Raw genomic sequence first — 72,089 nt, forward strand, 5'->3', positions numbered from 1 at the left:
GATCTGTCCAAACGGGAGCCAACCGACACTAAATCGTGCTTCAATAAAACTACCGCAATCCATCGAAAACAAACATATCCATCGGCTCGGAAAAGGTGAGCATTTGTCTGTTTGTCAGTTGTTAAGCTGCCCAAACACAACAACATTCGGCTTGGCTACGCATTAGGGTCTCGCCGACATTTCTCACCAACACGAACGCACGGTTCGTGGTTGCAAACAATCCCATTTGATTTTGCCGTGCCAACTGCTCGTGGTTGCAAACAAACTGAGTAAAAGTGTGAGTGCAATGTGCGTGTGCGTACACGCTCGCAGAAAGCCTAATTACCACTGCACTGCCAGGTTCGGATCTGGACCACGCGCGACGCATTCCGGAGGTTCTTAATCATGCGCAGCATCCTGCTTAGCTGACGGTGTTAAGGAACACCAATAAACCGCTTTGGGTGCGACGCACCACTGCGCGGTGGGGAAGAAATGCGTGTGAAGGCGAAGAACTTCCCACCTTGCTGTATGTCGATCACTATATAGAGACAAAAGTTTAAGGTTAAACTTTTCAAAACCCAAATATTCCACTTGCATCTTTTCGAAGGCAATTAAGCTTGAATTTAGAAAAATGCAGTGTAGCAAATCTAAAATTAAAAGATGACAATTGCATCTTTGTTAGAATTTATGCCTTTGAGGACGCGTAGTTCATTAGAATTATTATTCGTTCGAATTATGGACAGTTTCACCTTAAGCAAAGGTGTGATAGGAGATATGTTTGTGATACTTATGGTGCAGAGGAACACTCCAGGTCAAAAGTTTGACGTCAACCCGTAAAAGCATTGTAAATATTTCAGGTCTTTCAGAATTTACCCACCGGGTGTGCGATTAGTTGAATTTTCTTCACCGGTTTTGAAATATATATATTTTTAATGCACGTCAAGTTATAATTGTTCATATTTGAATGTCCTAATTTGGATTTGCACGAACTGGACAGCCTTGGATGACCTCAAACTTACGGCCAGCAGTGTAAATGTGTGTATTTCGTCACTGTACTTCATCAGTATTCAAATTTATGTCAATTGTATTCTGTAGCTCTAGAAACCACCACCGGTTGTCTGTGTTCGAAAAATGTAGGCTGTTTTTTTTACCGAAGCTAGTTCCTGGATCGTTCCTACATCACTTTCTCGCCGTTTGTTGACATAGGCATTCTGGAAGTGTGCAATGCAGAGTCATCACAGCAGCAAGATAAGTACGAGGATCGTCTTGTGCTTCTTCAATGGAAGAGATGCTGTACATAATTATGATACCTGTCTTCCTACAAGATATCTTTTTACAGTTATACACACGGGTATCGATGACAGTGCGAGCTGATCAAGCGAAACGGAAACGTGTCCGTCAATCGGTAGCAATGTGTTTTGAACTTGATATAGCTGCATTTTCTAACCTTAGGACAAGTTGACAAGTTTTGATAGGTGCCAAGTTTCTGATCGATGCAATCATCAACTTGAAATATTTTATCATTCCAAATAAACCGGGCGACAAGATTGACATTCGGATAAATAATACATGACGATTGAATTTGCCATAATTATTAATAAATTAGCGCCGCCCCTGCTCTAGGAAGCAGGTCATTCACATCTCCGAATGCGAATGCGACAGCGGCGACTATTCCTAAATTAATAATAACGGAATCTCTAGGTGCCGCGGAGAAACCGGAAAACCTGTTCCCGGGACCAGTCTAAGCCAATTCAACACTCATTGTGATAAAAAATAATCAAAACCCCAATAGACCTGCCACTTAGCAGCGTCCCATTTGTTATTGATTCTAAAAGCCAGTGTCGTTTGGTTCTGGATGGTGGTATTCAGTCGTACCCATTCGACCATAGAAAGTTTGCTCATCTCTCGGGATTTTGAAACGTGTAAACAACATCCAGTTTTGTAGTGGTTGGAAACAAGACTTTCTTCTGGGCACGATTCTTATTCCTATTAGATAGAGAGAAGGTTGGACGACCAGAGAGAGCAGAGTGTCGAAAAATGCACTTATCTATCGCCATGTCGGCATTTTGAAGACGCAGAAGTTCCAAGACAGCTAATCAGTGTCGGATTCGAGTTAGAATTGAGAGGGGATTCTTCTCTTTCGTTCTTGTCTTTCGTAAGCCTTTCGGCGTCGTGTGATGCAAAGACAAATATGGAACGACACAAGAAGTAGCATCTTGCCAGATTTGACCTAATACTAATTGATCGTAACTCAAGTCATCGACCAACCGCCGCCGTCCGATCCAATCAGACTTGATATTGGTGCTAATTGCAGCAAGGGTCCACTCAGCATCTCAGCTGCATTTTATCGTTTATTATCGAAGAAATGTGTTTCGAATCAGTAACACATGTCTATACGTTATTGGAAATTCGGGAAAGGCGAATGAACTTGTAGTGAGTTCTAGTATTAGTCATTCTTGAGGTGACTAATATAAGAGTACTACAATTAAGTACGAGACACTGTAAATGAGCTCATAGAGTCTTGGCTGTATGTCATCAGGCGCTGCGCCATTTGGCCGAACGGGTCGTTTGGCCGAATAGTTGAAAAAAATACCTCACATTACGAGTAGTGAGGAGTGAGAAATGAAAAATGATAAGTTTTTCTCTTTCCTCTCTATTCTTCTTTTTTCCTTCTACCTTCTTCATGTTTCATTATTCCTTTTTCCTTCTTCTTTTTTCGTTCTTCCTTCTTTCTTCTTTTTTCTCTTTTCCTTCCTTCTTCCTTTCCTTCTTTTTTTCCTTTTTCCTACTTCTTCCTTACTTCTTCCTTATTCTTTTTCCTTTTTCCTTCTTCCTTTTTTCCCTCTTCCTTCTTATTCCTTCTTGCTCCCTTCTTCCTTCTTCTAACTTCACACCACTCGTTTCTCATCTCTCGTTTGTTACTACAGCTTTCTTATTTCTCACTACTCACTACTGATTCCGAACGTCGCACATAGGAGAACGCAATGTAAAAGCGTGGCCAAAACTATGTTAATCATTTTGTCGGCTGTAAATGCATTCAATTAACAGCAAAGCGTATTTTTTTGTTGTTGTGCTCTTTGTATCAAACTAGTAGTGAAGTATGACCACCGGCGGCGTCAGTTGTTGCTATTAGGTAGAGCACCACTTGGCGTAAGAACGCTGCCTTTGGGAGCTACAGCGTGCTTGCGACGAGTGGTGTCCTCCTCTGATTCTGTCATTGAGTATGATTTTTATGTTAATTTTCATTCTTTTATTATTACTTACTAAGATTTCCGAAGAAGTGCTTTGTTTGTTCACTTCGACTATACAAATTTGTCATCGGATAATGTTAAAGTCCCTGGATAATGTATCGATATAACAATCAATGGAGCAGGTCAGATAAATTCGTTGCACTTCAACCACTTTATTTCTTAACAACCTTTTATATCCGAAAAATGTATATGCTTTTCAACAAAGTCCAGCTCTTCTTTGGATGCAAACTATTTTATGAGCTTTGTCGCTAAAATCATAAATATTTATTTTTTTTCGCCTAGGTTTTCTTAGAAAACTTCACTATATTCAAATAAAAACAACTCACGATTGCATGAGGATGCGTGAAATGTTTTTCATGGAGCTTATAAAGGAAACTCCAATCTTTCCAATGCTGACAATTTTGTTACTTGATCGGGTTTGGAACCTAATCAAAAGTTTAATTTTGTAAAACATATTATTGTAAAAAAGGTAAAAAAAGCTAGCAATTAATATCATCATTATGGATAACCTAAAAACGATTTCAGATCGAATCATGCTTGGAAAGGATTTTACATACCCTCATTATTGATACCTATATTGATTTTCATCATAAAAATCAATAAAAACCCAGAAAAACACGATAAAACATGAACATTTTTCATGGACAATTGCGATAAAACCATCATGTAAATTATGGTGAAGTTTTGGCAGCCAGCATTGCTCACAAGAACTCAAAATTGATCCAAAAATCCCAGGGCAAGTTAGTATTACTATTTGAGAGTACAAAAACGAAAAATAATATGTAGATATCTAAAAATATTGTTTTTGACTTTTGGCCAGGATTTGGACTGAAATGCTCCTTAGTGCGTCGTGTTACTCATTTATCACTAACTTCTCACTTCTACTTTTCGCTGCTCACTAGTCACTTCTTACTTCGAACATCTCACTTCACACACTTTATAACAGGGCTGCGCAACGTACGGCCCGCGGGCCGGATGCGACCCTTAGCTCCATTTTTTGTGGCCCGTGGCGTGCAAAATAACGTGGCGTGTAAGAAAAAATACTTCATAATCGGGCCGAAAGCTTTTCTATCTGTCTCGAGAAGCTCCTTCTTTTTTGTCTTTATTAACGAGACTTTCAGCCCAAGGCTGGCTCGTATCGTAGGAGCTCCTTCTTAGCATTAGCATTAGCATTTAGCAGTTCGCACAAATTCGTAGGTGATACAAGCCAAGACTATTGTATGAGAGTAGCATAACTTTCATCCGTTACCACAGATATTGATTTGGGACTATAATCACTAACTCTTAGATAGTCGAGATCTGTCCTGGCCACGTCCTTGCGAATGCTGAGGAAGGGGAAGGATGGTTTGTTGGACACCTACTTTAGAAAGATGCAGAGAACTCTACGACCTCTCATAGGTGGCACGGGAGGTTTTGGGATTGCGTGGAAGGTTATAACAGTAGGAATCGTTTTGGTATAACGTGAAACACAGAAAGAACTAAGATAGAAATACAAAGTAGGAAAGGGACGAGCCTGGAATTGAACCCACGATTCTTGCTTATAAGGCAGAAGCGGTAGCCACTAGACCTCCGAGCTCGTCTACTCATATCGTAGGAGCTCCTTCTTATTATTTATTAATCAATACTGTAGGTTATTGCTGATTAAAAAAATAAAATCTGGGAAAGCACGAAGTCGAATAATGCAGCACAGGGCCAGTTTTGCTGTTAATGAGATTTTAGCAATACGGATGGAACCTTTCCAGGACGAAGAACTTGTTAACTTGTTAACTTGCATATCGGCTGTTGGTGATATCGTGTGCTCTAAAAAAGTCTCATTCAGTTGTATTAGTTTCTCGTAAAACACGGTGAATAGTTAAATTTCTCACAGAAGATTTGAAATGTAAGTTACGTGAAAAAGAAACCTGCTTTTGATTCTACCTGCTTGCAATTGATGAAAATACTGGATGTAAAAAACAAGGCACATGTAGCTGTCCTTATAAAAGGAATTTATGATCATCTTCAAATCACAGAGGAATCAGCAGCTTTGATCCTAATGAAGGAGACGGCTACCGGTATCGACCTGGGGAAAGTTGTTAAAACCTGTATGAAGGAGCTTGAACTTATCTTTGAAAACTTAAAGCCTAACAACTGATGGAACTCCGGCAATGACGGAAAATAACACTTTCGTTATGACACTCGCAAATTATAGCAATTTGTTTATTTGTTATTCAATTGTTAATCAGCCACAAAAGTTATTTTGTGATATTTCTCTATACATTGCATATTTCACCAAGAAAAATCGATGTGCAAAAACGATTAATATTCGAGATGTAGCGTAGCTCGTTATAAAAAAAACAACTTTACCTACGGGAGGAAACTTAACGGTACCACTAATTCGAAATTATGTTGACAGAAATGGAATCAGAATACGGAGATTTGTTGTTTTGTTTCGTTGAATAACCCGTGGCATGGTACCTTGCTTGAGATCGAAAGAAAATCATACTATTTTTATAAGATAAAGCAAAACCAATGCCCAAGGGGTCGTACACTTATTGCGTAAGCATGTTACTGATAATAGATCGACTGTAAGTGTTAATTATATTTATTGAACGGCTACTCAGTCTTGCAATTATTACAACGAGATTTTTTATCTACCCGACGTTTCGACATGGGGATTGTGTCTTTTCCTCTTGAAAAAGACACCATCCCCGTGTCGAAACGTCGGGTAAATAAAAAAAACTCGTTGTAATAATTGCAAGACTGAGTAGCCGTTCAATAAATAGCAATTTTTCTAGGATTTTCGTCCCCCATCCCCCCATGTAAGATTTTTTTTAATACAAATGAGATTGTTCAAAAGCAATGATAGCGTGTTTAGTTTTTCTTTTAAAAAAATTATAAATCCTGTAAAAATAATTGCCATTCTGAAAAAAATATTTTTTAAATATAAAAATAACCAAAGTAATTTTGAAATTGTATAAAAAATATTTACCGAATATTTCTTGGCCCACCAGCAAGTGGTCAATCTAAAACTTGGCTCGTGGCTTGAAAAGGTTGAAAAGGCAGGCCGTTTATAAGGAAACAGATTTCAACTATTCGGCCAAATTACCCCAAACCCGCGTATTGTCTTTTGATGCAAGTAAATGATGAAATCAAGCCTTCTGCCATTTGACTCGCCACATAAAATAGATTACAAGACTGCACACGGAAGAAAAAAGTACCCAAAATTGAGTATTTTTAAACTTACTTTTGAGTTATTTTTTCTCTTCTCTTTCATCCACTCTTTCTTTTGTTGTCAAAAACAAAAGAGCCAAACAATCCAACGACGCCAGTTCAATACAGGAAGCCAATTTTGAGTTTTATTACCTGAGGTCGAAATTGAGTGAATTAAACTTAAATTTGGGTCAATAAATTTTCCATTGGGTACTTTTTTTAACATGGGAGTAAAGGCAAACTACTTCGACCCTACTTACTCAATTTTGGCTTCCCGTACGGATGTACGAGGTTGGGTGAATTAAACTCACTATTGGGTAGTTTATTTCTTCAGTGCATGTCCATGGATTTTGAGGCTAGCGTTGATTCTTGATATCAGCATTGTTATGTGTGTTGACTGTAGTTCGTAATTCTTACTAAATCTCAGAAGCAGAGGACGCATACTCGCATACTCATTTACTTGGCGAAAAGAAAAACGGTCTGAGGGAAAAAATCGCTTACTTCGATTGTAGCGAACACGATTTTTTTACTCACCGACTAAGTAATCTGGCATCACAGTTTTTTTTTCACGAGAATTTCGACCGCGTTCTGTTAAAAGTGGGACAACTCAAATTGTTCAGCCATCTCTCTATTTGTCACGGAAATGTTACTCACGTTTTGACTTTCTCCTATACTAAGTATATATGAAGCCTATAGGATCACTACAAAACCAACCTTATGGTAGAGGGCTCGGGCACTCATAATGTTATAGAAAATACCGAAGAAAATACTAAAAAGAACTAGCGAAAGGCGAATGTAAACACCGACTTTGGTAGTAGCAAACTACTAATTAGAGTGGTTCCAAAAATAAATTTTCTCCTCCTTGCTCAGTAGACACTCCGAATGTTTGGGCCGGTTTGGATAGGGGCTGATTGGCCATTTCTGGTTTGCTTGAGGGTTGGTATGGGGAGGATGAATTTTTCACTGTACTGATTGTGGGACTTTCCCATTGGGCGCTGCGCTATGGGAAATCAGGTGGTCGAAAATCAAAAATTAACTTTCTCGGAATCAAAAATCAAGATGACCTACTATAAGCTAATGTTTTGGCGCAGTAAGCTCTAAAATGTCAGTACTCTAATCTAATCTAATCTAATCTCTAATCTATAATATTATGGCACGTAACTTTGAGAAGATGAAGGAAGCCTACTTCAGACTAAAAAGGGAAGCTTAGCGAATTAGACTTGTCATCAACACTTCGAAGACAAAGTACAGGATAGGAAAAGGCTCAAGACAAGAGGATGTGAGCCACCCATGACACAATCGAGATGGTTGAAGAATTTGTGTACTTGGGCTCACTTGTGACCACTGAAAACGATACCATGAGAGAAATTCGGAGGCGCATCATGGCTGGAACTCGTACGTATTTTGGACTCCGCAAGGATAGAATTCGCCGCCGTAAACAAATGGGCTACCTACAAAACACTCATTAGACCGGTAGTCCTCTACGGACACGAGACCTGGACGATGCTTGTGGAGGACCATTGCACTTGGAATTTTCGAAAGGACAGTGTTGCCTACCATCTATGGTGGGGTGCAGATGGCGGATGGTACGCATGAAGCAAGAATGTGAACAGTAACTCGGTAAAAATGGTTCTTGATAGCGATCCGACGGGTACAAACTGTCCAACCATGTTCTACAAATTACGAAGAGCAACTCCTGGGGAATCATCATTCGACAAAGTCCCGTTCGGAGATCGTGCGGCGGACAGTCAGCGGCAGAAAAGCGAAGACAGTTAACCAGGTGAAGGCGTGCCGGCCTTCAAGTCTAAAAGGCCCAGAAGACGCCGACAACAATTGCACTCGATTGAGAAGTTTCGTGAAGCAGTTGGAGCACGAGCTGTCAAAGAAATGACATTGACTAGAATGTTGAAGTTTATTTCTTGAACGTTTGAGAATAATCCGATTTAAAATGATTTTATTTCCAATTTTTCTCGAATTTTTGCAATCGATTTGACGTAAATTGAACATAATTATTTTTATTTCAAATGAGTTAAATTAGTAATGGGCGATCAAATCGTCTATCTTATGCTTTACATTTTTGCCAGTTTCTTTGACTTCCCAACGATTACATGGAAAGCAAAATAGCGAACATGCATATTCACATTCTGCTCCTCACACATTTTAGGTTCCGCCGTCATGAACCTAAAACTCAGCTCTTTTGTTTGTCTGAGGCTGCTTTCGATAGGGTTGATCGAGTTCTTTCCACCCTTTTCTTCGTTCGTATTCCTCATTCGCCCTGACCGCCGCGCCGCACATAACAGCAGCCATTCCCCGTCATCGTATCCCGGGAGTCCCCGCCGAGCCCCACCAACAAATTTCGATAACAACAACAACAACGGCTTGCGCGCGCGTTGCGGCAAAGACCAAACCAGACGACCGGCTCTGCATTCCTTACATGTGTGGTTGGCCCTCCCTTCTAACCCTCCGTGTAATGCTTGCGGGGAAGTAGGTCTGATATCGGCCAACCGGTGACGGCGGCGCTGCGCCACCCGGTGGAATAGCATATCGTCGCTGTTGTCGTCGTGTTCCTAGTCATAACCACTTTTTTTACGCTTCTTATGCTGCAGGAAGGGTTAAATGGTCGTTAAACTATCCTTCCTGTGATCGAATACCGCATGCCGGGAGAGCGGCACCAAATCCCACCGTCTAAAACTACATCGGCGTCAATTCCTGCGGATGATTATAACCATCCCATCAAGGACAAGAACATCTAAGGTCCATCTTCTGGCCGGGATGAAAACCTTACATGAACGCTTTGGTGAGTGCAAAGAGAAGTTTGGACTTCATCGCTAACACTCCGACCTGTCTATTATCCGGGAGCTTGTCATCAACTAAATTATTAAAGTCTCATTATAAATATTTAGTGTACATAGTAGTTTGGTTATCAATTTTTCCAAAATAATTAATGCATCTTCAAGGCAAATATGACAAAATAGACCTATTCAACAATTCCTTTTTTGTAATTGAATAACAAAATTTTGAATTGAACAAAAATTTTAACTAAAGCTGAACAGCCAAAAGCCTAACACTTCGAATGAAAATGCTAATTTAAAGATTAATGCAAAAAAATCATCAGTTATCACATCGAATAAAAAATGGACATTTCAAACAACAACATTTCAAAAGGGCGAAACAACAACCATTGAAAATTTTCTCAACAAAACGATATGCGGCATCAACATTCCAAAAAGCTTCTCACGTCGCTGGTGTGCAACACTACTGATGGAAGCAACGAATCCTCTTCTTTTATTCAATGGCGCTGGATTGCGTGGGTGGGCAAATTAAAAAGATATTTTAGTTACTAGATAAAGATTGTCGCTGTCGTCGCTGTCCGGAACATCTTTTGCTGGCGAGGATAGGGGAGCTAAATGTCAAAGAAGGAAAATCCATACGATTTGACAGGTATGTACCACACATGTTTCGGACAGCAGAACAAAGGGAACCGAAGCGACAATCTTTATCTAGTAACTAAAATATCTTTTGCAAATTAGCCCACCTACAACGTGAGAAGCTATTGTTTACAAAAGCAGGTTCGCCCTTTTGAAATGTTGATGCCGATATGCATACAGTGGGTCCAAAAAGTATTCGTCTAGTTGCATATTTTTTAGTAAAATATAAAACTTAGGCGTGATAGAAGCGATATCATAAAACTTTCTTCTAAATTTGATAGAAAACTTATCAGTACAAGATTATTTTTCAAAAACAAATAGAAATTTTAATTACTTTTGTTGTCATGTAGAAAACATCTAAATTCACTTAATTTCGCTCGCTCAAAAAGTATTCGTCTATTTAAAAAGTAGTCGCGCGAAACACGAGTATAATAGTTTTATTCGCATGTAGTGACAGTAGCACACTATGACAGATTAAACAATGTTATTGTTTTGATTGATCTTATCGCGGAAAATAGAGGCACCATGGGAGGAAAAGGTAAAAGAGATGAGTCCGAATGAAAGAAAACTCATCCTAGGCCTACATAATTAGTGCAAGTTGGCTTACGAGTTCACAAAAATTGTGGGTAGACCCCATTCGACCATTCAATCGGCGATTTTGGTCCACGTGTATTTTAAAGGGGCCTCACAACTAGCCTCACACCTCGGGAATTTGGTCCACGGATTTTTTCCCCATGCATTTTTGCATATGCGATGTTTTTGGAATTCGGACACGGAAAATCAAAATCCCGGCCCCATTTAAAATGCACGGGGTTCAAAATCCGGCGGAAAATTTTCCCGAGGTGTAAGGTAGCCTTAAACAAGAACCGGAGAAAGTTATCCAGAACGAATCCACTGCAGCAGCGAATCCACTGTACAAGATTCCGAGCGCCTCAACTGGCACCAATAGACGTAAGCGGCACTGGCACCCCAAGCATTCGGAAGAAAAGGTGCGTGTAAGTTAGCAGAAATAAGCTGCTCCAGCCATAATCCTTCGCTGCGCAACTAATTATGAACAATTTTCTCGCTTCAAGGTAAAACCAAAAATAAACTGAAGTTTGGAGCCTCTAGTGACCCCGGGTGAAAGAATTTTTGAAAAAAATGGAACGCGGCTTTAAAATTATCATCATTTGAATTTTGTTAAGAAAATTATTTTGAGCTTTTTAGTGGAATGTCTTTACTTGTCATAAGACGAGTTTGTACAATCCCATTGAATTCCACCACTTAATTGTATCTTTACAGATACATATTTCGACCTCAAAGCACCTCAAGTCGAGTCAAGTACGAGACACTGAAGACGGCCTTACTGTTGAGGTCGTAATAGGTATCTGTCAAGATACAATTAAGTGGTGGAATTCAATGGGATTGTACAAACTCGTCTTATGATCATTTTAATCCCAAGCAGTCCTTTTAATTACTATCAATTTTGATCCCAGAAATTTCCGAGGGCTGCTCGATAATTTCCCACCAAATGATCGCTGAAAACGCCACAGATGCAAATAAATTTGCTGGAGCGTACAGTTTCACTTGTATTGCTGAATTCAACGGCGAGCACGGAATTCTGCTGGAATCGCTATCAACGCGATCATTGCGAATTTACTTTTTGCTGTCAGTTTCTCAAATATTTTTTACCAACTATCTCTGCAGGTTACTAATGGCGAATCTAATCGTGTGATTATTGTAGATCCAGTTGAAAACCGAACTAAGCTCTCGCGACAATCGCATTTTCTAACATTTTCGGATGTCGCAACTGCACCGCGAGTGGTGCGCATGACTATGGCATAAGGTTGGTATCGTGTTCAAAAGAAATTTCTTTTTCTATCTTAATCACATGTTAAATTCCGTTTACTGAATCGGAAAAGTAAAGAATAGAAACAAAATTCTTTCAACAGTATCCACCTGACAAGAACAAAAATCAAAATTGGAATTTGTAAGGTTCTCACGCAAAGTAATGGGAGCTGTCACTTTACTTTCGGAAAAATATTCTGCTCGATTATTCCGTAAGTACAAGTGACATTTTGCTCCATGCAGATCAGTTGTCAAAATTCCGCTTGGTAATAATGAACAAAATTCCGTAACCCCTCTACTTTTAAAGTCGATACTGGCCTATAGTTGCGACATCCGGAAATGGGAGAAAAGGCTACACGTAAAAAAAATTAATGTTGTTTATTATTAATATTTCTAATACTTTTTTGCCAAAGCAGGCGCTTAATGACATGTATGAGGAAAAACTTATACATCGCATTAGTCACATACATTCGGAAACTTATACTTTTCATTAACTTATGAATGTTATTAACTTTTTGGTATGGGATCATTCATTAGGTGGCATAATGAAGAGTATAAGTATTTTCGAATGGTTTTTTGCCATAACATATAAGGTTATTTTTTTACGTGTATTGTCGCGAGAGCTCAGTTCGGTTTTCAACTGGATCTACAATAACATGTTAACAACGGTACTCTATGTGACAGATGTCTATATTTTTCATCACAGTTGCCCAATTTTCTTACTTGAGAACAAGCAAACCAAAACAATAAATTTGACATTCAAGATACTTTCCAATCGAAATATTGATCAAACTGAGGATTAGAACTAAACTTGTAAGTAGCACAAATTTGACGTCTTTGCTTGCGATGCACTTATGGGATTGGTTGATTTACAGAAACCGATTGCTAAACTAATTTTTAATAGTAAGTAATTGTAAATCTAACTCTGAGGTAGATCTGTCGCTGGTTTTGAACCAGTACTGGGCTACCGGGGTAATATTGTCGGCGTAGCACCAAGTTAGAATTCGGAAGTCGGGACTTCCGAACCGAAGTTTCTTCCGAAGTTTTATTTGTCAAACTAATTGATGCGTTGTTTAGCGCATCTTTAGGCGAATCCAGCGCACTACTTCCGAAGTTGGGAAAGTTGCCTGCATCTGGAGAAAAATCCAACTTCGGTATAAAAAGCGGTATAAATTTATTCCGGATACACAATAAAATCCATCTTATATACGAAGTTCGATGGTTTGAATCGCCATCGGACCTAGTCGAATAAATATAATATTTTCTTTTTGAAATGTTGATGGTCGCAATCACCAACTCTATGTTCACTATGTCGATGATTTGGAGGCACCTCTTAGAGAATTTCGAAAGGATTATTTTAAGAATAGAAAAATCCACAATGATACTAATAGAAAGTACATATTTGATTTAAAAATTCCCTCGATGCAGATGCTCCTGTTTATAAATACTGTGAGATAGCTACTATTGTTTTAAATACGTACCCTCATTTTGAGCATTCTACTTACATGCTCCAGTGAGAGAAGTTCATTTTTTTTACGTTGGACAACGTCTCACCCGAACTGGGTGTCAAATCAGGGCGGATTTGTATAGAGTGCGAATCAATCACACTCTGCTATGCCAAAGGCTTGCTTGACTAAAGCATTTCATGAGTTTGATTGTTTTCTACGCATGCGTTCGCGTGTACTAAGACGACTAATGACGGTGGAAGACCGACACTTGATTTCGAGTCCCTCCAAGACTCGTGGTTTTTTTTCGCAAATTTCATATCAATTAAATTTCTAAACATTTGCTGTGCATATGCACAGCCAAGATATTTAACAAATAAAAAATTATTTTCGTACGGCCGAGTTGCCGAATAATATGCAATTAATTGTAATCAAGCGTCGGCCTTCCACTGTCATTAGTCGTCTAAGTACACGAGACCGCATGCGTAGAAATCAATCACACTCATCAAATGCTTTAGCCAAGCAAGCCTTTGGCACAGCAGAGTGTGATCGATTCGTACTCTATACAAATCCGCCCAGCCCGGTGTTGGGACATAGAGTGTGATGTTTCTCGAATAAAAAACAAGGTGGGCTCGCTTGACTTGGATATACAACAGTAAGCGCATTGAAAATTGAACAAATCAAGCATCCGAAAGATATTCAATTTGCGAAAAAGAGCTAACCGCGGTGGATATTGACCCGTAATGCTGGGTAGACACCTTTACGTGGTGTGTTACGGAGTAAGATCCACCACGGTTACATTGCCAGCTACAGGCAAATCCTGACCCAACGAATACCTTCCTCATTATCCAACTCCGTGGTACTTATGAGGGTGTCGCTAAGTCGGTGGCCTCTCGTTAAGTAAGTACTACATCAACACTTCCTTCCTCTCCCTAGTTACGGTGAAGATGGGCGTGGCCAGGAGTAGTAATCCTCATGCTTTTGTTATTTTTGTTCAAGGCTAGAATTAAGGACCACTCCCCTTCTTGATTTCTGATAGCATTCTAGATAAGGATCTCAAAAGTAAAACATGAGTATCACTAGTGTCCAATATACGAATTACACCGTAACAATGCTAATGCTAATGCTAAAGAGCTAACCGCGGTGGATATTGGTACTCGGATTCTGATGGCATTCGTGGTTTTTAAGTGGTCTTGTTGTGTAAAGGTTATCACGCCTATCTAGAGAGTAGAAGGTTGAGGGTTCGAGTCCCTCCAAGACACGTGAAATCTTTTTCGCAAATTTCATATCAATTTGTCCATTTCGAAACATGTGCTGTGAAAATTCTTCGCACAAGAACCTTCCTGTATACAATGGTGGTCCTGAAAAGAACCAACTCATTGGTCTTGCAACAAAACCAGATCCAACCTCATGCTCTTGCATGATGTTGGATCTGGTTGCACTGGAGTGCCTCTGACGCCGACGATAGCCACTCGATAGTTTTCTGCTAAACCGCTGTTACATATGTATGCAGCAACCACCGCCATCCATGCTAGGACCGCTACCAACGCCATCGTTCTGTGCGTTCTCCGTGACCATTCATCGTGGATCATCGTACAGAAATGATGCGCGAGAGCGAATCATGGGCCTTTTTATACCCGGAGAAAATGAAATGGTAGGTCACAAGGCCCGTAACTTACATCATTCTGAAGTCCGTGTTGGGAAAGCATGAACGGGATTTGCTGGTTCTGATATTTTTACTGGGTATGACAAGAATTGATATTTTCAATAGGTTATCGTGAATAATCAAAAGTTTCAATGAAATTGACAAATTGCTACACTGAGGATACTGGCCGTAAGATTTTCATACGACCAAACTTATGAGAATGTGTCATACGAATTGAACTATGAAAATCGTAGGACCTTTTTTCGATCAATTCTAACTCTTTATTGGGTTTCCAACGAGACAGTTTCTCGAAGCGTCGGTGGGCGTTTGGTGTGAACGCACGACTCCTAATCACAACGTCCATGGTTCGAAAACGGATTACACTCTTTTTTAACAAACTGAAAATAGTTCATAAGATTGTCGTATCCGTATGAAATGCATTCCATTTGACAATCTTATATCAATACATTTTCTTGTGGCAAAATTTCAAAGGAGAAACGTATGATGTTCTTACGACCAGTATCCTCAGTGTAGAGAGTTTCCGAGTCGATTGATATATAGCTAAATCTCAAAAATTCATCAAAAGCTAAAGGCTTTATTAACGTTCAAAATCATTTTTAGATTCTGATTTGACACCCAGTACCTTCGGGTAAGACGTGGTCCAACGTCAAAAATCTCCAAAATAAGCTGTTAAAAAGTATCCATCGCATCCAGAGAGGTAGTGAGCATTTTGAGCATAGCCGCAAGAGTACACGTGTAAATCAGCTCATACTAATGATCGCTATTTCGAACAAAAATCATTTTTGCAGATTTTTATTTTCAGTTGATAGGTATCTGTTGCATATGTCCAATATTGTATGTTCCTATCTAGCTAAATTAAAGAGTAGCTACGATTTATAGTCATCAGTATTGCAGAACAGAAGAGATTTAATAACATTATCACTGAGGAAGGAGGCCTGCCTGAGTGCCCGACTGCACTACGATTCAAGGCTCCAAGACACGATATCCGTTGGATCACATTCGTAAGCTCAGTGAGTCAATGCCAGATTATATGTGACGCAGCAAAAAAGAAAAATGGTCAACATGTGATCACCACAACAGGATGTCTTTGGTTGCCATATCAGTGCTAATGGCATGAGCCCACCCATCGATTCAAAAGGGAACAGCCCATATCTGAGGGAAATGAAACATCTTTGAAAATTTCAGCTTCAGAGTGCTAAAACACCAGTATTCAGATTGAGTTTGAGTCAAAACGGTACCATTTCATTTTTCCATAGGTACAAAGTTTAATTTCATTTTATTTGTCAATGAAACACATGACATCAAGATAATGATACCAATTCAAGGAGAATAGATAGTTAGATGGACTTGGTACTAAATTAATCCCTCTGTAATTGGGTTGTTCCAATAAGACCAAATAAGGCCTATGATTCTTTTGGTTTTTTAATTTTCCGCACACAGCCGATTTGGGATCGTTTCTGCTACCTGCTTATGTTTGTCAGTACCAGTTATTATAAATTCAGTAGAAAATCGAATTATAGCCGCTATTGAAATTGGATTTTTCTCACAATCCATACGTTAAACCTAATTTCGGAAGTACTGCGCTGTATAGCACATCAACAAATGAAAACAGCGCACCACTTCCGAAGTTAGGTTTAACGTACGAATTGTGAGAAAAATCCAACTTTGTTAGCGGCTATAATTCGGATTTGCACCGAATTGATAATATTATAAAAACAAGAACAGTTTGCACTCCAGTATCCAGTAAGACAGAATCAATTTCTAGTAGGATTTAGAAAGGCGGTAATGATCACAGAGAAACATAATGCTGATTAAATATCCAACACGGAAGTCTGAGAATACCCATTAATGGGTATTCTGATACCCATTTCGAAGAAAAGCGGCATAACTCATTTAATGAGTATATCGCGTTTACTCATTAATGGGTACTCTCAACAAACTTCATAAAATGGGTATTTTTACACCAAGGATTTTCTGCGGAAAATGGGTAAAAATCACACATTATTATAAGCAAAAAATTGAGGTTAGGGCGTGGAAATTAAAAATAATTTGAAACAAATCCAAATTAAGTTTTTCTAATAACGAAGAATTATATTTATTTCTATTCAATCATAATATTAACATATTAAACAAACATTTTACCATTTTGCAACCAATTTTCTTCGCACAGTTTGGAAGTGACGGATCGCATCGAAACGAGCAACTTCGTGGGAAATCCTGTCCAAACTGTTGAAGCTGCCATTACCAGATTTATCCGCCTTTTCCGAATCACAAGGAGTGGGTGTCACACCGAGTTCCCATTATTTTGTGTAATCCTGATCTAGCGGATCTTGTGATGGAGGAACCTCGGGAGGAACAGTAGCAGCGGGAGGCACTGTTGTGGAATCTGAGAAGCAAAATTCACGGTCACAATCAACAAAAAAAAATGCTTTTTGACTTACCTTGTCTTCTGTGACTATAAAAAACTTTTTCCATGCTCCGAATAAACTTTAAAATTCACAATGCCAGGCAGACTACTTTTATTTTCAATTCAATTACTTGTAGAAATGAAAAGTAAAAATGGCGATGTCAGATTGCAAATATTTCTGTGTGTACTATTTACTCATTTTTAATTCTTGAAACCGATCTCGTTATTGGGAAAAAAATACCCATTTTGTGTTTTTGAGAAAATACCCATTTTTTGATATTTCAGATCAATTTAAAAAAAATGGGTGAATCAACCCCATAAAATGGGTATTTTCAAGCTTCCGTGAATGAAATAATTTTATTATTCCACTTCGACTTATGAATAAACAAAAACATAGCATGCCTAATTTGAAAAAAAAATCTGACATGTTCTGTCTATTGTACATTACTCTGAGACATCTTTCCGCTTGATATTTATTTATATCGAACGAACATCAATTGAAAAACCCAAACCTCAAATGAAAACCTTTTTTGTTTTTCCTTTCTACTGCCTAATTGGAATTATTATTTTTACGATGTTTTCTCGATATCTTCATGTCGTTCTCTATGTTTATAACCCATTGGGGGTGATGACCAACATCGGATACGATCCGATCTATAATTGTAATCACTTCAATGCAATTTCAACGCCGCTAGGTGAATTATTCTGGATTTTATTTTGATAATGTGATGATAGTGGTTGTGCTGTTCGCTTTCATAGCCAGCGGAACGACCAGCAGCACATAAAAAGACCAATGTGAGTGAATTCTTTTTTTATTCCTCGCTCGACCGACTCATGGAGGACGACGATCCCCGCTCTGGCCCCGACATGGCACAAAGAGTGATCGCGAAAAAACAGGAAGCACTTCTAGAAGAAACGATCGAAACGAGGAGCTGCGAAAAAAGAAGAAAAGTATAACATGCCGACACGGTCGATACCGATTTGCTTGCAGCTAGCGTTTGCGATTCTGAAATTCTTCTTGGATAAATTATCATAATTAAAACCAGAGTGAAGAACTTGATTTTCTACCAGATTGACCAAATGGACTGATTTGGAGTATTATAAGATTTTGTTCTTATCACTTGAACGAAACCTGATTTACTTTCCAATTGGATTAAAAGTTCAAGGATTTTAAATTAATATTCATGATCATGGAAATGTTTTATAACTAATAACCGGTACCCACTTGCTAGAGCTCTTGGTGTTCTCTCCGAATCCAATGTTGAAGCTGGTGGAAGTCATCTTGGGTCTTGAGTAAGGTGGTTGTTCCTGTATTAAATCCTTAAGGCACACTTTATATTTTCACCCGAAAGGCTATCGCTTGAAGATCACTGGGTGGGTTATATCGCGCAATCACAATCAAGTGGAACAACAACACTTTCCGATTGGAATTCTTTTCAACAGAATGTCCTGACGAACGGTTTTTCAATTTTTTCCCTAGTCACACGGCGCGACAAAAACTGATATGAAAACGTGTATGCTGAAGAACAACCGGAGATCTTCGATGGAACAAACTGCTGACACACAAGACAAGCCGGGGGCACAAAGCACAAAGAGAGCGCGAAACAAACACAACCGTTCGAGAGCGGATCTGAAACGAAACAGAACGAGAATCGTCGAGGAAAACAAAAATTCAAATTCGCAGCTGGACTGAGCGCCTTCGGCCGATGTTGCATGGAATATTTTTACGTTGCGTTGTTCAGTGTTGCCATTTATTTGATGCTGCACGAAGAAAAAGAAACAGAAAGATTTTTTCAATATATTGAATGCATTCCAAGAACTTTTAAAAAAAACTTTCCTATTAAGATCGTTCGTTCGCAGAACTGTTCGTTAAATAATGTTATAGAATATCGACGATTTGTACAGATGAACAAAGTTTAAAAAAATTAAAAATTAATCTGTGGAATAGTAGAAGTAGTAGAAGAAAAGTCCAACCCCGTACTGCTTACCGTTTTTAATTAAATTGCTTCTAGAATTTTTGAGAAGAGTTTTAAAAACTTCTTCATATGGTTTCCCGTGGAGATTTTTTCGATTATCATCTTTCTGCTTCTTCTTCTTAATTAGGGTCTCGCCGACATTTCTCACCAACACGAACGCAGGTTCGTGGTTGCAAACAATCCCATTTGATTTTGCCGTGACAGCTGCTCGTGGTTGCAAACAAACCGAGTAAAAGTGTGAGTGAAACGTGCGTGTACGTACACGATCGCTGAAAGCCTAATGCAACATCAAAGCGCCAATTGAATGTAGTTTTTTTTTATAAGAAAAAAATGAAAATGGCAACTTTTCAACAAAAACTGCATGCAACATCCACCGCCAGCGCAACATCTTTTATAGAGGAAAACGGGGTGTCTCATGACCGAAGAACAAAAATCAAGCATATTAAATATTTTTTTTCCACAACACAGCATAATAGGGTAACTCCATTGGCTTCAGAAAAATAATATTGTTCAGCGTCTGTTTCACTGGTTTCCTGTGCGAAAATAGCGATATTTAGGTGGAATTTCAAGGAAATTAGGGTGCATCGACAAAATGCGTAACGCTCAGAGAGAGGTTGACCGAAGTGTGACAACCCACATAAAAATGTTCAATGATTCATACAAAAGAAAATCCTAGAAAGCACACCAAGAAGCACACAATGTTTTTGTCGAAATTGTGAATTTGAAACACAGGAATCTTCTCATTGATGCATGTCAATCGTAAGAGAAGACTTTATTTCGGTTCAATTGACCGCTGATCAGGGTAAATTAAAAATTCGACTTGGAAAAGACTAAGTTGAGGGTGTCCAAAATGTGTACATTTGTGGGTCCAAAATATGTTGCACTGTCCAAAACGAAGAATATTTTAATTTCAGAATGTTGCAATTGACCTTTCGCGTCAAAAATTATGTCTCGTTTTATTGTCACAGTCGATTTTTTCAAGGTCAACTTTTCCAAAGAACCCATATTTTTCGAAGCCTCTAACTATTTTTAAAATCGGAAACATAAACCGGCCTGAAAAATTCACTTTTAAGATTTTGACAAACTACAGTCGGGATTCGCTGGTTGGGTGTTTAATACTTGGATCACTTTTTAGTTGGGCGGTACGGAAAAAGTTCTGAATTACATATCTGAAAGCTTATCTCAATTTTTTGAATATTTTTCAAAAATGTATCTATCATACAGTTCGGAACTTTTTCCGTATCATACATAAATCAGATTTTAATTACATTTTGTCTAGAATTTATTATAAGCATTTTAAAATGATCTCCCTATGCTGAGCTGTAGGATCTGTCAAAGTTAACACCGTCGTGTCAAAGACTAATTAGTCTTTGGTCGTGTGTCTTCTTCTTATTTTTACTTGGATTCGTCTACTTGGAAATCGCAGATGGCGCTTCGAAACATAAACAATGGGTCCATTCTACGCCACCGTCACACTTTTTCTCCTTGGAAGAATAGAGGTAATAAACTATAGAGGACGATTGTCGCTGCGGTTCCCTTCGTTATCGCTCCCAAACATGTTGGGTACCTATCTGTCAAAACGTTTTGATTTTTCCTTCGTTGACATTTAGTGCCCTATCCTCGCCAGCAAAAGATGTTTCGCCAGTGACGACAGCGACAATCTTCCTCTATAGTTTATTACCTCTATTCTTGGAAGTCATGTTTTTTGTTTAGTCATTTCTAGACTGCTTTTTGAATAGGTCGTATGTAACAAAAATGGTCAAATCGAGTTAGTTACATACTTCTATCTGTATAAAAAAAATTATTACTGAATCTTATTTTTGCATTATGCTATTTTATTAATAAAATTCGACCTAAATGACAATTCCTTTAAAATAACGAAAATCGATCATTCGACCTAATATCGAAAAAGGTCGTTTATTGCAAAAAATGGGTTAATTTCATATTCCGTGTATTCGACCTGAGATTCGACCTTATGTCAACAAAAGGTCCGATGTACGGAATCTGTCAAATTGAGAAAAAGTGGACATACGACCTGTTTGTTGGCAGCCTGAAACTTTTCCTTGACGATATATTTTTATTTTTCCAATTTACCCATGTATGTTCGTACAGTCAATAAATTAAACAAAAGAAATTATGGTAAGTATTCAAATTTATCACATTTTGCTTCCTAATAATTATTCACGCATAAATCATACAGATAATTTCAACAGCATTTTTCAATTTTGAATTTACAGATGGAATGCAACTCCGAGTAAATGGACCATTACAGGATCGGTCAGAGATAGATCCCTTATCTCATCAAGCCCTTTCAAGCTGGCGAGCCACCTAAGATGTATGATGTAGGCTGCTGCTCCTTCAAGTCCGCAGATGTTTTCACATAGTGCCAGCTCTGTGATAGTGTGCTTGTGCCATCGAGAAGATGTGGATATTCCGTCTGTTGCCCCTAAGGGAGTCGAATTCGGTTCGAACGAGTTCCGGACTGTGCGCCGTTGATGGCATTCTGTGTTCTGATTTGACACACACTGCCATCGTGCCATTAGATTTTGTCAAGCATCATATGAAGGCCAGTGCTGCTAAATACAAGATTCTGCTCCACGGGTTCAAGGTCGCTGTTGCTCAAGAGAGCATCCACGGTGAGGCCAAGGATGGGCTCCAATGTTCTTCGAATACTAGGTACAGGATGCTATTAATTTTGATCTGTGTGAATTATTTAAAATCCAGTACGCCAATATGATGAACAATGTGTATTTGGCTGCATCCGCCTTGACTGGATTCTTCACCGACATTGCCCTGTCGCCATTGAAAGCTGCTTAAATCAAGATTCAGACTACTCGGCTATGCCGACTGCACCAAGCGAGAACAATAATTGATGGTCACATTTGCCGCACAACCCTTCTAAGAGATCCAGCACTATCAATGTGGCCATGAACTCGGCCATGAAGCTCAGTTTCATAGGCATGTGGAATGTTCTGATGCCGCACATCATCATGATACAATGGTGCCAACACTCCCCACCCACCACCATCAGAGAAACCCATTACTGAAAAAGAAACTAGGAGTTAAATAAGTGTATATGTAGTGAATGGTTGAAGCAAATTGTGATTTGGAACCTGTCGTCGAAGCTGTGAAGTGTAATGGGAGTGAGGCGAAACGTGTATCGTGCAAACCGGAAGTTAAACTTTTGTAAGGTAATAAAATAATACGTAATAAAAATAATACGGAAAAGTGTACTTGAGTTACTCGTCATCATTTGAACATATAATGACATCACGATTCCGTAACTAATATGTGATTATGTATTATATTAAAAAGCATTACAAGTAGGAAAACATTCGTATACTTATTGAAGCATAACGCAATTTCCTCTCTTAGTCTTAGAATTATGTATTTATCAAACATTGAAATACATTACGGCGGTTACAGTACTAAGGTCGGAGGAACTCAGTTGTGCTAATGGGAAATACAAAACAAAATCAGTAGAAAAGTTATTCTTACAGAAGTGGGAGGATCTATCGAGCGTTTTTTTGGCGGGAAAAGTCAACTGTCGGAACAGTTGATTGTAGGTAACTAATATTAATAAATATAGGAACCCTTGATTGGTGTTTATTTTATATAAACCAAATGTAAATCAGAACAGTTACTAATAAGGCATTCAGTCTACGAATTGTATCATGTTATATAGAGTAATTGTACCGATTTGTCCACGGCTCCTAATTTGGAAGTTTTGCGCATAACTTCGAAAATGAATCACCCTTGGAATCACTTATATATACACTCCAAACGCAGTGGAAAGGAACAACGACGGTAATGGTAGAATTTGATAGTTAGTCCATTCCATCTAGTTTCTGTCAAATATTTCCGTTACTGTCACCAATCCATTCGATTGGATTTTTAACTTCTCTGCTGAAAATGATCGATCACATATTTTTTTTTGATAGGTATTTGTATAGTTAATTGTAGGTGGTGGCTGGCCCAATTATTACTTCCGGTCTTTTACTATACTTAGTATAGTAATAGTCAAGCATTCGTTCTACATATTACTAATATGGGGGTAAGCGTGGTGAATTGTTATAGAATTTAAAAAGAAAACTAATGCTAAGACCAAGTGCCACTGGATGACTCCAAACGGGCCAGTATAATGTGGGGTATTCAGGGTTTAACTAAATAAGCTAATAGTATAACTTATTTTGCCACGCACCAATTTCAGTATAATTTGTTTCTACGAATCAAATTCCTAGAAGTTAGGTTTTCAGCATTACTTAGCGCAAGAGAGGGTTTAAACTCTGCGTTAAACTGAATTTTATTCGCCGATTCGGGGCGTTATCATGAGTGATCTGATCAGCACTCATGGAACACATTGTTTAACGCGAATGTCAGCCGGGTTCGATCAAAAGTGTAAGATTTAGTGTAATTAGTTTAATTATTTTTATTTTTAGGCATCAAACGTTAGGAGCATGTTTTCAGCGTCGCACAGCCCAGGAGAGGGTGTAAGCTCACAACGGTATAGTGTAGGCCGTCCTCGATTGGGGTCCTGTGGGTCGCATGTAGTGGCTGTGCTCGGGGCAGTTATGTGTTGAAAGCGGTTTCGGGGCAGTTAGGATTGAGTTTTAATATAAACAGATGTAGGATTGAACAAAGTTATAACCTTTAAGGTTCATATTGTGGAGACTATTAACAGCCAAAGCGTTGAGGATAAGCTTTTAGTTAGCAACTGAATTAATTTATCCGATTTGGAATCCTAGATTGAATAGTAAGTATATATGGACAATAATAGAAACTATATACAGTTATCATTTTATTAAGTATTGAGGATATGTTTTTGGTTAAGTTGAGTATCAGATGGGCATGTGTGATATCCATTAATAAGACAGAATTATTAGAACTGTATTTTTGTCTTTGTAGTAAGATTAATTACTTACTAATGTTTTGCGGGCCGGCGAGTGAAAGCGGCCCAATTCTTTTATCTACCTCTTTCCAGACGACTAGTGATGAAGAAAATCTTATTGTTCCGGTATCAGCAGTGGTATTCATATTCATAACAACCACCGTCAATACAGGAAGTCTGTGTTCACAACGTGATTACTTCAAGGACAATCCCAACATCTTCTGTGAATTGCAGATAAGTATTGCGATTATATTTTAATTGCACTGAGCTCGTTCTAATCTGATCGATGAATGAATTTACTAATCAATATCATTAGTAAATTTAAATATTCCCGTAGATTAGAAAAGCAAGTGCATATATTTCTATTTTATGGCAACATATCACAACGAAACGGACCCTTGGGAGCCTTAAGTAAGATCTCGGTCCGGTTGCATCTAAGGAGATCTTAGTGCAGTGCACACCGGACGTGTTGCCCAGTAGACGTATCGCTCAGCGGTATTTAAATACAACGCAGATAGGCTATGGTCAGAGGGTGCGTTGATATTACAAGATTACAAGATTACAAGGTATTTGTATAGTTAATTGTAGTTTATTGATATGAAACGCTATAGTGATGGTAAGATGTGTGCACTGCGAGATTTAGCTATTATTTATTGAGTGATAGAATGATAGCAGATGGCAGGAATTTCATCGTGGTTATTATATTGCTGGATATTTCCGTTTGCCACGTAGACAAGGGTGATGCAAATGCTGTAAACCATAGAAAACTTGTATATTAAATCTAATCAAAGTTTAAAGTATAATGTATGCATCAATTCTCAAAACCACTTCCAAAGTTAGATTTAATTTGCAAATTTGGTGGAAGATCAAACATTTTTATCGACTAACCAGGTTTTCATCTGAGGCAAATTCAAACTTACTTTATACAGTAATTTTGTATGGATATGGGTTCGTTCCGGGGTTCCAGAACTGCCCAGTATTCTAAGTGAGCAGCTTGGGTGTGATCTGAGAGGTGTAATGACTTCGCTGCTGTTATGTGCTTGAGGAGCTTCAAGTTAGTTGGGGTGTTCCTTTTGGCAGGGTTCTTGGGAGCACACTTGCCGCAGTACTGGCAGGAACTATTAGTTCCTGGTACTGGAATTATTAGTTCCTGGTACTGGGATCAGTATTTATACGATAGGTCTTATGTTCAACGGCACCTGTCAACCGGTCCGATGTACATTGACGAATGTACATGTCAAATGGAAAACAGTCGTAGCAGTGTAGTCGAAAGTAACATGGTGCTTGGTATAAGGTCGCATCGTTTAGGTCGAATGTATAGTACATTTTTTCAAAATGACGCAAAATAATGTTATGATCAAAGTATTAGTTTCTTGTGAAAAAATCATGATGAACTTATAATAGTTCAATAAAACGATTTTATTTGAAATTTTACGTGACAAATTTTGACAGATTTGATTTATTTTAGTTAAATAACATTTAATTTTCCCTTTGGAAACATTGTCAATCGTTTTCTCCGAATGTGCTAAGTTGCACATCCGACCTATTCAAAAAGCAGTCTAGATTTGTTGTCTCCAAATAACAGACAGGATCGTCATTTGAATAGGGCAGATTTTTAATTGCGAAGTAAATATAAGAAAATGAAATAAACAAAGAGGAAAACAAATAATGTTTCTATTATTCGTTCGTTTACTTATTATGCTCAAGTACTTGAGGCGTAACGGAGCCAAAACCATTATTCATTGTTTTACAATTTTGCAGCTAGATGCTCAAATAAGGATTAGATAATTAAGAGAACTGTAAAACTGACTGAAAAAAATCAAAATTCCTCTATGATACCCAAGTAACCGTAAGCATTAAGTCACTGCATGTTAATAGCCTTATAATGGCATTTGAATTGCTTGAAAGCTAAATAATAGCATTCTTGCAGCTTACATGTCCTATACAAGCATCGTTAATGCATTGAAGCCTTGACAAATGTGGCATTATTATTAGCATTATATTCGTCTATGGTGCGTATTTAATGCATAGAAACACCAAAAATTTCTATAGAGCATATCTGCTGTAAATCTGCATTAAGAATGCGATGTCCGAATCTATTTTTAGATACCATCGTCAGGGATGACAATGGGTCTGCACCCTCACCGACAGTCTGGAGGTCGTATAGCAAAATCGTTCAAAAGTCTCTGATAATTCAAATTTCTTGTCCTCGGATACATTAGATCTAGTCATCCCCGTCAACGGTATTGAATACGTTGAAAATAAAAAATAGCATTGAAGCAAAATAGTATGAGAAGTACATAAACACAAGCATTATTGAATGCTCAGCATGCTTGGTATTTTCGTTCGTATGTTCAGTAATTATATAATCTGATTGAAATTTTGCATTCTTATTTATTGTCCAATCGTTATCACAAAAAGTAACTTAATCTAAAAGTGATTAATTTTAAATCTCGGTTCACGTTTCGGAAACAAATTTTAATGGTACTCGTTCAGATCGTTACTTGCTTATTGTTTACTCATGATTCCTTTCCTGGAATCTGTTGTGATGATTGAGGATGAACCTGAGGGTTACATTCAATTGAAGATCTACGGTATACTTTTTTGGTTCACGTCCTTTCATCTCCATGTCGGAAAAAAATCCTTATATCACACGAACATTTTTCGCCACATTTGTGCTTCGGTGTCTTCGATGTAATTAAATTTATAAAAATAATGCATATGTTGCCATTCTCCATCCTGCAGAAAACATAAAGAAAGATATTCAATATAGAAAACATATGCTGAAGTTTAGTCGGAGCTTACAACATCAAACTTGCACTATTCCACTTCATTTTAACCGGTGTCCGGTAGGCTCACAATATTTTAGTGTCCGCTGGTATGTATGGTCTGTTCGTTGCCGGTAATCAAGCATTCCTTCCAGACCTGCACCTCCGTTTTCCATTCTGTTTGGCTGACCCACATCGCAGGTAGTTCCTGTATCAAAATATTTGCCTTTTCGTTTGATGGAATAATCAAACAATAATGTTTTGAGATTAATGTATCTGTAAGAAAAAAGAAATTTAACTAAAAACTAACTAAAATTGATTGAGAATAACTTACCAATAATATCGGAATTATGAATCAAATGAACACAGAACGACTGCATATTATTTGTTTTCAAATCTAATTTGACGTTTCTCTTATTATCGACCGTTCGAAGCAGAGTTGCCGGTTTTTCAATAAATGAAACTTCGTCATTTTTATTAATAATGAAATTATATAAAATAAACTATACCTAGTATAAATAAGATGTATAAATTAGAGGCCTGAATAAGAGAAACGCGGATAGGTATGTGCCGCCAATCGAACTGTCAAAAAACAGCAGCCAATCGAGCAGGAGACCTGTCAAGCAGCCAAAATGTTGGCTCAAATACTGAAAACGGCTAAATTTGTTGTTATGCCATTTTTAAATAAACAAATTTGAATGCATTTTACATTAGTTTTCAATAATATATGCAAGTCATTTATAGATTATGAAATGAAATTGCATTGTTTATTGGATTCTATTCCCATGTGATGTGGACACATTAAATAGCGGATTGTAAGATTTTAGCTACATAAACCATTTCTTCCTTTTCCTGTGTTGCTCTTTGATGAAGAAGATTGAATGCAGTGTTGGCAGAGTCATATTTTCTATCCGCGTTTCTCTTATTCAGGCCTCTAGTATAAATTATGAGGTTAATTTTTATAAATTAATGGTTCGTTGGGATTTTCCATTAATTACGTAAATGTATATGTGTATGTCGAAAGGACAAAAGGAATGGAAACTTTAGTTATCTTTGAATTTAATATTTCGACTACAAGGTGCATACTAGCACCACTGTTCATTTGAGCTTCAAATCAAACGAACCGAGTTAAATAGATCACTTTTCATCGGAATCATGCATATCCCGTATGGCCCAGGCAGCAAGGAAGCACTCCAGAGAAGAACGACACCGCACCCTCAGTTGGAGACCAAGAGAAGTTAAATTTAATTACGTTGATATCAGCCAATTCATATTAGAGTGAAATAATAAATGTATATAGAAGTTGTAAAAACAAGTTTTACAACTATGATATTGATTATTTATCTTTTATTTTGCATGTTCATTGAGATAAAACTACTTCAGAACATATAAAAAATCATTTTCTCATAATTGCAATAAAAATAAAATCTTAACTTTCTAATAACATTAGCAATGCTATAAACGGGCTGTGCGATTTGACAGCAGTTTCGCTGCATTTAAACAGCATCAGTGGTGCTACACAAGTGCTCTCATCAAATAGCATTACATTGGCACGCTATTTCGCCTTTTGTAGCATTAATTTGGCATTATATTAGCATTCAATGCTTGTTTGCTTCAAAAGACTGCATTATACATGGATATGAAGCTATTTTGAAGCAACTTTATAATGCGTATGGTTACTTGGGTAAGGCAGTTTTATTTTAATTCACAAAATTACGCATAACACTTCTCATTTGGAACATAAACACAATAAAATAATGGTCTCGTCAAAATTTATCGATTTATTTCGTTAGTCAATTCTTTGGCTAATATCAGGTGAACCGTTGAAGAATATTTGTAAAGATATGTATTCGAATATACTTCATGGAAAGACGATAATAGACAAAAGTGAAAACGTCGATTGTGAAACTCTCAAAAACCTTCTCTATAATTTATTTTGCTTTGCTCAATAAAAAAAGTTCTAGTGAAATTAATTATTTAACAACTTTCGATAAAACCCAGAATTATCCACCTACAGTGAGATTTTGACCCTTCCTCAGTTAAGGATTTTTTTTCCAGACTCCAGTAATTAAAACGAGATAAAACTACTCAGCTTCCCACGGCGATTTACCGTGAAAGTGACAAAATAATTGCCTACCCAAAGGCGGATGTCATGGGTTGAGTGACAACTCAACGAATGATAACGTAATGTACTTCATGCTGCCTATCTATAAGGCGCTCGTCGAATTGAATAATTATCGCGACATGGTCAATAACTGTCGTAACGCTGGTTGCATATATTGTACTCGCAATTTCCAGAGACCTCGATAATAATTAATCCAGAACTAACTAAATCAGTCATTGATCTGAGCGAAGCTCAATAGCGTTCAATAATAACATATATTTCGCCTTATGGATGCCTAATTTGGTAAAACTAAACTTGTTCAATACCTTAAAAATGAGCGAGATTTTTATGGTAGTAAATTTCAGAATTTGCACACATACGCACACATACATGCGTACAAGTGATCTATTAGTGTCTCAAAACATGCTCACATTTGCTATCTAGCTTCCACTGGAGAAATTTTTGAAATCGCTTTCAATTTTTACGTTGTTGCAAGCGTTTTTGCTTTTCTGAGATGATTTTTTTGTACATGCTTCTATATGTTCCTCAATTAAAATCAGAAAAATAGGCATAATTCCATATCACATCATTTGTTATAATTATATTTTCAATTTCAATGTGACTTTGTTTCAAATATCATACATTTTATTTAATAATTCACGAGATTTCTTGATAGATTAATACATAACACACCTGCGTAACGCATACAAAGTGAAATTATAAACACTTCCGAAGGAAGGGTCAAAAAGATCATTACTTCAAAATTGAAAATTGTCTTTTTGAGGAACGAAAAGTTTTTCACCACCACCCATTTTATTCCATTTTTTCATTATGTATGTCCACACTGATCTATGTAATACTATACCAGAACTGTTTTAATCCGCCCCAACAACCTTAAGGCCGAGCTTAAGGCGGTCATCTTAATACTCAGCTACGGAAGCCCCATTCTTCTTTGATTAATCCAAGTTTAGATTGATTATCATTTATCATTTTTCTGCATTGCACATCAATTTCATTTTCGCCCTATAAGGCATTTTATGAGACGTTTCGCGGTGGCCCGATTATTTACTTTTAATGTTTTGTTTTGGTATGATTCTGCGTGAACATTCTGTTAGGTCCGAACGCAAAATAATGTTTGTAACGTTTTACTTTTCCTTCGTGTTTTCTTCAGCATTTCATGCTTAGAATGCATTGGTATGAATAATCTAACGACAAATTTCAAGAATCATATGAAAAACTTTGTTCTAAAACCCTGGTAGCCGGAAAGTAAAACAGGTAGAATTGATGATGGGACCCATCGAAATGTTAATCGCAAAATTACCAAACAAACGGGCTCCCACTAATTGTCAAAGTAGATAAACACGAGAAAAACAGCTTGTAGAGAATAAGGCTTGATAAATTATTCAAATTTAAACATCATTTCGTTCTACAATAAAAAATATTGGAATTCGCCACTCTATGATATTTTAGGTGTTTACATCACAATTTCCAGAAGTTTGGCTAGCTGCATCATGGTAGGCGTGGTTAAGACCAACAAACAACAGATCACCGTTACCAACGCCAAACTGTATAAAAGGCGAGTGTCAACGGGACAAGAGGTCACTCGACTGCGCGGCTGCAAAACCCGATTCGACCAGGTCTTCACACTTGGCATGTTCATCATTGAAAATGGCTGCTAGGGTGGGCCTGGTCAACTGGAACGCTTGCTCGCTAAAGAGCAAAACAATCGAGCTGAAGGATTTCCTTGAGGAGAAGGAAATAGACGTGGCGTTCATCACCGAAACGCACCTAAAACCGGAGGTGAACATCAACATCCCGGACTTCCGCATCGTGCGACTCGACCGGCCGACCAGGGGAGGTGGTGTGGCCATCGCTCTTCGCTACAACATCAACTGTCGTCTGCTTCCAAGCTTCCAGCTCAGTGTCATCGAGGCCATCGGTGTCGAAATCACCACTTCGGTCGGCACAATCGCGCTCATCGCGGCGTACTGTCCAACGCAAGCCAAAGCCGGCGATGGATCATCGGCTGCCCTTCGGAGGACATCGTAAAGCTGACGCGCAAGCAAGGCCAGTATATCATTGCCGGCGACTTGAATGCCAAACATCAAGCCTGGGGCAACAGTCGCGGTAATCGAAACGGCACCATCTGGAGCAACGATATGGAGGAAGGCCACTACACGATCTTGAGCCCGGATTCCCCACTCGGCTGAGTCGGTCCGGTGCCCACGCAACGCTCGACCTCTACGTAACAAACCTGAGTGACCACGTCTCGCAGCCGGTTGTATACCAGGAGCTCAGTTCGGATCACTATCCGGTGGTGGCGGAACTGGGCTCCTCGGTCAATCGGCACCAGCAGTTACGGCGGAACTACCACCGAGTGAACTGGCAGCGTTTCCAGCAGTGCGTCGATAACACCGTCGACTACGAGGTGCGTCCGGAGACGCCGGAAAGTATCGACCACCAGCTGTGCGCTATCGAGGAGGCGATCACGGCGGCCCGAGAGCAACACGTACCGACGGCTCGGCAGGTAAGCAACTCCTTAAACATCGATACACTCACCAAAGATTTGATTCGATTGCGGAATGTCACTCGCAGGCAGTTTCAGCGTACTGGACTGCCTGAGCTTAAGGCACGCTGCAATCGAATCACAAAAATTATCAAGGCCAGAATGGTGGACCTCAAAAATAAAGACTTCTCGAATAAGATCCGCACTCTCCCAGATTATGCTAAGCCGTTCTGGAAAATGACCAAAATTCTAAAATCCAAGCCTCGGCCCATTCCACCTTTGATCCCACTAGACAATAATGGCTCTAAGGATCGCTTGATAACTCCTGCAGAGAAGGTCGCTGAAATAGGTCGTCACTTCGTCAGCTCACACAATCTTGGGCAGAACATCGTCAGTCCACACGAAGCAGCCGTCAACGAGCATGCTAACAACATCCATTTGATTCCCAACGACTTCTCGGAGGAGTTGGAGATCTCAACTGACGAATTGACGGCCTATATCAAATCGTCGAAGAACATGAAGGCCCCAGGCTTCGACAGCATCCTGAATCTCGAGCTCAAACACATGAGTGCGCCGTTCTTTGAGCACCTCTCGCTGATCTTTAATCAGTGTCTCCGGCTTAGCTACTTCCCATCGTCCTGGAAGTCAGCGAAAGTCATCCCCATCCGGAAGCCTGGGAAGGATCCTTCCTCCCCCAAAAGTTATCGACCCATCAGCCTTCTCTCAGGGTTATCCAAGCTATTCGAAAAAGCTATTCATCATCGGTTACTTGAGTCTGCCGAAAATCTCAACATCTTGCTCGAGGAACAGTTTGGTTTCCGACGCGGTCGGTCAACTGTACACCAACTGACCCGAGTTACCAACGTCCTCAGACGGAACAAGTTTGTTTCGAAAACATCCGCCATGGCCTTACTCGATGTCGAGAAGGCATTTGACAATGTATGGCATGATGGCCTGGTGTACAAACTACAACGCTACAATCTTCCCAGCTACCTGGTGAAAATCATCAACAATTACCTGTCGGCAAGGTCATTCCGGGTCTCAATCAGCGGAGCGAGTTCCAATGCGCACAACATCGTCGCAGGCGTTCCCCAGGGCAGTATCCTCGGGCCCCTGCTTTTCAATCTGTTCACCTCCGACATGCCAGAACTTCCAGAAGGCGGCATTCTGTCTCTGTTCGCAGATGACACATCCATCGTCTACAACGGTAGAGTGATCAGAGCGCTAGTGGCAAAACTCCAACGAGGCCTGGATGCCCTGACAGAGTACCTCACCAGCTGGAAGATCTGTATCAACGCGGCGAAGACCCAGGTCATCATTTTCCCCCACTCCAAATCCCTTAACTTGTTCCGCCTGGGGACTGTAAAATCATCCTCAATGGCACGACCGTGGAATGGGCCAATGAGGCCGGCTACCTTGGCTTGACCCTCGACAGCAAGCTTATTTTCAGGCAACAGGTTGACAAAGCGGTGACAAAGTGTAACGTCTTGTTGAAACTACTGTACCCTTTGATCAACCGCCGGTCGTCATTGTCCCTGAAAAATAAGCTTGCTGTCTACAAGCAAATCATCCTCCCTGTGATCGAATACGGCATGCCGGTCTGGGAGAGCTGCGCTAAAACCCACCACCTCAAACTTCAACGGGTCCAAAACAAATTCCTGAGGATGATCCTCAACACCACTCCCAGGACAAGAACATCCGAGGTCCACCGTCTGGCCGGAATAAAAACCTTACATGAACGCTTTGGTGAGTGTAAAGAAAAGTTTAGGGTCCGTTGCTTGCATTCGGATCAGGCTCCAATTAGGGCGCTAGTTCCAATCTAGGTTATCAAATTTCTTATTGTAAATATTAGTGTACATAGTAGTTAGGTTATCAAATTTAAAAAACACACCAGCGCCTCCTAAAGGCCGTCATGATATATCATATTAACACTTAAATAACAATGTAAACATAAAAATTTAAAATTGAAGTTGGAGGGCCAAGCAGGCCGAGCACTGTACATGTAAAAAATAATTGTAGAACAGAAAATGAAACAATAAAGAAGAATTTTACTACTAGGACAAGAGGTCATTCTTACAACGGATGGCGTGACGAACGCATCTCATCAAAAACATCAAGCTTTTGCAAGTAGCGGATTTATCAAGATCCCCAAGATTTTCTCGATCGGCGTGAGGTTGGATCTTTGAGAAGAAACTGTCCTCTCAAACGGCGAAGAGTGATGATTCAAGAACTGAAAATCACGACACAGCTGTTTCGATCTGTCTCATAAAATGCCTTATTCGTGAAATGATTCGATTAATCTCGAGTTTGACAGGACCACCCGGACCAAAATTTCGGGGTACAGTGACATTAGTGCTGTCCAATGAGCAGCTCGAGGTAGCTCGAAGTTGTTCCCGTCCTGCTCGTTTTTTTTTGTCAACAAATGGGCATGAGCAGGACAGGGAGAAACTTCGACCTACTTCAAGCTCTCATTGGACAGCACTATTGTACTGCATATGTCAAGTTGCTACCGGGTTGGAGAGCACAAACCAACACGGAAGAAATAAACTATTGTCAGCGTAGCACCAAGTTAGAATTCGGAAGTCGGGACTTCCGAACCGAACTTTCTTCCGAAGTTTTATTTGTCAAACTAATTGATGCGTTGTTTAGCGCATCTTTAGGCGAATCCAGCGCACTACTTCCGAAGTTGGGAAATTTGCCTGTATCTGGAGAAAAACCCAACTTCGGTATAAAAAGCGGTATAAATTTATTCCGGATAGACAATACCCAATAGTGAGTTTAATTCACCCAACCTCGAACATCCGTACGGGAAGCCAAAATTGAGTAAGTAGGGTCGAAGTAGTTTGCCTTTACTCCCATGTTAAAAAAGTACCCAACGGAAAATTTATTGACCCAAATTTAAGTTTAATTCACTCAATTTCGACCTCAGGTAATAAAACTCAACATTATGGCTTCCCGTATTGAACTGGCGTCGTTGGATTGTTTGGCTCTTTTGTTTTTGACAACAAAAGAAAGAGTGGATGAAAGCGAAGAGAAAAAATAACTCAAAAGTAAGTTTAAAAGTACTCAATTTTGGGTACTTTTTTTCTTCCGTGAAGGCACAAACGTGTTCGTGAAATCGAAATGGGCCGGAAACATCTCATGAATAAAATCTTGTGTGAGTTTGACGTCAGCAATGAGTTTGATCAGAAATGTTTTCACTTTTTGAGCCACTAATACGAACAAAAGGCACGCTCAAGTGGACCTGAGTAAAATAAAAGACATTGGCTGTCAAGCACTGCGTGCGGTTGTGTTTGTGACAACGCAGAAAAAAGCGAACGTAGACAAAGCAACTACGAAAAATAGCAGAGGCAAAAAGAATCGTAAGAAAAATACATTGCAAGTTTTTAGCTTCATGAATGGCTGCTAATTTCAAGTGAATATTTTGCGTTTTTCCCAAGTGCTTCCCTTTGGTTGTTGCTCTCGGGGGGTGCGGATTGATTCCGGGGAGTGAAAGCAGTGTAAATGAAGGAAACAACAGCCTCCGGTGGGACAATGATAAGCCAGGTAACGGTTGAGGCGCTTCATTCCGCCACCTACGTGGAAAACTATTTGGACTCGGTGGAAAATCTACCGGACGATGTCCAGAGGCATTTGTCGCGGATCAGGGAGATTGATGTGCTCTATCGTAACCATTTGCGGGATGTTAGCATTTACTATGAGCAGTGGAACAACAGCACAAACAATGGTGCAAACCAGATGAATGGAGGTGGCGCGGGAGCAGGAACTGGTGGAAGCGGTGGTGGGGGAAGTGACTCGTCCTCGACGACTCAAACAACGGAACCGGTTAGTAATGCCACCAAACGGGCCATTGCACGTATCCAGCAAGGGCTGATTGCAGCGCAGGAGCTGGGCGATGAAAAGTTGCAGATTGTGCAACAGTTGCAGGATATGATAGACCACAAGACGCGTCAGCTGGATCAGGATTTCAAGAATCTGGGAAGCGATTTCTTTTCGAGGTGAGCGACAGGGTGGTTTCAGTTGGGCTTCAAAATTAACATCAATTAGAATGTGGGGAGTGATTTCTAGTTATGCCCGAATTTCTCTTATTTTATACCGATAGCTGATAAAACATTTTGTTTCTAACTTTGTTGCTAGAAAGATTTAAAATAATTAGCAAGTCTTACAATTACACATTCAATTTCTAAGCCTGTTGTTTCCGCACCATGAGGTGTTTTATCTAATCTGATTACTGGTTCTTCTTTATAAAGAATCATGAATTATTTTTTTACATTCTTTAACATTAAACCATTATGTCGGAATTATATAGAATATATGATAAAAAATGCTCCAAATTAAGTACTTTCCGTATTTTGAATTAGAATTCTAATAATTATATTATTTTTTGTTCTGTATACCATTATTTTCATAACTTTACGGCATCAGCCAATTTGAATCAAATTCAATAGTGATCAATTGGGCTTGGGCATGAATACTTAGGTATACGTTTTATGGTTAAGTTTATTTAGTTTACTTTTTAATGCATTTCTAGTATTAAGGAATCATATGTTAATTCAAATAGTTCTGTGGAATACAGTGCAAAAGCTGATGCCAATGCATACGATTGATTCGTTTACTTTATTTTGTATTTTGCAGGTTGGATTACAATCGAGAGGAAAAACTAACGGAAGGGCAGCAAAAGGAGGTACGCTCCAACAGTCCTGGTTCTGCATGCTCGCCAAACAATGTCAATTCATCGCCAGCGGTCTATGCCTCAGCGGCCGGAAATGGACAGAATTCCAGCGGGGCCGGATCTAACGGTGGTAACGGATCGTCAACGATTGCAACAGGAGGAAACTATGTTTCGAACAGTGGTGGCAATAATTCTGGCAATGGAAATGGTTCCGGTGTTAGTTCAAACAGTGGCAATGGTGGAGGCGGAGGTGGAGTAGGTGGTGGTAGCGGCAGTGGAAGTGGAACAGGAGCTGAGCGAGGATCGAAAAGGGCGAGGCGGGCGCGGAATGATCAGAATAGTACGAATGGCTCGAGTACACCGAACTCCACCTCCGGAATGCCAATGGATATCGATCCCATTGATACGAGTAATATCAAACCGGAGGTAGGAATCGGTGGCAGTGGACAAGCTTCAGGAAGTGGTACCAGTGGCAGTGGAGCCGGCGGCAAAAACAACTCTGGACAGTCGAATAATAGCGGTCAAGGCAAGAAGGGAGCTGCTGGATCGGGTAAAAAGAAAAAACGAAAGACAGGTCGGGGACAAGCACGGGAAGCACGAGAAGATACACCCCCACCAGAAGAGACTATCGATCCGGATGAACCGACCTATTGCTTATGTGATCAGGTGCGTATTCATTCATACTTGTTCTCCAAAGTAGTCCAAATTTATAATTTCATTTTTATTTTTTCCTCAGATCTCCTTTGGCGAAATGATCTTGTGTGATAACGATCTGTGCCCGATCGAGTGGTTCCACTTCAGTTGCGTGGCGCTCATGTCCAAACCGAAAGGCAAGTGGTACTGTCCCAACTGCCGCGGCGACCGACCGAACGTGATGAAACCGAAGGCACAGTTTCTGAAGGAACTGGAACGTTACAATAAAGAGAAGGAGGAAAAGACCTAAGTCTTCGTAGGGTATGGGCTTGAGGAATATTTTACTATTATGTAATTTATTGTATTTAACTTTAACCATTTTTCTACATTCTAATAAGGGCAAAGAATCTTTGTTGGATTTATGTATAGGTCTGTTTTTCTAAAACAATCGAACCTTTAATTTTGCATACCACATTTCTTAATACCCAAACTAGCGTTGTTTAGATTTTTGAAACGATTTTTTTAAAATAATGACTATTTTTCCTAAGATGTTTAAGTAAGATTATGTAGGAAATAATTTTTGTGAATGGTGAACATGTTTGTTTTTTGCCGAAACTCCTACTTGGAGGAAAAGTGTACTATTGCTAATTCATTTCATTTTTGGGATGTTTTTTTTCCTTCTATGATGAAAAGAAACGAAACACATCTGGTAATAAGCGTGGTAAGCAAAACAAACAACAAAAACTTTACATTTATGGATAATATTGTATTGCGAAATTATGAGAAAAAATAAAATCGGTTTGACTCTAGTCTAGACTTTGTTTGGTGTAGTTTGGTGACAGCGGTTTTCACGAATTCCCCGACCGTTGAATATTGATAAAAGGTCAAATCATTGTGCGACTCGTCACCCCCTAGCCAAGGTCACGGGGGTTGACGGCATCTGTGTATCATATCACATTTGGAGCACTTCAGTGCGCCTCTAGCAATTCACAGTGGATCGGCTGCTTTGCAGATTGAGCCCCTGATCGTATGTCCCGGCATATCAATTAAATTATTAGGTCATACATACTAGAAAACGTCAAAAAAAAAATTACTATTTTACACAGATACCTACTAGGAAAAGAATCATTTCCTCGAGAAGTTAGCAATTTCTTAATATTGACGGTTTAAAAGCGTCTATTAATTTTTCAAAAAATTTACTACACATTTCTTTAGGTTTTCAGATAGATGATATCCAATCGAGTGTCTAAGTAGATGTGAAGACAATGGGAGGATTTGTATTCAGATGAAAAATACTCTACCTTCATTTCTAAAGGAAAACCGCCGAGTAGTCCGCAGCACCTTACGCTCAAACACTCCGAGAGCTCTCCGATCAGCCTCCTTTAACGTCCATGTCTCATGGCCGTATAAAGCCACCGGAAGAATCAGAGTAGTATACAGCGCGAGTTTTTTTTTTTTTTTTTTAACTAATTTTATTTGCTAATTATCTAATACATGCATTCATCTCTTAGACTAGGTGTTCCGTGTTTTCTTAACACTATCATCCTTATTTGCTATGTTACTTTTTAGTTATTATTAATACATTTCAATTGCCTCTGGCAGTTAGAATTTTTCTTCTGGTTGACTTGAACCATGTAGGAATTACAATGTTTTCAACTTAAACTAATCTTAACCTATTTTATACTAAGGGTACAAGGAGTTAATCGTTGCAATAGAAGATTGCAACGATTTTATCTAAAATTGAAATTATTTTGTTGGTCATTTGTTGCAATGTTTCAATATTAGAAATTCTATGAAGTTCATTGGTACTATACCACGGAGGCAACTTCAGAATTATTTTCAAAATTTTATTTTGAATCCTCTGGAGTGCCTTCTTTCTGATATTCCAGCAACTAGTCCATATTGGCACAGCATACAACATGGCAGGTCTAAAATTTGTTTGTAAATCAAAAGTTTGTTCTTAAGACAAAGTTTTGATTTTCTGTTATAAGTGGATATAGACACTTAATATATTTGTTACATTTGGCTTGAAGGCCTTCAATGTGATTTTTAAAAGTTATTTTTGGTCTAGCAGAAGTCCTAAATATTTAGCTTCGCTAGACCAATTAATTGGAACCCCATTCATAGTGACAATATGTCTGCTAGAAGGTTTCAAATAAGAAGCTCTCGGCTTATGTGGGAAAATGATAAGCTGAGTTTTGGAAGCATTCGGGGAAATTTTCCATTTTTGCAAGTAAGTGGAGAAAATATCCAAACTTTTTTGCAATCTACTACAAATGACACGAAGGCTTCGCCCTTTGGCTGAAAGGCCCGTGTCATCTGCAAACAAAGATTTTTGACACCCTGGTGGTAAATCAGGTAAGTCAGAAGTAAAAATGTTATACAATATGGGCCCCAGTATGCTGCCTTGGGGAACACCAGCTCTAACAGGTAATCTATCAGATTTAGTATTCTGATAGTTTACCTGCAGCGAGCGATCTGATAAATAATTTTGGATCAGTTTAATGATGTACAGAGGAAAATTAAAATTCATCAATTTTACAATCAAACCTTCATGCCAAACACTGTCAAATGCTTTCTCTATATCAAGAAGAGCAACTCCAGTCGAATATCCTTCAGATTTGTTGAGCCGAATTAAGTTCGTAACTCTTAATAACTGATGAGTGGTTGAATGCCCATGGCGAAAACCAAATTGCTCATCAGCAAAAATAGAATTGTCATTAATATGAACCATCATTCTATTTAAAATAATCTTTTCAAACAGTTTGCTTATTGAAGAAAGCAAACTGATTAAGGATAACTAGAAGCCTCAGCTGGATTTTTGTCCGGCTTCAAAATTGGAACAACTTTGGCGTTTTTCCATTAATCGGGAAAGTACGCCAATTGAAAACATTTGATAAATAAATTAACCAAAAAGGATAAAGAGCGCTCAGGAAGTTTTCTGATAAGTATGTAGAAAATACCATCATCACCCGGGCTTTCATATTTTTAAATTTTCTAGTAATAGATCTCACTTCATCCAAATTGGTTCCCAACGAAGGGTCAAAAACATTCTCTTGATTGAGAATGTCTTCGAAGCTCCGTGTAACCTGATCCTCAATTGGACTAGTGAGACCTAGACTAAAATTATGGGCACTCTCGAACTGCTGAGCAAGTTTTGAGCCTTTTTCTCCATTTGTTAATAAAATTTTATTTCCCTCTTTAAGCGCTGGAATTGGCTTTTGAGGTTTTTAAGAATTTTGTTAATTTCCAAAAGGGTTTCGAACTGGGATCCAACTTCGAGACATTATTCTCAAAGTTGGTATTTCTCAGAATAGCGAAACGTTTTTAATTTCATTTGCAAATCTCGCCAAATAACTTTCAACGCGGGATCGCGAGTTCTTTGGTATTGCCTTCGCCTCACATTTTTAAGACGGATCAGTAGCTGAAGATCGTCGTCAATAATAATGGAGTTGAATTTAATTTCACATTTAGGAATTGCAATGCCTCTGGCTTCGCCAATTAAACTTGTCAAAGATACGAGAGCATTATCAATATCACTTTTGGTATCGAGAGGAATATCAACATCAAAATTCCTATCGATATACGTTTTATATAAATCCCAATCAGCTCTATGATAATTAAAAGTAGAGCTGATTGGATTATAAATGGCTTCTTGTGAGATTTCAAATGTCACAGGAAGGTGATCAGAGTCAAAGTCAGCATGAGTTACCAATTGGCCACACAGCTGACTTGAATCCGTTAAAACTAAATCAATTGTAGAAGGATTTCGACTGGAAGAAAACCAAGTTGGTCCATTGGGATATTGAATAGTATAATATCCCGCAGAACAATCTTCAAATAAAATTTTACCATTGGAATTGCTTTGAGCATTATTCCATGAACGGTGTTTGGCATTGAAGTCACCAATTACGAAGAATTTTGATTTGTTGCGAGTCAGAATTTGAAGATCAGCTTTCAATAAATTCTTTTGCTGCCCATTGCATTGAAAAGGCAAGTAGGCTGCAATGAAGAAAAAATGTCCAAAATTTGTTTCAACAGAAACTCCCGAGGTTTCAAAAACTTTGGTTTCAAACGAAGAAAATAATTTATGTTTGATACGTCTATTAATGACAATGGCGACCCCACCACAGGCGCTGTCAAGACGATCATTTCTGTAGATAAAATAGTTTGGATCTCTTTTAATGGAGAGTCCTGGTTTTAAATACGTTTCAGTTATAATGGCAATATGCACATTATGAACTGAAAGGAAGTTGAATAATTCATCTTCCTTACCCTTTAGAGAGCGGGCATTCCAATTTAGAACTTTCACACAATTATTTGGATCCATTGAAACGGAGTCCGATAACAATTTCTTGTGTGTACTTTAGACCACCCTGAACCGCTTCAGGGATAGTATTTGCTCTGAACATTGCATCACTCATGTGATGAAATTGTTCAGATCAAAAATCAAAATCGGAAGCAGTCATGCTACCTGAATCGGCAACATGACCGTTATTTTCCGTTGGGACATGGGTATAAACCTCATTTTGAGAAGAGAAATTTTGTCTACCAGCAGCGATGTTTGCATACGTAGGTACATTGGAAAAATTGGAATTTACTGAAGTGCTTGCTACCCGTTGACGAGCGGCAAAATTTGTTTGTGAATTGTGGTGGGTATGAATTGCTCGACCGGTAACCGGTTTCGAAATTTGAACGTTTGAAAAATTTCTACCCGTCGAATCTGGGATCCGATTGGAATTTCCCGTCATCAATTTTGCACGGGAATTCAAAACTTTTTTGCGTGAAGGGCATTCCCAGAAATTGGATTTATGATTGCCCCCACAGTTTGCGCACTTAAATTTATTGGAATCTTCTCTCACAGGACATGCGTCCTTGGCGTGAGAGGTTCCACCACAAATCATGCATTTAGCATCCATGTGACAATGTTTGGTTCCATGACCCCACTTTTGGCACTTACGGCACTGGGTAGGGTTTTGGAAATTTCCCCCAGGCCTGCGGAAATGTTCCCATGTAACACGGACATGGGACATAATACAGGCCTTTTCCAAACTTTTCATATTATTTAGTTCACTTTTGTTAAAATGAACTAAATAAAATTCTTGAGAAATGCCCCTCTGGGAACTACCAGAATGGGATTTCTTTTTCATCTTAATTACTTGGACTGGTGAACAGCGCGAGTTTTGTTTTCGTTTGCAGACTACGGGACTGGTTACGAAGTCCGTAATAAGCCCTATTTGCACCTGCAATACGCCTTTTCACCTCGCGGGTAACATCATTATCGCACGTCACTAATGTTCCAAGATACACAAATTCTTCTACCACTTCAAATTTTTCACCATCCAGCACTATTTCGCTACCACCACCACTAATGAACCCACGTTGATTGCCAGCGACCATGTACTTCGTTTTGCTGGTATTGATCGTGAGTCCAATCCTCGCTGTCTCCCTCTTAAAAGGCGCAAAAGCCTCTTCCACGGCACGGCGATCAATCCCGATAATATCGATATCGTCCGCAAATCCCAGAAGCATATGCGATTTTGTGATAATGGTACCGCTTCTTTGCACACCAGCTCTCCTAATCGCTGCCTCTCTCCCTCCCTCATTCCGTTTCACTGAATCGTACGCCGCCTTGAAATCAATAAACAGATGATGTGTCTGCAAGTTGTACTCCCGGAATTTATCAAGGATTTGTCTCAGGGTAAACATTTGATCCGTCGTTGATCGGCCCTCACGAAAACCTGCTTGGTATTCGCCGACGAAGGACTCTCCAAACAGTCTCAACCTGTTGAACAGAATACGGGACATAATTTTGTACGCCGAATTAAGGAGGGTTATTCCTCGGTAATTGGCGCACTCCAGTCTGTGCCCTTTCTTGAAGAGAGGGCAAATGAGGCCGTCCAACCAGCTAGCAGGCATTTCCTCGTCTTCCCATATTTTCGACATTATATGGTGCAGAACTTCATAAAGCTGCTCACTGCCATGTTTGAGAAGTTCAGCCGGGAGCTGGTCCTTCCCCGCAGCCTTATTGTTTTTCAGCTCTTTGACAGCTTTTTTAACCTCATCTAGTGTAGGTGACTCCACAGCTTGTCCATCGTCGCTAATATTTATTCTGTTCACCGATGCACCGTCACTTCCTCCATTCAACAAAGTCTCGAAGTGTTGCTTCCACCTGGCAGCTGCCTCAATGAGATATTGGAAGTAAATATCATTTAAAAATCAAGTTACAAGACTTGGAAATATACACCCATATTCTTGTTTACGTACGAACGCGCTTTCGAACGAAAGTTGAAGTGCATTCTCGTTTACGCCAGCAAAATCAAATGGAGAAACGGTTCGAACGAAATGCATTCGTTCGAAAGTATCGTTCATCCGTAAACAAGAATAAGGGTGATAACCATAATTTTAAGCGTTTTGCTAAGCGGATGTAAATTTTGTCGACCAGCCATATACATACCATTGACGAATACATAGACGGAGGGGTGGCCATTTTTCCGGGCACCACTATATACCCCTGGGGAGTGACGGATTACAATTATTACAATCACTCGACCATTGAGAAGCCCCTCAATTCGAATCACGTCAGTTTGACAACAGTTGTCATTTCCATTTTTGTTTACCTCTGGTGTTTCTGATTCAAAAATCAGAAGATCACCGAAATCGACCACAACAAATTTCGTCAATTTAAATAGCAGTGCGGTTGGAATTGCAAATGCCTTGTAGGTATTATATGCCAACAAAAATGAACATGGTAAGATACCCTCCGTTTTCGTCGAATATTCGTTACGAAAATGAAACACTAATTGCAGTTATCATCACTACTTTGTTTAGCTCAGCCCTCGCCATACGTTGCTATCAGTGTTCCTCACCGACGGATCCCAAGGGAGTGCACAAGTGTGGCTCATACAAGAAATTCAATCGAACGCAGAATATTGCCATCGAGTGCAACAGTGATGAGTCAAACAGGCCGGGTTCGTTCTGCATGAAGGTGGTACATCAGAGCCCTCGAGGATTTATCTGGGACGGCCGATGGCGTCAGGTGATCCGACGGTGCGCCTCGCTATCGGAAACTGGTGTCACTGGCGTGTGCAACTGGGACGTCTACGAGAATGGGGTCTACTGGGAGGAGTGCTATTGTGCCCAGGATGGCTGCAACCATGCAGCGACATCTGTCACCGTCACCATTTCGGCAGTGAGCCTTGTTTGCCTTATAGGTTTAAGTTTCATGTTCAGACAAATGTTCTGACTTTTCCAGTGTTTTTACTTTCTGTACCGGGCAGCGGAGCGTTTGTCGGTTTGTTTTCCGCTGCCGCAGTACCCATGCTAATGCAGGTGAATAACAGTGTTCAATATAGTCGGGCCGCCACCAAACCGGACCGCGCGATTGAGCACTCGCGCTGCGACGCGAGTCGCGACAATTTGAAATATGTCATTAGTAGTGCGCATCATCCACACATGGATGTACTATCATGCGCACTAATCAGAAATGAGTTGCGACGTCTGATAACTGCAGATATTTCATTTTATTGAAAACAAATTTTCGATTTTCTACCATACACGGAATACCATGGTGGTAAAATTTTGATCTACGTGTGCTGGTGTATATTCACAATACTTGCGCGCTGATGAGTATCTGTATTGCACTAGTAGGGACAATATGCAATACAAAGTTCCATTCGCTAGCCTAGCATTGTGCACATCAGATTGTGAAGTTGTTTGACCAGTATGGTGGTAGCGATTCAATCCAATAATACTGGAAACCAACATTGCATAATAATTAAACCCAAATTTTGTTATGTCTTTATTTAGGAGACTTTCAGCCCTAGGCTGGCTCATCTCCGCAATCTAAATGTTCATTTTAAAGAAAATAAGTAAAAATTATTTCTAATTCCAGCACAAAATTTTAAAGCAAATATTATTATTATAATAAAACTTAGTTCAGCATCGGGAATCGAACCTTTCGACTTGCTTTGTAAACGCGTATCTTACCGCACGGCTAAGGAGGGCCCAACTTATACAAGAACCACAAAAACTGAATGGATTTTTTTACACTACCCACAAAGTGAATGATTGATTGATTGCTATTGCGATTGGGCTGATTGAATGATTGATTTAATGGGTTGAGGCTTGATTGATTGATGGACTGCCGTTATACGCATAACTGCCCCATGTACATAGGATTCCCAGTATACATGGGACAAATATGCGTATGACGGCAGTTGATTGATTAAATGAATGATTTATTGATTAATTGATCGATTGATTGAGTTGATTGATTGCTTGGATTAATCGATTGATTGATTGAATGGGTTCTGATAACGAAAATTACTTTGATTGATTGATTGATTGATCGAAAAATATTGATTGATAGATTGATTGATTGGGTTGATAATTCGTTGATTGATTGATTGTTTGCGTTTATTGCGATTGATTGATTCGGTTGATTACGATTGATTGATTGGTTTATTGGTTTAATTGAATGATTGTTTAGGAATTGATTGAATGAATCATTGATTGATGGGTTGATTGTTCAATTTATTGATTGATAGGGTTGATTGATTGATTGATAAATTGAACGAATGATTGATTGGGTTGTTAGTTGATGGAATGATTGGATTGATTGATTGAATAATTGGGTTGATTAATTTATTGATAATTGATTGAATGACTGATAGATTAATTGATTGATTGATTGAGATGATTGTTGGTTGAGTGATTAATTGATCGGGTTGATTGCTTGGCTTGATCGATTGTTTGAATGATTCATTGATTGATTGATAAATTAATTGAAATGGTTGATTGATTGATTGTGTCTATTGGTTGATTAAACGATTGTGAGATTGATTGGGTTGATTAATTGATTGATTAGTTGGTTTGATTGATTGATTCATTACGTTGGTTGATTGAGACCCCCCTCTCCCTCAAGTGCTTACGTAATTAGTGAACGGCCCCTAACATAAACATAATCATTCGAATACTTAAAAAATAAATGATGTTCTCTTCATCAAAATAATAGTGTTAACAGCATATTTTTTTCATTTGAATTTAAAATTTAATAAAACGAGCTTGAAGCCAAACATAAATTATACTCAAATAAATAAGATTAAAACTAAGTTATAATGAATTTGGATGAATTGATAAAATAATTCAAAATAAAACTTATATTTTATTAAAAATTGTTGATGTTCAAAACAGTATTTTTGTATCACTCGTTTTCCATTCTTTGAATTAATAATAAAATTATATTATTATACAACGGTTGCGAAATAACAAATATGTACTTAGGTTGTGGGTTCGGTGAAAAAAAAACAGTTACAGGTGATTGAATCTCGCAATTTTATGAATCAATATTCTATGGTTGTGTATCCAGTTTACAGACCTAACAAGCATATTTGGCTTTTTGTAGTAGACCCGTTCCTACAGTCTACTGTTCAATTTACTGTTGGGCGTCTTCATGTGGTTTGTTCCGCGTCTTTTGATAGCTTTCGTACATTCATGGTTATGTCAGTGAATTCATGTTGCTGACGAGTGTTTTTGTTCACGGGTTTAATGGAAAGACATGTATCAATGATGCACAGTTCTTTGCAACTGTGCGGATTGTCGCGAGGTCACTTTGGTTCGACAGCAATAGGATTAATTCATACATGTCGTCGGAAACCAGCTAACGTACATTGTTTTTGAGCATTTGATGGAGAGGAGAGTATTCACGATCCACAGCTTTATGCAGTTGCACCAGACGCGGCTTTATTTTCCATTCAGGTTGCTCTTGCCAGCCTATGAAAAGAAAAACTTGAATGACATTTTTGAAACTAACAAATGTGCTTATTCCTTTTGAAAAGTTAAGCGAGATTTATGCCTGATTATCGAACGTAAGAATTTGACTTACCCTTTTATGCATCCACTGAAATCCTGATCATTCTCTTGTTTCTACTAGTTGATTCCCGGTTAGTCTTTTGCTTCTTTCCCTCGTTAACAAGTAGGCACTCTAACGGTTTCGTTGTGCAAGTCGACGGTTCCACATTTTCTACATGCGTATTCCACATGTTTGTCTTCTCCAAATATTATAATGCAAACTTCTGCTTCAATAGCAGTTATCCTTTTTTATGGCTTCGTCGGTTACCCGCTTCTGTGTTTCGCCGAACTCTTGAAAGGTAGGGATACCCTGGAAAGCAGCTTGCTTGATAGTTGATATTTTCTACAGACCTTCTTTTTCAAAAGTAGTAATATTTCTTTGCAACGCGTTGCTGTATTTCGGTGAAGAAGACAGCTGCTGAACCTTTTCCTTTGAGAATTCGATAAGGGCATGTATTGGTTTTCTTTTTCATTGACGTTTCCGATTTGCTTTTCTGAAAGAAAGAATCGTGAGACGGTTTAAGCTTTGGAGGCACATTTTTGATAATATGAAAATACATATCTTGATATGAGTATTAGAAAAACATGCCTGTTGATTCTGTTTTCAGTATGATGCTAACATTTGCAATAGAAAAATTAACCTAATAGTAAGGATAGTCTTGATCGTTCAGTAGTTAGTCAAAAGCTAATTTCAGAGGTTGTATTACATTATGTGTTGCATGATAGACTTGGTATACCAACACGCTGTAGGTATTCTAAAACTATGCATATTGTTGTTGGTTTGCTACAACAAATTTAAATCCACTAGTTACAGATTTGAAGTGCTTAAATGTGAACTTATAGGTATACTGCCGTTCTACGCATAATTGTCCCATGTTACCTTTGAGAAAAAAATTCAAACCCAAGATAATTTCTCCCACTGAAAAAATGAATCTGTATTTGTATTGTATTGTATATTTTAATGTAAAAAATACCATCGTCACCCGGGGCTTTCATATTTTTAAATTTTCTAGTGATAGATCTCACTTCATCCAAACTAGTTCCCCAAGAAGGATCAAAAACATTCTCTAAATTGAGAACGTTTTCGAACCTCCTTGTGACCTGATCCTCAATAGGACTAGTGGGACCTAGACAAAAATTATGGACACTGTCAAACTGCTGAGCAAGTTTTTGAACCTTTTGCCATTGACTTTTGAGGTTTTTATTTCAAGAATTTTAGTTAATTTCCAAAAGGGTTTCGAACTGGGTTCCAACTTTGAGACATTATTTTCAAAGTTGGCATTCTTCAAAGTAGCGAAACGTTTTGCCTTTTTCTTACACGAATTAAAAGTTAATGCTTATAATAGACCCATATAATGTTATATTAATAGTTAGTTAAAGCGAAAGCTGGACATCGCTCAGGATGGAGATCTTTCAAGTCGGCCCTTTGCAGTTTGGTACGGCTCTATTCGAAACCTTGATGATCACTTCATCAGACTGAAAAGGGAAGCAAAGCGAATTGGACTAGTGATCAATACGTCAAAGACGAAGTATATGATAGGAAGAGGCTCAAGAGAGGACAATGTGAGCCACCCACCACGAGTTTATATCGGTGGTGACGAAATCGAGGTGGTTGAAGAATTCGTGTACTTGGACTCACTGGTGACCTTCGATAACGATACCAGCAGAGAAATTCTTAGAGGCATCGTGGCATTAAATCGAACGTACTTTGAACTCCTCAAGACGCTCCGATCGAACAGAGTTCGCCGCAGTACCAAACTGACTTTCGTGCTGTGCAGTGGTTTTCTCTCTTTGCGGAAGAAAGTTTTTAACACTAGGATTTATTCGTTCAGAAAATCGTTGTAAATAAATTTTTAAATGACTATAATATCTCAGTGGTTTTTCAAGCAATTTTCTCAGTTTTTTCACCAACCTCTTAGCCATCTCTTCTAGAAAAATATATTAAGCTCTTTTAGTGGAATGTATTAAACCGCCTAAGACGAATTAAGTACTGTCCATTTAATTCCACCAGTTAAGTTTGGAGTTTGAATAAATGGTCTGCCGAATCAACCAAGGCTTCCATGATGTCCATAGCTGTGGTATCAACCCAATTATGTCCTCCGAGTAATTTTCTTTCACTTGCGTCTAAAATCCAGACATATGAATTGTTGTAAGATCTCCAAATTGTCCTGGAGCTTGAATCAAATGGTTTGCCGAATCAACCAAGGCCTTTATGATGTCCCCAGCAACCCCAGTAACAACCTGCGCAGCACAAGTCAGACAATCATCCCAAGGAACATTTTTAGTTCTATAATGGTCATGAAAACCATGATTTGCTCTACATGAATTTGGTAAAATCAGCATAAAACTAAAATGTTTGTAGGGATGGTTCTAGCAATTTGATTGTGACTAAATTCGGCAATTCATATGGGCCATGCCCTTTTTGATCCATAGAACCAAAGTGAATACGGCTTCAACTATTGTTCCATTGCAGATCATCCATGAATATCATCCATCCCTGAAATATAAGCTTTACGGTCAACACGCGTAACCAAAAGGCTGTTATCTCTTTAAAAAAAAACTTGCTCATACCCGTTTTGATCCATAGGACTAAATTGGATACCTCTTCAACTATTGTTCCATTCCAGGTAATTTAAGAAAGTCATGGAGTGCTGGTCTTTAGGATTATTATTTTTTAATGGTTCATCCCATTTTGATCCATAGATCCATATTAGATACGCATTTAACAATTATTCGACTCCAGATCATCGAAGAAATATCTGAAGTCTAGACTTCGTGGCCGGGGACATAATGGAAGCCTTGATTGCTTCGGTAGACCATTTGGTTCAATCTTTAGAACAATTGGGAGATCTTACAACATGTTACATGTCAGAATTTGAGGCGCAATTCGCAAACTATCCAAATTCCAGGAAAACTTTGAGATCTTACAACACCTCATATGCCTTGATTTAAGACGAGTGAAAGACAAACACTCGGGGAATATAATTGAGTTGATACCGCGAGTGAAGAAATCATGAAAGCCTTGGTTGATTTGGTAGACCATTTGATTCAAACTCCAGGACGATTTGGAGATCTTACAACTTCATACATGCAGGAATTGAAGACGGATGTGAAAGACAAATAATCGGAGGTCAAAATTAGGTTTACACCGAGACTAGAGACATCATGGAAGCCTTGGTTGATTCGGTGGACCATTTGATTCAAACTTCAGGACAATTTGGAGATCTTACAACACCTCATATGTCTTGTTTTGAGACGCAAGTGAAAGACAAATCCTCGGAGGACATAATTGAGTTGATACCACGACTTGGCACATCAAGAAGGCTTTGGTTGATTCGGTAGACCATTTGATTCAAACTCCAAGACAATTTGGAGATCTTATGACATCTGCTGGATTCGCAGAGATCTTACAGTACCTCATGTAAGACGCAAGTGAATGTATTTGAAAGTATCCTCACTACCAATAAATTAAGTGAAGTACTAGAAATTTCAGCAAAAAATCTTTTTACGTCACATTCGGTTTACGTCCCCTCAATAAGTGACGTAAAAAGAGGGTTGAGTGTATCAGTTGCCGAGTTTTCTGGCTTTCGGAATGAAATCTTGAGTAACCTTCAGGGGATCAAGGTTTCATTTCAGATTGCTAGGAAGGGTGACTGCCGCGTTTTGCCGGGATCTTTTGACGATCGCAAACGTCTTCTTCAGTATTTAACTGAGAAGCGCCATAAATTCTTCACATACGACGACAAAACTGAGCGATTGTTCAAAGTCGTCTTGAAAGGTCTCCCCAGTGCTGATAAATCACTGGATGATATTAAAATTGAAATTTCTCAATTACTTGGATTTTCACCAGTCCAAGTAATTAAGATGAAAAAGAAATCTCAGTCTGGTACTTCCCAGAGGGGCATTTCTCAAGAATTTTATTTAGTTCACTTTAACAAAAGTGAACTAAATAATATGAAAAGTTTGGAAAAGGCCTGTATTATGTCCCATGTCCGTGTTACATAAGAACATTTCTGCAGGCCTGGAGGAAATTTCCAAAACCCCACCCAGTGCCGTAAGTGCCAAAAGTAAAAGTGGGTCATGGAACCAAACATTGTCACATGGATGCTAAATGCATGATTTGCGGTGGAACCTCTCACGCCAAGGACGCATGTCCTGTGAGAGAAGATTCCAATAAATTTAAGTGCGCAAATTGTGGGGGCAATCATAAATCCAATTTCTGGGAATGCCATTCACGCAGAAAAGTTTTGAATTCCCGTGCGAAATTGATGACGGGAAATTCTAATCGGATCCCAGATTCGACGGCTAGAAATTTTTCAAACGCTCAAAATTCGAAACCAGTTACCGGTCGAGCAATTCATACCCACCACAATCCACGAACAAATTTTGCCGCTCCTCACCGGGTAGCGAGCACACGAGTAAATTCCATTTTTTCGAATGTACCTACGTATGCAAATATCGCTGCTGGTAGACAAAATTTCTCTTCTCAAAATGAGGTTTATACCCATGTCCCAACGGAAAATAACGGTCATGTTGCCAATTCAGGTAGCATGTCTGCTTCGGATTTCGATTTTTTAATTGAACAATTGCATCAAATGATTGATGCAATGTTCAAAGCGAATACCATACCTGAAGCTGTTCAGGTTGGTATAAAGTGCACACAAAAAAATTGTTATCGGACTCCGTTTTAATGGATCCAAATAATTGTGTGAAAGTTCTAAATTGGAATGCCCGTTCTCTAAAGGGCAAGGAAGATAAATTATTCAACTTCCTAACAGTTCATAATGTGCATATTGCCATTATAACTGAAACCTATTTAAAACCAGGACTCTCCATTAAAAGAGATCCAAATTATTTTATCTATAGATATGATCGTCTTTACAGCGCCTGTGGTGGGGTCGCCATTGTCATTAATAGACGTATCAAACATAAATTATTTTCTTCGTTCGAAACCAAAGTTTTTGAAACCTTGGGAGTTTCTGTTGGAACAAATTTTGGACAATTTTCCTTCATTGCAGCCTACTTGCCTTTTCAATGCAATGGGCAGCAAGAGAATTTGTTGAAAGCTGATCTTCAAATTCTGACTCGCAACAAATCTAAATTCTTCGTAATTGGTGACTTCAATCTCCTTAACCGTGCGGTAAGACGCACGGCTACAAAGCAAGACCATGCTGAGGGTGGCTGGGTTCGATTCCCGGCGCCGGTCTAGGTAATTTTCGGATTGGAAATTGTCTCGACTTCCCTGGGCATAAAAGTATCATCGTGTTTGCCTCATGATATACGAATGCAAAAATGGTAACTTGGCTTAGAAACCTCGCAGTTAATAACTGTGGAAGTGCTTAATGAACACTAAGCTGCGAGGCGGCTCCAGTGTGGGGATGTAATGCCAATAAGAAGAAGAAGATGGTGACTTCAATGCCAAACACCGTTCATGGAATAATGCTCAAAGCAATTCCAACGGCAAAATTTTATTTGAAGATTGTTCTGCGGGATATTATACTATTGAATATCCCAATGGTCCAACTTGTTTTTCCTCCACTCGAAATCCTTCGACAATTGATTTGGTTTTAACTGATTCAAGCCAGATGTGTGCCAATTGGGAATTCATGCTGACTTTGACTTAGATCACCTTCCTGTGACATTTGAAATCTCACAAGAAGCCATTTATAATCCAATCAGCTCTGCTGATTGGGATTTATATAAAACATATATCGATAGGAAATTTGACGTTGATATTCCTTTGGATACCAAAAGTGATATTGACAATGCGCTCGTATCTTTGACAAATTTAATTGTCGAAGCCAGAGGCATTGCAATTCCAAAATGTGAAGTTAAATTCAACTCCATTATTATTGACGACAATCTTCAGCTACTGATCCAAATGGAAAATCCGAATGCTTCCAAAACTCAGCTTATAATTTTCCCACATAAGCCGAGAGCTTCTTATTTGAAACCTTCTAGCAGACATATTGTCACTATGAATGGGGTTCCAATTAATTGGTCTAACGAAACCAAATACTTAGGACTTCTGCTGGACCAAAAACTGACTTTTAAAAATCACATCGAAGGCCTTCAAGCTAAATGTAACAAATATATTAAGTGGACAGAAAATCCAAACTTTGTCTTAAGAACAAACTTTTGATTTACAAACAAATTTTTAGACCAGCCATGTTGTATGCTGTGCCAATATGGACTAGTTGCTGCAATACCAGAAAGAAGGCACTTCAGAGGATTCAAAATAAAATTTTGAAAATGATTCTGAAGTTGCCTCCGTGGTATAGTACCAATGAACTTCATAGAATTTCTAATATTGAGACATTGCAACAAATGCCCAATAAAATAATTTCCAATTTTAGACAAAAATCGTTGCAATCTTCTATTGCAACGATTAGCTCCTTGTACCCTTAGTATAAATTAGGTTAAGTTTAGTTTAAGTAGAAAACATTGTAATTCCTACATGGTTCAATTCAACCAGAGGAAACATTCTAACTGCCAGAGGCAATTGAAATGTATTAATAATAACTGAAAACGTAACATAGCAAATAAGGGCCGATGTCCACGTAGCGGTTTTTCAAGCTGCGTTAACGTCGCGTCCACGCAAGGTACCCAGCATCAAATAGAGTAATGCATACGTATACAGCTTGAAAAACCGCTACGTGGGCATCGGCCCTAAGGATGATAGTGTTAAGAAAACACAAATAAATAGCAAATAAAATTAGTTAAAAAAGAACAAGCCCGTTCTTGATGGTTGTCGATTTCAAAGTCTTCCATCACAACAGTTCAATTAGGTTTACGAGGGAACAGTGACATTTCAGTAAAAATTAAAATTCATGGTCAACTTGATTATTTTCACTAAAATGTTCCGACTTTTCAGCACCAGGATGCGCTAGTATCAATAAAAATGGTTCACCAGTGACATGTATGTAATATTGAAGAGTGGACTATCTTTGCCTATAGCAAGCATGTTATATCATTATCATATTCAGGAACTCAAATAAACTGTTTACCTAAGTATAATGTTTGAATTATACATGGATATCTTTGTTCGTCCAGCTAAATTTAATTACTTGATAAATTTTAGTTTTATTAAAACTGTGCATTGACACAGAATCTCATTGTGTTTCATTGCACTTCCAACATAGCGGAATAACAGTTACGTAATTACAATTCGGGACTGATTTGCGATTTGGGCGTAGCTTATTTTGTAAACAAATATTGGAAGGTGAATTCCAGCTACAGCAAGCATTGCCTGAGAAAACCACGGTATGTATCCTATAGAATAGGGTTTCCTCTAGCAGGTAAGGGAATTAGTTTTGGAGAAAAATGCTTGCATTCTTCGGAATCCAAAAAAACAAGGTTTGTTTACAAAATAAGTTACGCCCAAATCGCAAATTGGTCCCGAATTGATTTTTATGGTTCGCTAAATAGCTCCTGGAACCCTGGAAATGATTTAGGTGTTTTGTATGAATGCAGTTTGACGACTAAATGATTTAGAAAAAATAGATTCCAAATTAGAATATAGAAACGAAGACTTTCATTAACAATATTACGCTTGCATAAGAATATAACATTCAGCGGAAATGACAGTCTTTACAAAACCATTGAACATGAGGATCTGTGGTCTCAACGCAGTATAGTCGCTGAATATAATAGTATAGTAGTCGCGAATATATATATTTCTCTAGTGTTCATCATACCTACGTTCGCACTACACATTGAATGTCATGTTATTCGTTGCTTGAATTGGACGTCTAAAAAACTTCATTCAACTACTCGAACGAAAAAAAAAGTTGTATATGTAAATACCTACTACACATTTTGGTAAATCAATTGAATTCAACTGAATGGCTTCTTTCACAAATTATATTAGGGGTCGTACACTAATTTCGTAAGCACTTATGGGGGGAGGGGGGTCTGCCATTTTCTTACGCTCCATATAAATAAAAAATCATTTGTATAGGAAAAATCTTACATGGGGGGAGGGGGGGTTGAAAAACCCTGAAAAATTGCTTACGTAATTAGTGTACGGCCCCTTACGCCAAAATTGACCATTTCAATACCCATGGGTATACCCAAGGGTGCACCCACCCCTCGTAACTCTTTTGTTAAGGAAAGGTTTGAAAACGTATATTGGCCGTATTGCTCAAACAAAGAGTCACCCACTCTCTAAAGTGTTATGTAATTTGTAAATTAGCCTATAGTTCATTAATTCACTTGTCCTGTCAAATCGTAGTACATATATAATATCTATCTGACAATGCACAACGATTGATGAACATTCCTATCACTTACCGTCTACAACTGCAAAATGCTCAACTGCTGTAGGCAGGTTCAAACCCGGATACTTTTCCCTCGGTCCTAGTATTTCAGCTCATTGCTTTGGCCGCTATGTTGTTGCTGTAAATGTTACTGTATCTGCTCTGGCGGCAACTAAAGTTTTTGACATCCAGCATAGCAGTGGTTCCAATGATCCGCTATTTTCCTCATTGGAAGCTTCACTGGATCTCAGTTCATTTTTGGTAGTCTATGCGTGTATTGGGAGCGCTTTTGCTTCATCGAGTATCTCGGTCCAAGTTTGACAGCATTCGTTGAGGTCCCGAGGCGTAGGACATCGATTTCCGGTTGATTCGAATAATTGTTTAGCTATTGGTATACCCAGAATTAATGCAACTGGGACTTGTGCAAATGCAATAGATGAACTAAGTTGTGCGACATCCGGGGAGCTGTAACGAATCATTATTACAAGATGAATTATTATGTACATGAGATACTTTCATATTAATACTTTACCTGTGCCGGCTGTAATGATGGTAGTACGAAGACTCCCTTGAACTGTTATTTCTGGTGGTGCAATATTCCGTAAACTCCGTCAACTTGTGCGGCTCCACCGACTTGATTCCCTTCAGGTGTTAACCCTCTAAGACCCGGGACGAACGGATTTTTTTCAAATGGCTCGCATTCAGCACCTGATCGTCGGAATTCCTCGCGGTTTCGTTTGTGCTCAATGGGAATAGCTATATTTTTGCTCTGATACATTTTCAAATAAAAATTTTTGTTCAGGTCCGAGTTATTGCTAAAAATAAGTGTGCGCGGGGGTGTTTTTTCTATAATTCAAACATCTCTTCAATATTCTGGACGTGTTCATGCCCAAAATTTATCAAATCACCCATCAAACCAACCCAAAAAGATATTTGTAAAGATTTTTAGTCGATTCCGATGTTTTCACCATTTGAGTAGGGCAGGATTGACTGAATTCAGGGCCGCATTCAGGGATTACAATGGTAGAGTATGGGCTAAAAATTCAATTACAATGAAATTTGCATGAGCATGCGGCTGCACAAATTTAAAAATCAGGAGTTTTAAATATTTAATTTTCAATTGAAAATGAGATTCTGAAATTCTTATCAGGGCCACATTTAGGGGTCGAAATGGGGGTGACCAGGGGCCATATCACCAATTGCAATGAAACTGGGCATGCGACTGCTCAAACTTCATGAAAACACATCAGGAGGTCAAAGAACTCTGTTTGAATTTGAAATTGACCTTCTGTAATTTTGACCAGGGCCGGCTTCAGGGGTCCAAATGGGAAGGGCAAGGGCCATATCACCAAAAGCAATGAAACTGGGCATGCGACTGCTCAAACACCATGGAAACACATCAGGAGCTCAAAGAAATCTGTTCAAATGGAAATTGATCTTCTGAAATTTCAACCAGGGCCGGATTTAGGAGTGAAAATGGGGAAGGCAGTGCCATATCACCAATTGCAATGAAACAGGGCATGCGACTGCTCAAACTTCATGAAAACACATCATGATCTCAAAGAACTCCGTTTGAATTTGAAATTGACCTTCTGAAATTTCAACCAGGGCCGGATTCAGGGGTGAAAATATGGAGAGCGGGCTGCTCAAACATCATGAAAACACATCAGGAGCTCAAAGTATTCTGATTGAACTTGAAACTGCTCTGATACAAATTTCAGGAATTTCTCCGGAAAATACTCCAGGAATTCCTCTAGAAGTTCCTCCAGGAATTCCTCTAGAAGTTCCTCCGGGAATTCCTCCGAAAGTTCCCCCAGGAATTTCTCCGAAAGTTCCTCCAGGAATTCCTCCGGAAGTTCCTCCAGGAATTCCTCCGGAAGTTCCTCCAGGAATTCCTCCGGAAGTTCCTCCAGGAATTCCTCCGGAAGTTCCTCCAGGAATTCCTCCGGAAGTTCCTCCAGGAATTCCTCCGGAAGTTCCTCCAGGAATTCCTCCGGAAGTTCCTCCAGGAATTCCTCCGGAAGTTCCTCCAGGAATTCCTCCGGAAGTTCCTCCAGGAATTCCTCCGGAAGTTCCTCCAGGAATTCCTCCGGAAGTTCCTCCAGGAATTCCTCCGGAAGTTCCTCCAGGAATTCCTCCGGAAGTTCCTCCAGGAATTCCTCCGGAAGTTCCTCCAGGAATTCCTCCGGAAGTTCTTCCAGGAATTCCTCCGGAAGTTCTTCCAGGAATTCCTCCGGAAGTTCCTCCAGGAATTCCTCCGGAAGTTCCTCCAGGAATTCCTCCGGAAGTTCCTCCAGGAATTCCTCCGGAGGTTCCTCCAGGAATTCCTCCGGAAGTTCCTCCAGGAATTCCTCCGGAAGTTCCTCCAGGAATTCCTCCGGAAGTTCCTCCAGGAATTCCTCCGGAAGTTCCTCCAGGAATTCCTCCGGAAGTTCCTCCAGGAATTCCTCCAAAGTTCCTCCAGGAATTCCTCCGGAAGTTCCTCCAGGAATTCCTCCGGAAGTTCCTCCAGGAATTCCTCCGGAAGTTCCTCCAGGAATTCCTCCGGAAGTTCCTCCAGGAATTCCTCCGGAAGTTCCTCCAGGAATTCCTCCGGAAGTTCCTCCAGGAATTCCACCGGAAGTTCCTCCAGGAATTCCTCCGGAATTTCTTCCAGGAATTTCTTCGGAAGTTCCTCCAGGAATTTCTCCGGAAGTTCCTCAAGGAATTCCTCCGGAAGTTCCTCCAGGAATTCCTCCGGAAGTTCCTCCAGCAATTCCTCCGGAAGTTCTTTCAGGAATTCCTCCGGAAAATCCTCCAGAATTTCTGCCGAAGTTCCTCCGGAAGTTCCTTCAGAAATTCCTTCGAAAATCCCTCCAGGAATTCATTCGGAAATTCTTCCCGGAATTCATTCGGAAGTTCCTCCAGGAATTCTTATAGAAGTTCCTCCAGGAATTCCTCCGGAAGATCTTTCAGGAAATCCTCCGGAAAATCCTCCAAGAATTTCTGCCGAAGTTCCTCCGGGAATTCCTCCGGAAGTTCTTTCAGGAATTCATTCGGAAATTCCTCCAGCAATTCTTTCGGAAATTCCTCCAGGAATTCATTCGGAAGTTCCTCCAGGAAATCCTATAGAAGTTCCTCCAGGAATTCATCCGGAAGTTTTTCCGGGAAACCCTACAGAAGTTCCTCCAGGAATTCCTCCATGAATTCCTCCATGAATTCCTCCGGAAGTTCCTTCATAAATCCCTCGGGAAGTTCCGCCATGAATTCTTCCGGAAGTTCCTCCAGGAATTTATCCAGATGTTCCCACAAGAATTTCCCTCAAAGTTCCTTCAGGAACTTCCCGGAAGTTCCTTCAGGAATTCCTTCGGAAGCTTCTCCAGGAATTCCTTCGGAAGTTTCTCCAGGAATTCCTCCGGAAGTTCCTCCGTAAATACTTTCGAAAGTTCCTCCAGGAATTCGCCAGAAGTTCCTCCAGGAATTCATCCGGATGTTCCTACAAGAATTTCCCTCGAAGTTCCTCCAGGAATTTCCCGGAAGTTCCTTCAGGAATTCCTTCGGAAGTTTCTCCAGGAATTCCTCCGGTAGTTCTTCCATAAATACTTCCGAAAGTTCCTCCAGGAATTCGCCGAAAGTTCCTCCAGGAATTCCTCCGGAAGTTCCTCCAGGAATTCTTCCGGAAGTTCCTCCAGGAATTCCTCCGGAAGTTCCTCCAGGAAGTTCCTCCAGGAATTCCTCCGGAAGTTCCTCCAGGAATTCCTGGTTGAACTTCCGAAGAAATTCCTGGCGGAACTTCCGAAGAAATTCCTGGTGGAACTTCCGAAGAAATTCCTGGCGGAACTTCCGAAGAAATTCCTGGCGGAACTTCCGAAGGAATTCCTGGAGGAACTTCCGGAGGAATTCCTGGCGGAACTTCCGGAGGAATTCCTGGCGGAACTTCCGGAGGAATTCCTGGCGGAACTTCCGGAGGAATTCCTGGAGGAACTTCCGGAGGAATTCCTGGAGGAACTTCCGGAGGAATTCCTGGAGGAACTTCCGGAGGAATTCCTGGAGGAACTTCCGAAGGAATTCCTAGAGAAAATTTCGAAGGAATTCCTGGAGGAACTCCCGAAGGAATTCCTGGATGAACTCCTGGAGGAAATCCTGGAGGAACTTCCGGAGATATTCTTGGAGAACTTGCGGAGGAAATCCTGTAGGAACTTCCGGAGGTACTCCTGGAGAACTTCCGGAGGAATTCCTGGAGGAACTTCCGGAGGAATTCCTGGAGGAACTTCCGGAGGAATTCCTGGATGAACTTCCGGAGGAATTCCTGGAGGAACTTCCGGAGGAATTCCTGGAGGAACTTCCGGAGGAATTCCTGGAGGAACTTCTGGAGGAATTCCTGGAGGAACTTCCGGAGGAATTCATGGAGGAACTTTTGGAGGAATTCCTGGAGGAACTTCCGGAGGAATTCCTGGAGGAACTTCCGGAGGAATTCCTGGAGGAACTTCCGGAGGAATTCCTGGAGGAACTTCCGGAGGAATTCCTGGAGGAACTTCCGGAGGAATTCCTGGAGGAACTTCCGGAGGAATTCCTGGAGGAACTTCCGGAGGAATTCCTGGAGGAACTTGCGGAGGAATTCCTGGAGGAACTTCCGGAGGAATTCCTGGAGGAACTTCCGGAGGAATTCCTGGAGGAACTTCCGGAGGAATTCCTGGAGGAACTTCCGGAGGAATTCCTGGAGGAACTAGATGGGGAATTCGTGGAGGAGGTTCCGGAGGAATTCCTGGAGGAACGTGCGGAGGAATTCCTCGAGGGGCGTTCGGAGGAATTCCTGGGGGAACTTCCGGAGGAATTCCTGGAGGAACTTCCGGAGGAATTCCTGGAGGAACTTCCGGAGGAATTCCTGGAGGAACTTCCGGAGGAATTCCTGGAGGAACTTCCGGAGGAATTCCTGGAGGAACTTCGGAGGAATTCCTGGAGGAACTTCGGGAGGAATTCCTGGAGGAACTTCGGAGGAATTCCTGGAGGAACTTCCGGAGGAATTCCTGGAGGAACTTCCGGAGGAATTCCTGGAGGAACTTCCGGAGGAATTCCTGGAGGAACTTCCGGAGGAATTCCTGGAGGAACTTCCGGAGGAATTCCTGGAGGAACTTCCGGAGGAATTCCTGGAGGAATTTCCTAGGAATTCCTGGAGGAACTTCCGGAGGAATTCCTGGAGGAACTTCCGGAGGAATTCCTGGAGGAACTTCCGGAGGAATTCCTGGAGGAACTTCCGGAGGAATTCCTGGAGGAACTTCCGGAGGAATTCCTGGAGGAACTTCCGGAAGAATTCCTGGAGAAACTTCCGGAGGAATTCCTGGAGGAACTTCTGGAGGAATTCCTGGAGGAACTTCCGGAGGAATTCCTGGAGGAACTTCCGGAGGAATTCCTGGAGGAACTTCCGGAGGAATTCCTGGAGGAACTTCCGGTGGAATTCCTGGAGGAACTTCCGGATGAATTCCTGGAGGAACTTCCGGAGAAATTCCTGGAGGAACTTCTGGACGAATTCCTGGAGTATTTTCCGGAGAAATTCCTGAATTTTTTATCAGAGCAGTTTCAAGTTCAATCAGAATACTTTGAGCTCCTGATGTGTTTTCATGATGTTTAAGCAGTCCGCTCTCCATATTTTCACCCCTGAATCCGGCCCTGGTTGAAATTTCAGAAGGTCAATTTCAAATTCAAACAGAGTTCTTTGAGATCCTGATGTGTTTTCCTGAAGTTTGAGCAGTCGCATGCCCACTGCCCAGTTTTATTTCTATTGGTGATATGGCCTTTGCTCTCCCCAGTTGGACCCCTGAAGCCGGTCCTGGTCAAAATTTCGAAAAGACAATTTGAAGTTCGAGCAGAATTATTTGAGCTCCTGATGTGTTTTCATGAAGTTTGAGCAGTCGCATGCCCTGTTTCATTGCAATTGGTGATATGGTCCTTGCTCTTCCCATTTGGACCCCTGAATCCGGCCCTGGTCAAAATTTCAGAAGGTCAATTTCAAATTCAAACAGAATTCTTTGAGCTCCTGATGTGTTTTCATGAAGTTTGAGCAGTCGCATGCCCAGTTTCATTGCAATTGGTGATATGGCCCCTGCCCTCCCCATTTTCACTCCTATAACCAGCCCTGGTTGAAATTTCAGAAGATCAATTTCCATTTGAAACAGATTTCTTTGAGCTCCTGATGTGTTTCCATGGTGTTTGAGCAGTCGCATGCCCAGTTTCATTGCTTTTGGTGATATGGCCCTTGCTCTCCCCATTTGGACCCCTCAAGCCGGCCCTGGTCAAAATAACAGAAGGTCAATTTCAAATTCAAACAGAATTCTTTGAGCTCCTGATGTGTTTTCATGAAGTTTGAGCAGTCGCATGCCCAGTTTCATTGCAATTGGTGATATGGCCCCTGGTCACCCCCATTTCGACCCCTGAATCCGGCCCTGATAAGAATTTCAGAAAGTCAATTTCAATTGAAAATTAAATATTTAAAACTCCTGATTTTTAAATTTGTGCAACCGCATGCTCATGCAAATTTCATTGTAATTGAATTTTTAGCCCATACTCTACCATTGTAACCCCTGAATGCGGCCCTGAATTCAGTCAATCCTGCCCTACTCAAATGGTGAAAACATCGGAATCGACTAAAAATCTTTACAAATATCTTTTTGGGTTGGTTTGATGGGTGATTTGATAAATTTTGGGCATGAACACGTCCAGAATATTGAAGAGATGTTTGAATTATAGAAAAAACACCCCCGCGCACACTTATTTTTAGCAATAACTCGGATCTGAACAAAAAATTTTATTTGAAAATGTATCAGAGCAAAAATATAGCTATTCCCATTGAGCACAAACGAAATTGCGAGGAATTCCAACGATCAGGTGCTGAATGCGAGCCATTTGAAAAAATTCCGTTCGTCCCGGGTCTTAGAGGGTTAAACAGCTGACTGGAGCAGGAATGTATGTAAACCATCATGAAGTCACGTAGAGTCTCGCGCATTTGAGCACCCTCATGCAGCATGGAAAGAGGAATTCGAAGAGCGGGAAATGTTTGACAGCCTAGTAACTGCAAAATAATTTTGCTTATGGGAGTGATTTCAAACTATCTCTCTACTCACTTGAGAGCAGAAAAGCGGCTCTATCCGCAGCACCCAGGTTATAATAACGATTGCAATTGAATTCCAAAACAAATCTCAACCCTTTCAGGACGGATGGCTCATATATGCCCAGCGTTTAAGATTGTCTATAAAATCCCAAAAGAGAGCTAGGCCACCATTTTCTTCAGCAAAGTTGTTCATCTAGATATTGGCTTTACAGAAAAAAAAATGGGAGCTCAAATTTGACTGACCCTCAGATATTTGAAACCTTGGGAAGATTTCGATTCTAAGAGCATTCATATGAAATTGAAATGTTTGAATCATTCTGAGCACTGAGATAAGATGGGTCATCCTGAACGTTAAGCCAGTGATTAATATTCAGGCATACGAGATGCTCAAGGTACTCCAAAATGTTCTCAAGTTCAGTCCACGATATCTACCAGATCAATCAAGACATTTGCAATGTCCTCATCATCGGTATATACCCAATCCGATGCAATAAGCATATGATCCTAGTTTCCATTAACATGAGATCCAAGAGACAAGGTACCCTAAATTATCTTGAGTCAACATCAAGTTGCACAATGCCAATATGAAATCAAGATATGAGTATTAAATACATATAAAATTCCATAAAAAGTTGAAAAATTTCCACAAAACAATAATAAATTAGCACTTGTAAAAGCAAAAATTGCAATTATGAAATCAGAATTTTCTATACAGAAATCAAAATGTTCCACGAAAAGAATAGAAAAATTTCATGAATAAATCAATATTAGCAATAAATAATTACAAAATTTTTCACAAAATGATAATTTTTTTCGACAAAATTTTAGAAAAACCTACTAATATTGGAAGGTAAACTAATTTGATGATTCTGAAAACAATACTGGAATTTCTACAGGAATGCTACTCAAAAGAAACAACAGTAGGAGGTTTTATTTGCATCTCTAAGATTACATAATAACTTTGTGATTCTCTGATAAACTTTTTGTTGTAAGAGTTCAGTTCAGATTCTTCGCTGAGGTTAATATAGGGGGAAAGACGGCTTTGGCAGGTTTTGTTCTATTATTGGCAGGGGGGTTTTTGTCGACCAAATTTTATGAAATTTGGCTACAATATTCTTTGATATGCAAAGAAAGTTTAGGCCAAATTTGAGCCTAGTCAGTCATAAAAAACCCCCCTGCCAATAATAGAACAAAACCTGCCAAAGCCGTCATTCCCCCTATCTTGAGAATTTCCAGTACACCCAGAGCTACGGAAGTTCTTAGGAATCTATAGGGATATTCAGTGATGAACTTCATAATTACCTATTTAAAAAAAATCACCAACAACAAATTAAAAAAAATAAAATATGGGGATATTTTGGAAAATTTCTAAACCATTACAAATTACATTGCGAGTTATAGATATCCTAATACCTGATACACATTACAACACGATAACATCATCAAAATGTTCGAATTTAGTTTGATTTTGAATCAGTTGAAATTGTCTATCTTCAAAATTGATCGGATTAACCATATGTTTTAGTTAATAGTTTTTTTTTTATTTTTTGTACTTGAAAAAAACCACGTGGTCAAAGGGGGGGGGAGGGGGGGTCTGCCAAATGACCACGATAGACCACATGGGGGGAGGGGGGGTTCAAAGTCTTCAAAAATATGACCACGTGGTTTCTGGATGGCCCCTAACATTGAGTCTATTAATCAAACCTTATTAATAAAGCTGTGCTGAAATGGGTGTTTTAATTTACACAGTATTTTACGATTATAATAAAAATGTTCTCACCTTGATCAATGCTAAACGCTGTCAGGTAGGTAATCGACGTAATAGTGCTTCGGCTAGTGCCAACAAATCCTATAGGTATTCTATTTGTATACAAATGCACAGGTAAATACTTTTTTGATTCCGAGGTGAACATTATTTTTGTGTCGAAAAGTTTACAAACCAGTACAAGGAAACACTTTTCCATACAGGAAAATATGTGGTTTGATGGCTGCGGAGATGGGTCGATGGTAAATGAGCTACCAGCCGCTTTACTGGGAATCGGGTTGAATACGGTTTTTCCTCTTTGATACTAGTGGATTTGTGTTTCCCGTGTTTCCAGAGTGATTTTGGCTCGAGCTGATGTCATCCTAAGGACTGCACGATACCCAAATCAAACGACGAGATTAACGGCGAATCTCGTCCAACTTCGTCGGGGTATTTTTCAGTACAAACTGCTAATTCCGAACACCTTCTAATGGTTCTAGTTTCAAACAAGGCGAGCGGCCACACTGCCAGCATTATGATGCGAACTATTGTCTAGTTTATGTCGTTCTGTTCGTCCCGGATATCTCGGATCTTTGTGATGTAATACGAATAAGGATACTAAATGATTTTATGGCACAAATATGTGAAATATGTGATTCAAAACTGAAACGACGACGCAAGGTGAGGGAGAAAAACAAATCAGACAAACTGTCAAAACGTCGAGAGGGGTAAGTCAGCGCTCGTAAAATATTTATGTAATTCGTCAACCACGAGGGGTATTTTCTTCAAAATGAAGAAGAAGACATGGTGCCCGATTTTCTGATGGCTTTGTACCGGACATTTCGGTCTATGTATTCGTCAATGTACATACATTTTCACATTTATTTTATAGCGCCTAATTTACGTCACAAATACCCGCAATAATAATTTGCTAACATTTTCTGATATATTTGTGTATTTTACCAAATAATGTGATGTCTATGACAGACAGTACCTCTATACTCATCAATTTGGATAAAATCCACGGTATTAGGCAATGCGCGGAATTAGGGCAGGTCACGGTATAGCTGTTTACATGGAGGATCAGCTAGGGCTCATTAGCACTCTTCAAGGTGTCGGGAAATTAACCAATTTCTCGTCAACTGGAGATAGCGAAGCCAACGCGTGGTCACAGGTAGTATAGGATAGGTTGTAATATAGATTGAAATTGAGAAGTCATGAATCCCAATAGATCATTCTTGTATTTTAGAAACATTCAAATTTCAAAATGTTTTCAAGCCAACGAAAAATTACCGATTTTTCTGCTCAAACTTTCGTTTAGCAGATTTAATTAATCGCAAATCGCATCAAATATCCCTCAACCCCATAACTGAGGATATCCTACTGCAAATGTATGCTTAATTTGATATGAAACTATGTCCGTTGTCCTTGTACGAACAAAATATCACAAGTCAGTCGAAAAGCCGCTTGGTGCGGTTTGGCTGAACCCTGACCATTTAGACTTATCAGGATTTGCATCAGGTTGGAAAATTCAAAACAGTAATGTCGATGCAACAGCTTAATGATAGAAACACAGAGAAACAGACGTCTCACTTAGAACCCAATGCTAAAATCCCGGTGTGTGGCCAAGCGGCAACCAGATGGCGGTAGTGCACACTTAATTTTTTTTGCCGGGCTCGGTTATCAGTTTACCGAATTCTCAACAGTTGAGCTCTCGGTAGTCAGCTCGGTAAACCACATCGACAACCGAGTCTTCGGTACTGTATTTTATTCGATGAAATGTCAAAATTTACCGAAATATTCTGTAAAATCAACTGAGCAATCGGTAAAACAATACCGATCATTTCGGTAATTCACCTGCTCGTTCACATGTCAAAAATCAGTTTTGCTGATTTCTCAGTATTTCTTTTTACAGTTTTTCGGTACTGGTTTAGCGGTGCTCCGTAAAAAAAATACCGAGCGAATTGCAATTTTGTTTTTTTTTATTTCTCTCGTAAAGAATAAAAACAAATAATAAATTAAACATATTTTATTGCACATGTGTATTATTTAAACCATGTATAAACCTTGTTGCATACACGTTTCGCAAATCCCGGTTCATTGAAAACTAATTTCATTCATGGTGAAAAGCTTGAAGTTCGGCGGGGCGTAACGCCCTTTCTGATGATAAATGCCACATCGAGGAAAATTTATCCACTGCTGAAAATATAATGAAAACCTTCGTGAAAACCTACGATTTCACAGCATTTTACAGCCTAATCAAATAACTTACCACACAAACGTTGATTACAGTCATTTCATTTCACATGATTCGTATCTAGTTTTTTTTCACTCGCCCTTCCTTAGTTTGCAACACGAGGAGATGATTGAAAATGGCGCTTTCTAAAGTATCACGAAAGATGACTGCTAACTGAGAACTCGGTTTGAATTTTAACGACGTTGGTAAGATTTATTACTGAACACGGTAAAAATATAAAAAATATCTATAAAAACCGAGAAGCTCGGTAGTTAACATTTTTGACATTTCATTTTACAGAGGGTTCGGTGAACAATATTACAGTTATCAGTAATTTTTCAACTATTAACCGAGCCTCCGGTATAAATTAGTTTTTACAGGATAAAACCAGTAAAAAAAATTACCGAGCTGAAATTATCTATTTAAGTGTGTGTATAAACGTCAAAAATAAGCAAAATCGATGAAAGCGCCATCGGTGGCCGATTGCCCACCTACAAAAAGTTAAATAAACCGTTAAAAAGGTGTACGATGAAACATATGTTGAGTGAGACGTCTGTTTCTCTGTGATAGAAATCTGAATTTATGTTTCTCCATAACAATGAATATTTCTTACATAAACTTTACATTGGTTCTGATGATAAGTCTTAACTTCATAGCAAACCAGAAATCAGCCAAGAAAAAACGCGATAGGATTAAAAAAAATTAGATTGATCATAAAATGAAATAATAATATTGAACATTTTAGATTTATGCTACGTTTAGACAAGGCAAGTGAATTGAGCAAGTCGCTTGAATCGAACGCGAACTGAACGTGTAAACACCTTAATTCAATTCACTTGAACGAAAAGAAAGTTGAACATGTTCAACTTTTGGCAAGTCAATTGAATTCAACTGAGTTGTTCAATTCACTTGCCCTGTCAAAACGTAGCATTAGATATTTAGATAGATTTTTTATTTTTTTATTTGTTATTGAGAAATTGTTTAGAGTAGCCAGGGAAGAAGTTTACTGTACTATTGGATAGAAAATATTATATTGAAATTCTAAGATAGAAGAGAGATAATGTTATACGTTTTGACAGGGCAAGTGAGTTGAAAAACTCAGTTGAATTCAATTGACTTGCCAAAAGTTGAACATGTTCAACTTTCTTTTCGTTCAAGTGAATTGAATTAGGTGTTTACACGTTCAATTCGCGTTCGATTCAAGCGACTTGCTCAATTCACTTGCCTTGTCTAAACGTAGCATGAGGGTAAAAAAAACATTGTGCGATTCGTCACCGCATCACGAGCAGTACTGCTGTACGTTTTGCCAAGGGCCCTGGTAACAGCTGGTAACCCGTCATCGGCGAAAAAAATGTGTGTCCATTTACCGATTCAATGCGGATTTTTCATTTTCATATAATTTTTGAAATTCACATTTCAACCCGTAAATGCCCGTAAATGGACGAACGTTGAAAACCATGTATCTTGGAGGATTTTAAGTTTTTGCTTGGAATTTTTCACTAAAATCAAGGGGATTGGTTACATTTTTATGTATGTACATGCAAACTCCTTCCGCACCCTCCCGCCTTTTTATGGTTAAGGATACTAGATGGCCTAAAAGTGCAATTTTAGACAATTATATATAGAACGGGTCATATTTGACGATTTAATGGTCCATTTATCAGCTCGTATGGACAGGGATATAGGATATGAAGAACAAGTGATTAGCGAGGCGCAGAAGCTGGAGGTTCTATGAGTCTGTCAATAGCGTGCGGAGAAAGACAGCGCCATCTCCCGTCATGTGCAACGACCAACAAGGGAATTTGCTGACAGATAAAACCGATCTGGCTGCCAGGTGGAGGCAAAACTTCGAGACTTTGTTGAATAAAGGAAGTGACTGTGCATCGGTGAGCAGAATAAATATTAGCGACGATGGACAAGCTGTGGAGTCGCCTACCCTTCTTCTTCTTATTGGCATTACATCCCCACACTGGAAAAGAGCCGCCTCGCAACTTAGTGTTCATTAAGCACTTCCACAGTTATTAATTGCGAGGTTTCTAAGCCAAGTTACCATTTTTGCATTCGTATATCATGAGGCTAATACGATGATACTTTTATGCCCAGGGAAGTTGAGACAATTTCCAATCCAAAAATTGCCTAGACCGCGGCACCGGGAATCGAACCCAGCCACCCTCAGCATGGACTTGCTTGGTAGCGCGTGTTACCGCACGGCTAAGGAGGGCCGCCTACCCTGGATGAGGTTAAAAAAGCTGTTTAATAGCTGAAAAACAATAAGGCTGCGGGGAAAGACCAGCTCCCGGCTGAACTTCTCAAACATGGCAGTGAGCAGCTTTATGAAGTTCTGCACCATATAATGTCGAAAATATGGGAAGACGAGGAAATGCCTGCTAGCTGGTTGGACGGCCTCATTTGCCCTCTCTTTAAGAAAGGGCACAAACTGGAGTGCGCCAATTACTGAGGAATAACCCTCCTTAATTCGGCATACAAAATTATGTCCCATATTCTGTTCAACAGATTGAGACCGCTTGAAGAGTCCTTCGTCTGCGAATACTGTTGAGATAGTAACCGTCGAATAATTGTACCATAGATAGCCATGATAAATTGTTATAATAAAACATTCATTAATTCGTTATACTTCAAACCTAGTAGACCTATTTTCATTAGGTTATGGGCTCAGGCACCGATGCATAGTAACGGTTGTTTGAAGAAAGAAACATAGTTGAAAATTTTCATGCTGGAGATAATTTTGCAGAGAAGCTGATTTTATTGAAAAAGGATGTCCGTATCACGTTCACCTAACCGTGGCACTGATCCTGTTGGTAATGGACGAGGCGTGGTTGCGGCACAATCTGGTGGTACCGGTTCAAGAGTTCCTGGAGGCTCCTTGTCGTTGCCAGTTAGAGAGGTTTTACGAGGATCTGAAAACTACAATTCCTGGTCGTTTTCAACCAAGATGGTCCTGTTAAAGGAACGGACTTGGTGCGCTGTAAAGGAACGGGTAGCTGGAGATCAGGAAGTAAGCGAAGATATCTCGGAGCAAGCACTGGCGACAATTTGCCTTAGTATTGACCGGAACATCTATGGTCTAGTACAGAACGCAAAAACGGCAAAAGAAGCTTGGGATAACCTGCGCAGCACGTTTGAAGATAGTGGATCTACCCGGAAGATTGGTCTACTTAGGCGGCTTACCGGAATTCGTTTAGTAGGAGCTGAGAAAGATGAAGACATTATTTGCGAGTCTACACAGGAATATGTTGACGAGATAATGTTGACCTGTAATCAATTAGCGGAAGTTGGATTCAAAGTGGATGATGCTTGGATGACGAGTTTGTTGCTGAAAGGCCTGCCAAAGAAATGAAATGCCATAGAAATGATTCTAGGTTTGAAGTCGTATCCTGTAATAACGAGTTAATTAAATAATTTTCCGAATTTTCCAATGGATGGTCAACAGCCTCGAGAGGCCACGCCTCTACGTCCCGGCAAGACACCATCGGAAAATTACGACACTTTGCAGATACGTATTTTGACCACAACTGTGTGGTCGTCTTCAGTGTCTTGTACTTGACTCGACTTGAAGAAAACAATCGCAACTTACACTATTTATACTACGCTAGGTACCTAATCTAATCTTATTTGCCTACTTTATTTACCTATACAGTAAATTACTTTATTGTTTAGGTAGAAACTCGAAGAGCCAAGAGCTGCCATTTCCCTGATCCTTATTCAACAGCGCTGTTTGTACCTGTCGGTGGATTTCCAAACTCTCAACTACATCGAGTTTCCATGAGGAAGAGACATTTCTTAAGATTTTAATATTTGATGCCGTAATTGGGTGATTTTCCTTATACACATGCTCTGCTACCTTAGATCTAAATTCGTAATGTAATCCCTTATCGTTTTCTCTTTTCGCCTTACTCACTTCCGCCATATGTTCCTTAAACCTTATATCTAATGATCTTTTTGTTTGGCCTACATAGATTTTTTCACATTGGGAACAACTTATCTTATAAACGCCTGCCTTATTCAACATTTCTACTTTATCCTTTGTTGAACCCAATAGAGACTTGAGTTGGTTGCTTCTACTGGAGAATACTAGATCGATGCCGAATTTCCTTAGTCGAGGGCGTAGCTGGTTGGTGATGTGTTTATCATATGGGACCGAAACTCTTTTCAGCGGCTCCTCTATCGGTGTCAGCGTTGTATGTCCATTTCGTCGTAGGGTCCTTTCCTTCTTGCTGATGATCGCTCGTATAGTCCTCTCCTGGTATCCGTTGATCTTCGCTGTTTCCAAGATGTATTGTAGTTCCTTCGTTTTTCCTTCTTCGCTCAGGGGTATCGTCTGCATCCTGTGGATCATGTGATGAAATGCTGCCATTTTATGTTGGTACGAATGGTTCGATGTATATGGGATGACTCTCATGGTGTTCGTGGGCTTCCTGTAGATTTCGAGGCTCAATGTTGTATTTGCTTCCCTGATGACTAGTAGATCCAAGAAAGGTAGTTTACCTTGTTTTTCCTCCTCGAAGGTAAATTTGATGTCCTTATGCACGTTGTTTATCGCTTCCAAAATCCTGGGTAGATCCTTTCGGTTGATGATGCTGAAAATGTCGTCGACGTATCTCCACCACTTCTGGGGTAGTATTCCTTGTTCTTGTAGGTTGTTCTCCAGATTCGCCATGAACAGTTCGCACAAAAACGGTGATAGCGGATTTCCCATCGGTGCTCCTTTCGTCTGTTTGTAGTAGTTGCCACGAAATGTGAAGTAGTTCTCCGTCATGCATAGCCTTGCCAGATTTAGGTACATCTTCACCTTTCCTCGCCATGTTGTCTCCGTCCTTTGTGTTAGCAGCCAATCCTCTAGAAGATTCAGAGCATCTTTCACTGGAACGCTAGGGAACAATGCCGCTATGTCGAATGATACCATTATGTCCTCTTCTTCGATGTGTCCTGATTCCAACATTCGACGTAGCGACGTATCATTACCTGCTGATCCAAATCAGAGGCTGACTAAAGAAATCCGAAATCCGAACAAAAGCGAAAAGAAATGGAAGCAGTACCATTCCGAGAGCTGGTAGGAGGTTTGCAGTATTTAGCATTATCTACAATACCGGATATTAGTCATGCAGTTAACGTGGTTAGTCAATACTGCAGCAACCCAGGGAAACTTCATAGGATTGCGGCTAAACGAATTCTGCGATATATAAAGGGGACCAATGAAACTGACGTACTCAAAACAGTCAACTGTCTCCGCTGCTACTCAAGAAGCGTTATGGTGGCGAGGGTTGCGAAGTGAACTGTTAGGAATTACTTTACCGGTTACAATTTGCTGTGACAATATGAGTGCTATACACCTGGCGGAGAAGGAGATTGGCTATTCACCACGCAGTAAACATATTGATATTCGGCATCATTTCGTGCGCGAAAATGTAGAAAAGAAGCTGATCAAACTGGTACATGTTGGAACTGAATTACAAAAGGCAGATGTTCTCACAAAGGCGCTAACTATTTCAAAATTTGTTGAAGCAACGAAGACCCTTGGACTTGTACAATGATTCTTGGTTATGGGGGAATGTTGAGTAGCCTTCGAATAATTGTACTATAGATAGCCATGATAAATTGTTATAATATAACATTCATTAATTCGTTATACTTCAAACCTAGTAAACCTATTTTCATTGAATACCAACCAGATTTTTGTGAGGGCCGATCAACGACGGATCAAGTGTTTACCTTGAGACAAATCCTTTATAAATTCCGGGAGTACAACTTGTAGACACATCATCTGTTTATTGCTTTCAAGGTGGCGTACGATTCAGTGAAACGGAATGAATTATGGCAAATTATGCTTGAACATGGTTTTCCGGCGAAACTGATACGGCTGATTCGTATAACGTTGGACGGATCGAAATCAAGTGTAAGGGTTGCGGATGAAATATAGACGTCATTTGTTACCTTAGATGGATTAAAGCAGCGTGATGCAGTCTCGAATCTTCTGTTCAATATAGCGCTCGAGGGAGCGATTAGGAGAGCTGGTGTGCAAAGAAGCGGTACCATTATTACAAAATTGCATATGCTCCTGGGATTTGCGGACGATATCGATATTATCGGGATTGATCGCCGTGCCGTGGAAGAGGCTTTCGTGCCTTTTATGAGGGAGACAGCGAGAATTGGACGAT

At 39.6% G+C, this 72,089-nt stretch overlaps 1 protein-coding gene and 3 long non-coding RNA genes across 4 annotated transcripts; 2 read left to right on the top strand and 2 right to left on the bottom strand.

Moving 5' to 3' along the window:
* The first annotated feature begins 21,190 nt into the window (after positions 1-21,190).
* Positions 21,191-22,401, top strand: LOC134223579 (uncharacterized). Its single transcript, XR_009982625.1, has 2 exons — positions 21,191-21,307; positions 21,406-22,401. It is a non-coding gene; the product is annotated as an uncharacterized LOC134223579 (long non-coding RNA).
* A 4,029-nt stretch (positions 22,402-26,430) lies between these two features.
* On the bottom strand, positions 26,431-27,311 carry LOC134219404 (uncharacterized). Its single transcript, XR_009981553.1, has 3 exons — positions 27,159-27,311; positions 26,862-27,100; positions 26,431-26,795 (listed from the first exon to the last, which is right to left on the bottom strand). It is a non-coding gene; the product is annotated as an uncharacterized LOC134219404 (long non-coding RNA).
* A 7,442-nt stretch (positions 27,312-34,753) lies between these two features.
* Positions 34,754-37,548, top strand: LOC134228134 (inhibitor of growth protein 1). The gene is made up of 3 exons (XM_062709913.1): positions 34,754-35,432; positions 36,070-36,772; positions 36,843-37,548. The coding sequence occupies exons 1-3, from the start codon at positions 34,939-34,941 to the stop codon at positions 37,047-37,049; spliced, it is 1,404 nt and encodes a 467-aa protein (XP_062565897.1). The 5' UTR covers positions 34,754-34,938; the 3' UTR covers positions 37,050-37,548.
* An 8,337-nt stretch (positions 37,549-45,885) lies between these two features.
* Positions 45,886-55,506, bottom strand: LOC134219826 (uncharacterized). The gene is made up of 4 exons (XR_009981677.1): positions 55,382-55,506; positions 54,884-55,314; positions 46,626-47,085; positions 45,886-46,513 (listed from the first exon to the last, which is right to left on the bottom strand). It is a non-coding gene; the product is annotated as an uncharacterized LOC134219826 (long non-coding RNA).
* Positions 55,507-72,089: the final 16,583 nt, after the last annotated feature.

This window comes from Armigeres subalbatus, chromosome 3, assembly GCF_024139115.2.
Source record: "Armigeres subalbatus isolate Guangzhou_Male chromosome 3, GZ_Asu_2, whole genome shotgun sequence".
In the NCBI taxonomy this organism is placed as follows: domain Eukaryota; kingdom Metazoa; phylum Arthropoda; class Insecta; order Diptera; family Culicidae; genus Armigeres; species Armigeres subalbatus.

Bases quoted from the DNA above. Each gene is read 5' to 3' on its own strand.
- LOC134228134 (XM_062709913.1), top strand. From the start codon at position 34,939: ATGAAGGAAACAACAGCCTCCGGTGGGACAATGATAAGCCAGGTAACG. The intron at 35,433-36,069 runs GTGAGCGACAGG...TGTATTTTGCAG, and splicing joins GGAAGCGATTTCTTTTCGAG to GTTGGATTACAATCGAGAGG. The intron at 36,773-36,842 runs GTGCGTATTCAT...TTTTTTCCTCAG, and splicing joins CCTATTGCTTATGTGATCAG to ATCTCCTTTGGCGAAATGAT.